The sequence below is a fragment of the Gigantopelta aegis genome, chromosome 9 (assembly GCF_016097555.1).
Source record: "Gigantopelta aegis isolate Gae_Host chromosome 9, Gae_host_genome, whole genome shotgun sequence".
NCBI lineage: Eukaryota > Metazoa > Mollusca > Gastropoda > Neomphalida > Peltospiridae > Gigantopelta > Gigantopelta aegis.
In genome coordinates this window covers 46,205,433-46,266,380 of record NC_054707.1, presented here as the reverse complement: position 1 = coordinate 46,266,380, position 60,948 = coordinate 46,205,433, and the positions used below count along the sequence as shown (strand labels likewise).

Genomic DNA, 60,948 nt, shown 5'->3' with positions numbered 1-60,948 from the left:
AACAGACATAAGTTGGTGATTAATCAACTCAGGTGCAGATTCATGGGGACGTTGAGGGGAGTTATGCTCACCACAAATTCCCCCCTCCACTTACAGTGCAATGCATTTACCAAATATACAACTTCCACTTAAGGATTTGCATGTAGCCCCTCCACCCCCCCTGAAATAAATCCTGGATCTGCACCTGCAACACAAGCACAGCTCTTACAAACTAATATGAACTCTAGAAATACAGAGTACAACAGTATACAATAACATAAAATATTACACACCATAACAATGTTTTATTAAATATTATTTGCGGTGTTTCTGAAGACTAATGCTAGGTTCAGACTGACAACTGTCATGACAAAGTTGGCCAATTCGACAGGTGCACTCAGATTAACTAATCGGTTGTAGGAGTTATATACACAATGAGAATAGAGTTGTAAGAGCGCTCTGATTAGCAAACGGACAGTTGTAGAAGTCGTGACAGCAGAAAGTTGGCCAACTTTGTACAGGCAGTTGGTAGTGTGAGCATAGGATTATGCTGGACCAAAGCAGTGTTTTAGAAGTAGTCCATATCAAATACGGATAGTAGTCAACTAGTTGCTAAAGGTTGAGAGAAACACTGCAGTTCTCAATCTAATTAAAATTATCTCCACTATTACATGTGGATCTAACACCAGCCAGTTGGAGCTCATGTCCACCAATCAAAACCTTACTTGCAGAATCCTGCCAGTGATTTAAAAATAATTTGAAAACATTCCGAATTATCCTGAGGGTATACGACATGTTTCGTGTGAATTACGAATGCCTTAAAACATGTTTTATTTTATAAAATAAATAATTTGTAATGTAAAACTGAAGACTGATTTAGTTAGGTTTTTTTTATAAATAAGTAAATAATTTTTAATGTAAAATTGAAGACTCGCCCGATATTTTTAGAATTTGTATGCTCCCAAATAACGTTATAAAAGGCGAAGTGTGATTGGTCAATATTTAAATTATTATTTACAGACGAAATGTTACCTGGACATTGGGGACTACGCAGTGTTGTTAGTTTTAAATCACTGGCAGGATTCTGCAAGTAAGGTTTTGATTGGTGGACATGAGCTCCAACTGGCTGGTGTTAGATCCACATGTAATAGTGGAGCTAATTTTAATTAGATTGTGCAGTTCTGTGGTACATAGCATATGTAACAAATATGAGCAATAAAATAATCACGTGAATTTATAAATAATTCTCAAATTTTTTAAATTAAAAATACAGTTAACTGTCTAAAATCAATCAATATACATCCCAAATGAATAATGATCATAAGAATGTTTTTCTAGTTGAACTGGTTAAAGAGAATAAAGTCACATGTATGTGTCACATTGTACATTTTATGTCAACAAAACAAATGTCAAACAATATCCCATTTTTTTTCTAACCACGACAAATGATCTGTCCAAAGGTAGTTTGAGAGGGCTGATCCAGCATACCTATTTTTGGCTTGTTCACTGATATTAATACTGATATTAATAGAACTGTTATTCAAAGTCAGCATTCGTTTGCTTCTGCAATTTGGCATCTAACATAGTTATTTTGACACCAGTATTCACTGGAGTCTAAAATAATAGCGGCCCGTTATTGCCACATAGGGTACCCATGGTGAACAGCAGCAAGAAATATTTTATATGCATTATTTCATAAACAAGGCAGTACATACCACAGTCTTTGATGTACCAGTCATACAGCATTGTCCAGATAAGGAAAAACTCAGATCGTATGAGGACGTTCAATCTTGTAACCCATAATATGTCAGGCTGGCACTCTTACAAAACAAGGTCGTCTACAACCTAGCCTAATGGCATTATTGCCAGTAGTAGTGGAATATATAGACAGAACCATAGACCAGTTGTTTTGCCATGCTATTTATTGCACAAAATCATAGTGCACAAGAATATTATACCACAAGACAAATGCGGCGCAACTGGTATGTGGTTCTGTATTTATTACATACCACCTTTCTATATAATGATTAACCAAAGTTTAATTAAATAAGTTAAAATAACACAACTTACTTCATCTGGAAAGTCGTTTGACGTTTATTTTGAGCTATGAACATGATGCCATTCCTGGGTAGGGACTTGACATCATTCCTGGGTAGGGATATGACATCATTCGGGTGAACACATACTACGCATGTGAGATTTTGTATCACACATATATTCAATAAAATATTGGTTTTATTGCACAGTAAGACTTGTCTTTATTACTATAGTAAGATTAAATGGGTATGTAATATGGGTATGGTTACAGGTGCCTCTGAACAATACCAGAAGCATCCACTGAACACTTTCTGAAGTGGTCAGACTAAGCCCATGGCTAAATTTGGTGAGATATGGCAGGTCACGAGGTATGTGGCAGGAATGGACACAAGAAACAAACACCTGTCACAGTTGGAGACAAACGTAAGGACAGGGACGTGGAGGTGGACATCAAAAGAAGGTGAAAGCAGGGGTCATTCTGAAAAGAAATTTGTTAGTCAATGTTTTAAAAATTATTCAAAAGTGGCTTATTTAAACAACTTTTTATTAGCCAAATACAAAATGTGGTAACTTTGTATAAAAATTATCAATTGGCTAACTTGGCAATGTGCAGGGTGAGCCCTGGAAAGCCGGGAACATTTAGCTCAGTATCGCATCGCAATTTGCTACACAAGTTTCAGAGATTGCTACACAATTTTAATACATTAGCAATAGTTGATAATCAATTTTAAATTGATTAGAAATATTGCTAATCAAGATTTTGAAAACAAAATGTTCCCTGGAAATATACGAGGAGCTGCTATGTTAGGAGGAAATAAGATGGAATTCAAGTGAAAGGAAAGCAGCGGATAAATAAAACAAATAGTAATAATAATAATAATAATAATAATTATTAATAATAATAATAACACATATGATACACAAAATATAACATTTAGAAACAAACAGTTTTGTCCATTTTGTAACTTTTCAAGAAGTTTTATGAATCATAATGAGCCAGTTTGGTATAGAACATTTGTGATCCAAGTCAGATAAACAATAAGGCTATACCAACCTGAGTCTAAAACTTATTTTCAAGTTTAAAAAAAAAAAAAAAAAAAAAAAGAAGAAAATAATAATAACCCAAACAAACAATTATACATTAGTCCAACCTGTGGATTGAATATGCAGCGATTCCCTTCCAGCTTGGTTATTATGTAGATAATGGTTAATCCTTACGGAATTTCATGGGCACTAACATTGAGAAAATACACAGAGTAATAACGTCACAAACACAAATAAAATATTGTTAAGATACCAGGGAACATTTTGTTCAGTACCGCCTTGCGATTTGCTACGCAAAAATTTGAGATTGATACACAGTTTTAAAACATAAAACAGTAGTCACTAATCAATTTTCAATTGACTAGAAATGTGGCCAATCAAAATTTTGAAAACAAAATATTCCCTGGATACTACAAAATACATTTACATTTTTAATAATCAGCAGTTTTAAAACATAAGATATGTGGACAAAATCAGTCATACACATGATGTTATTTATATTGAAATGCACATTAAATGAAAGTTGAACATTTTTATTGCTTCAACATATTTGTTTTCTCAGTTTAAACATAACATGGTAATTCCTGTCATCATGGAAAATGAAGATTGCATTTGTCTTAATAAACCATAACACATTCAAAATGAATGAAGCACAAGCATTGGCTGAACCAAATTAAGAGCCCAACCAATCACAAACAATAACACTGAGCTTAACCAATGGCAACGCATTGCACTAAATCAATGGCAAAGACTATGACCAATGAAAAAACTCATAAGGAACATCTCATTAATCAACAAGATATTATACACATTCAATAGATTCAAAGCTTATTTTGCTGATGAAAATAATAACCAAGAAAGGCAGAAAACAAGAAGAAGTTTAGAATTAAAGATTGAAAATACTCCCATTTTGTCAAGAAATAGTAATAAAATGAAACAATTTTTTTATAAGAAATATATCACAGTCAAGCAAGTTCAAATGGACACGAATGATATTCGGAAAAAATATAAGAGATATGTAAATAATAATAATTTCTTATTATATTGCTTTTGTAATAAATGTCATGAGATCTCAAGTAATGATTTGATTAATGAATTTTATAGGTTCTTTCTTTGCAGCCATGTATAAATATGATAGTGTGAATATTAAACTTGAACACTTGTGTAATAACTGCAAATTTTTTCTCCAGGGATGTACCTTTGCCACCCACCATTCATAAATTAACCATCTTGCACATTAATATATTTTTGCATTTTGCCTAGCACTATTAATGGCTAAATAATATTTCCCACACTATGAAAGATAAACTAAAAACTTAACCAAAGATCACTTAAATCCAGTGCCTTCAACACTGGTTTTGCTAGGCACTAAATATGGCTTAGGCACAACCCCAACTGTGCGACATTAGCTTGGCCATGTCAGGCAAGAAGAAAACAAAACACAAGAAAATAACAACATTATTATGGGTTTTTCAGTAAAAATTACAACAAAGGTTTAAAATATACACAGCGACATTGTATTATTGTTAAGTATTTGTTAGCACTTCTACAACAAGAAAGCTTCTATGGCTAAAAGTGTCTGTCCTCATTAATTTTGGCAAGAAATTTCAAATGAATACATGTTTAACAACACTCCATCAAGAAAAATATATCAGCTATTGGGTGTCATTCTGGCAAGAATACCACTGATATGTAATCAAATGATAACCAAGTGCTGACAAATCTGAACAGTGTTCTTCAATGGCAAGGCTGTCCATTTCTTCGTGGTTCAATTTAAAATTTTACTTTCTGCATCTTTGAGATCAATGTAATTTCTTTCTATACAAGATCTGTAAAAAAAAAAACACACCAAAGATTAAATGAGTATGACAATATTTCAAAATAAAACCATAGTGTTCTTATTATGAAATGAGACCTATATTAAACTATACTAACTGCAGTCAGTAACTGTAGAGTGAATTATGGCTAGGTGGTGGGAAAATGTACACCATTTACAAAAAACGTCTGAAGATTAATGGCCCTGTGAAGGCAAACCAAGTGTAGTAATTGACGGAAAACACCCACTGTCACACACGTTATTCATACCAACTGAGGTAGATTTATCTTGAGTCACAATATCTGTTTATTACCTTTGATACATTAATGATTAGGCTACTATAGAATAGCTGGTATTCCTTAGACTCCATTTTGTGTATTTTGTTTTAAATAAACACTTTACTAACTTATCAGAAATATAGTGCAAATATGACAATTTCAAAATTCAACTGTGACTCAGGAACATTTGCTTGTAAATCGGAATGTGATCCGAAGTTGGACATACATATTTTTACAGATCATGTTCATCTTTAGAGTTAAAAACACCCACATTATTAATCAAATTTGGATTCACACATATTATGTAAATAAATAACAGAAAGAAAGAAAGAAATGTTTTATTTAACGATACACTCAACACATATTTTATTTACGGTTATATGGCGTCAGACATATGGTTAAGGACCACACAGATTTTGAGAGGAAATCCGCTGTTGCCACTACATGGGCTACTCTTTCCGATTAGCAGCAAGGGATCTTTTATTTGCGCTTCCCACAGGCAGGATAGCACACACCATGGCCTTTGTTGAACCAGTTATGGATCACTGGTCGGTGCAAGTGGTTTACACCTACCCATTGAGCCTTGCGGAGCACTCACTCAGGGTTTGGGGTCGGTATCTGGATTAAAAATCCCATGCCTCGACTGGGATCCGAACCCAGTATCTACCAGCATGTAGATCGATGGTCTAACCACGCCGCCACCGGGGCCGGTATAAATAACAGATCTTGGTTTCATTTAAAGTTTTCATTACATTCCTTGCCTTGGTGGTTTATACAAGGAATAATACTCGATACTGAGTCTGACACTGACATTGTGATCAAAAGATAAATTTGTACCGTCCTATTCAAAATAAATGACATGGTTTAAGTGCTCTAGTGGTAGTTAAAGAATACAAAACTTTGCAATAACTTACTTTTCAGTGTATCAGCAATCACCATTTTCTGTACATCTTCATATTTCTTGCTTTCCAGAGCTTCAAGACATTGCCTGGAGTAAGATAAGACAGAATGATAGGCTGTGAAACCATCAAACTGTTTAGAGATGTGGATATCTATTACCGTGCAAAAGGGAAAACAATGGAATGTTTCACATCTCGGCACAGTTTAAACTATAGTTATTTGGTGTCTTAACATATTGTCATTATATCGACATCTGGTCAATTGAGAGAAAGAGGAAACCTATTGTTGCGGCTACCATATCAGGGATTTTTTTTTTCACTATTGCATTGCAATTTGCTACACAAGTTTCAGAGATTGCTACACAATTTTAAAACATCAAATAATAATTGTTAATCAATTTTCAATTGACTAGAGATATTGCTAATCATGATTTTGAAACCAAAGGATTCCCTGCATATATAGGCTACTTTTACCAATAAAGCAGTAAAGGATCCTGTAGACAGGACAGTACATACCACAGACTCTGTGTCCAGTCATGGGGCATTGGCTGGGATGGGAAACCACCAAGTTCACCGAGGGCAATCAATCCTATAACCTAATACACCACAGGTGGAGCATGATACCACTGAGCTATATCTTGCCCCTCCCATGCCAAAGGTCATAAGAATAGTTTTAATTACAAATGAAATGAAAATGTACGATAAACTAGATCACAGTAGTTTGTGCATACGGTAAACCATCTTTAAATGATCACTGCACTATTTGGGAAAGTGTGTCTGAAACAAACCTACAGTGCATAACTGGAAGGAATCGCAGCATATTGTTTCACTTCATATTAAGTCTGAGGTGTAAAAACCGAAGAGACCATAACTGACCAAGGTACTCTTAATGACTCATATTACACTTCACCAAATCAGCACATCCCTTCAAATCAAGCACATTAAAAAAAAAAAAGATCTTAACCTAGAATTGCTGGGACATATGGCTTTAGGTTTTGACACCTCCATTCCCAATGCCCTGGTAAGCCTAAAAGTGGAAGACCACCACATCCATTTCTCTCACAAGTACACAATGACCGGAGTCTTTAATAACTGGCCAAAATAACTTCTTCTTCTTCTTCAACTTCTTTTCGTGCTTATATCCAAATATAAGGTTCAAGCACGCTGTCCTGGGCACACACCTCAGCTATCTGGGCTGACTGTTCATAGTTATTAGTGACAGAAAAGAGGGTGTAGTGGTCTTACACCTACCCAATGAGTCGTTAAAACTTGCTCTGGGTGGGAGCCAGTACTGGGCTGTGCACCCAGTACCTACCTGCCTTATGTCCAATGGCTAATCACAACACCATTGTGTGCCCAGAACAGAATGCTTGAACCTTAATTGTACAAGCAAAAAATATATTTGGTTAAAAAGCTAGTACACTTTTGTGTGTTAAAAGTAGAAATTGCTTACTTTTTGAGAATGGTGGCACAAGTGAGGGTGGCCGAGTTTTGACTGTCTGCGAAGAAATCATCAACAGGCTCCAACTCTGCCGCTTCTTTTGCCTGGTGGACGATCTCCTCCAGGGTCTGCAAGATACAGCACAACACAGACAGGTAACAGAAATCCACAACAAACATTGCCTAATGTCTGTACAAATTTATTCAAAGCCAAAGTGATTTACAAATGAATGTTTAACTACACCTCAGCATGGAAAAACACATCGGCTATAGGGTATCAAACAAAGATAAATTGATGAAAAATGGATGATGAACAGGAATTAAACACTTAACAGTGTGAACAGTGTCAAAGGTCTGCTAAAGTCTTCACTTCAGTCTATGTTATTTGGTATTTGTCGAGACTCTGAAGAGAAATGCCGATTAACTAAACGAGGTTCACATTTTACATATTAAAAACACTTGTGACGATTTCTATAAAATCCTATTACACTTCTAATATAACATTTTTTTTAAAAATTTTTTAGTAAATCACTGTACTAAAGTAACCGTCATCGGTAATATGACGTCATCATGATTAGCACAGATTAATTTGACATCAACCACTTTAACTAAATCTTTGAAAACGTTAAGCTCACTTATACAGGTCTTGTTGGCTTGTAAATAAATTACCCATCCACAGCAACTCATTACCTAGAGACCTTGCAAATTTGCATACCATTATTAACCGGGTTAAAACACTAAATTATCACATGGGTTTATGACATGGATATCATGGGTAAGTTATAGGATAAAGTGATTTAATGCACTAAGTAGATTTAAAAACAAAAAAATGATCCAAATATCTCTGGAAATCATGTTATAAGTATCTCATTCATTAGGCACTTGCACTTATTTGATGATGATTTAATTATGAAGGATTACATTACTTAGTAAGGTCTGTTTTACCGAGTATAAATGATAGTAACAATCTTGAAACTTACTACTCAAGAATAAAATAACATATTCACACTAGAAAATAAGATAATAAAGAAACGAACATTTTTAGAAATCATATGCTTAACATTCTATTGTTATACAAATCTGATGATAATACAACTATGAAGGATTACATTAAATTTGTAAATAAAGTCAATTTTACTGAGTAAACTGAAAATTACTACTGAAGAATAATTCACATTTTCACACCAGATCATCGTACTTCTTGCCTTCAGTACCTTTCACCAACAAACATGCTATCACACTGTTTACCTCATCTGAATCAGAATCTTCAAAGTCATCGTCATATTCCACCTCCCCTTCACTGAGATCTTTACTCGGTTCTTCTATGTCTGGAACGTTTAACATACATTTTAAAATCTTCTATCTGTGTCGATCTTCAAAATCTCACCAACTCTATCTCACTTCCGATCTTTAACTAAACCAATATAAAACTTTACTTTCTAAAAATGTTATTACTAGTTAAAAAAAAAATATATATATATTTAACATCTCGGTTGTACTAAAAATGTGTTTTTCAAGAAGAAAAAACCCCCATTTTACAGTGTCTATATAAGCAATGTGCCAAGATGATGATAAGTGTAAATGATCCAAAGCCACAACGCTTCTTTTCACTTGCACTACATGCATTCATACACCAAGTATAAAAAATACACCAACAAGCACTCAATTTATTTTTATTTCGAAATTACTATTAGTGTTAGTTTTTAATTTCTATCACTGATGATTTCTTGTGTACTGCTAAATATTATTCACAATGGTAAAAAAACAGAGGCTTCATCAGTATAATATACAAACCTTCTTCAATTTCAGAGCCTGATGACTCATCGAAATCATCAGAGTAATCTATTTGCTCCACACTTTCATCACCATTACCATTTTCTACCAGATCTGTAATCAAATGAAAAAAACGACAACAGTCACGTTTATATGTCTGGTGACAAAGGAATGTTTGAACACTCAAAGGATAATTCACAGATGAAATTGGAACAGCCATTTTATCACAAAGCAAGAACATTTGTAACTGAATATGGAATGGAAATATTCTTTAAAATAACAAACTGACATATAATTCTAAATTCACATATGTAGCCATATGACAAAAATAACGATTGCACATCAACTTTGTATGTGGCCTGCACACTGGAGGTGAAGTCACAGAAAGTATGCGATTTGTTCAGCAAGTGAATTTGAAAAATAGGATTGATTACAATTTGTGGGATACATGCATGCAAATGATATGGATAACAAAACCTGCTGTAACAGAGTATGGAATGACCAGCCTCAGTTGTGTTGTGTTTACGCCATTGGACATAAGGCTGGTAGGTACAGGGTTCGCAGCCCAGTACCGGCTCCCACCCAGAGCGAGTTTTAACGACTCAGTGGATAGGTGTAAGGCCACTACATACTCTACTCTCTCACTAACCAACTAACAACTAACACACTGTCCTTGACAGACAGCCCAGATAGCTGAGGTGTGTGCCCATAACAGTGTGCTTGAACTTTAATTGGATATAAGCATGGAAATAAGTTGAAATGAAATGAATATGGAATGGAATCAGGCCTCTTGGTAGTACTATACCAAATAACTTCTGGCTGGGTCAAAGTTCGAGGTGCACCGAACTTTTGATAGAGAAGTGAACACCACAAGTCCTGTGATTGGTTATAAATGTGAGTGTGTTGGTTGTAAAAAATAATAGTTTCATCTGGGTAAAATAAATGTGCAATTTTATTTCATCTAGTACCAATGTGTCAAGTAGCCTTGTGCTTGAAACATGTATGGGGTACCTGTAAAAAAAAGTACTCAAATTTTGTGCGAAACTAGGGTAGTCATAGACGCTACCCGTTATCTCAGAAACGAGCAGCTTGACCCCCATTTTTTTCTGATTCACTTCAAGTGTGAGGGGTGGTAGTATTTATATCCGTGGCGTTTATGTCGGTTGATACGTTGCAGGTAGGAGTTTTAGCCGCATATGTTACTATTGTCGTCTATGGGATTTGATTTGGTAGTATACACCCTCTTCCAATGAGAATTTTGGTCTCACTCCATTCTATGTCAGAGCAAGCCTGGAAATACACACCCACTCTTGGTGACAAAATAATTGACAGGACTGTTAAAGCAGAGAAGATTTAATTTCTGTGACATGAATGCATCCCAAGCCTACCTGTAGTTAGTGGGGGGAGTTCTGCTTGGTGTGGCGAAACAATGGGAGATAACTTTGGCTGTGTCGGACTCTCCAGTGCCTGGTTTTTGGCAACTATTGGAGACAGCGATGCTGCGTGCTTTCTCTTTGCTCGTGGACTAGGTGATAGGTTAATGCTAGGAAAACACGAAGAATAACATTTTACAATAAATTGTTGATTTGATAAACAAAGAAAACATGAGATTTTAACCTGAAATTGAAAATGATTAACTCTACCAATTTAAAATGGACCCTCTGTAAACTGAAATTCCCTCAAAACCAGATGGTTTTCACGGTTCCTTTTTAAATATCAGTACAGAACAGAACCTCTCTAAAGCGGACACTCCTTAAATCTGAACTTGTTACCTGATCTCACGGATGTCTGGTTTAAAGCAGTTTCACTCTACCTGACTTTAACAAATTAAAATCATAGATTGTCTTACATGTGTGTTATTCATGTTGTTTATTAGATGGGAGTGTATGTATGTATGTGTGTGTGTGTGTATGTATATATGTGTGTGTGTGTGTGTGTGTGTGTGTATGTATATGTCTGTGTGTGTGCATGTCTGTGTGTGTATATGTATATGTGTATCTGTGTGTGTGTGTGTATGTATGTGTGTGTATATGTGTGTACATGTATATGTTGTGTGTGCTTGTGTGTGTATGTCTGTGTGTGTCCATGTGTGTGTGTGTGTATGTATGTGTGTGTTTGTGTTGTGTTTGTGTGTGTGTATGTGTGTGTATCTGTGTATGTGTGTGTATGTGTGTATATCTGTGTATGTGTATGTGTGTGTGTCTTAGAGCCAAATCACTGTCGCATAATAAAAGGTAACTTGAATGTAAAATAATTATGAATGATAAAATTAAAGAATAACATTGATACCTGTTTGGTGAGATGTTCCTGCAAGGACTTTTCATCAGAGACAATTTGGACGTATCTCGTTGAACTTTCTGATGCTGAAGATCTTCCTTCTTTTCCTCAATGAAGGCTGTCAGATGGTCTTTGATCAACGGCAAATTTAAAATAGCACTGGCACTAAAAATAGCAGTCAGACGAAACATTTAAGGAACACCTGCATGTTTTTGATATATTTTTATGTTTCATTTGTCATTTTTTGTTATCATGGCAACATACCAAAATGTTAAACAATTTAAATAAGTTTATCTGTTGTATGTCTGGCACATAATGCTTAAAAAGCAGTTTCTTTTACACACAGTTATTCAGGTCAAAAACCCAGTATTCTGTTGATGTCAATAGTGCATATCCTAATAGATATGTTAAATAACAAACTACCATAATCTGATGTATATGTTACCTTGGTCTGTCTTCGGGGGTTTTCACCAAGATCATCTTTGTGAGTTCTTGAAGAGCGACAGAATACTGAGAGGGAATTGGCTGTAAAAAATACAATATGCATCAGACTGGTGAAAATAAGCTGAAGAACCAGTGCATGTATCGGCTACAGTGTGACTGTACTGTCTAGTTTTTACTTTCTTCAGCTTTAATACATCATTTTTGTGGGACGTTGCACAGGTTCCTATCTCGGACAAAAACAAAGAGTCTTTGTCAAACTAAGGGTCTTTTGTGTCTTACATTACATTTAGTTTTGGGGGTCTAGAGTGAGTCAAAACAATTGCTGCTTCTACACAAGCTACAAGGGATCATTTATGGGCACTTTCACACATACAGGACAACACATACCATAGTCTGTAATGTACTAGTCATGTGGGATGGGAAGAAACACAATGTGCCCACTAACCTGTCTTGGGCACATTCGCCATAAAACTCGGAGAATGTGCCCATGAAAGATGCGATTGAACCTTGTAAGTATGTGTCAAATGCTTGACTGCGGGTCCACAAAAGGCCTGTCCCACCACCGAAGACATTCTGTCCCTGCACAAACACTTACTCAAACACAATGAAACACTCTGTGAATGCAAGCTGTGTAAATTTGAAAGATAAAGATGGAATTATTACCTCGAATTCAGCCTTGATAATTTTGTAGAATAAGCTGATGATATTTTGGGCATCGAATGGTGGTGACAGCGCACACAGTTCATACAACACGCATCCAACAGCCTACAATTAAGAAAACCACGTTAGCAGTCTTAAACATACAGTATAACAACACATTATGTCATAATATAAATCAACAGTTCTTAAAAAAATTAAATATAAAAAATACTTTAAAATTCTATACACCCAACATTTACAAATCTGTATTCTTCTACATAAGAAATCTATGGAATAGTTAATATCAATGTATTGCAAATGTATGGATGGATGGATGGATCTGGATGGGTGGGTGGATGGAATGATGGATGGGTGGGTGGATCAATGGATGGGTGGTAGAAAGATGCATGAATGCTTCGATGGAGCGGTGGGTGGGTGGATGGGTGGTTAGATGAAGGTGACGATATATGGATGGATGAATGAATTGATAGATGGATCAATGGTTAGGTGGATAGATGGATGGATAAATGAGTGGTGGATGGATGGATCAATGGGTGGTGGATAGAAGGACGGATGAATAGATAGATAAATCAATGGATGATGGATAGATGGATGGATGGGTAGATGGATGAATTGATAGATGGATTAATGGGTGGGTGATGAATGGATATATAGATCAATGGGTGGGTGGTGGATAGATGGATGGGTTGATCGATGGATCAATGGGTGGGTAGGTGGTGAATAGATGGATAAATGGATGGATGGATGGATGGATGGATGGGTGGGTGTTGAATGGATGGATGGACAGAGTCGAGCAGATAGATGGACGGGTGGATAGATGAAGGAGAGAATATATAGGTGGGTGGATTGAAGGATGGATACATGAATCAATGGTTGGGTGGTGGACGGATGGATACATGAATCAGTGGGTGGGTGGTGGATGGATAGATACATGAATCAATGGTTGGGTGGTGGATGGATGGATACATGAATCAGTGGTTGGGTGGTGGATGGATGGATACATGAATCAATGGTAGGGTGGTGGATGGATGGATACATGAATCAATGGTTGGGTGGTGGATGGATGGATACATGAATCAATGGTTGGGTGGTGGATGGATGGATACATAAATCAATGGGAGGGTGGTGGATGGATAGATACATTAATCAATGGGTGGGTGGTGGATGGATGGATACATGAATCAATAGGTGGGTGGTGGATGGATGGATATATAGATCAGTGGTTGGGTGGTGGACAGATGGATACATTAATCAATGGGTGGGAGGTGGATGGATGGATACATGAATCAGTGGGTGGGTGGTGGATGGATGAATACATGAATCAATGGTTGGATGGTGGAAGGATGGATACATGAATCAATGGGTGGGTGGTGGATGGATGAATACATGAATCAATGGTTGGATGGTGGAAGGATGGATACATGAATCAATAGGTGGGTGGTGGATGGATGGATATATAGATCAGTGGTTGGGTGGTGGATGGATGGATACATTAATCAATGGGTGGGAGGTGGATGGATGGATACATGAATCAATGGGTGGGTGGTGGATGGATGAATACATGAATCAATGGGTGGGTGGTGGATGGATAGATACATGAATCATTGGGTGGGTGGTGGATGGATAGATACATTAATCAATGGGTGGGTGGTGGATGGATGGATACATGAATCAATAGGTGGGTGGTGGATGGATGGATATATAGATCAGTGGTTGGGTGTTGGATAGATGGATACATTAATCAATGGGTGGAAGGTGGATGGATGGATACATGAATCAATGGGTGGGTGGTAGATGGATGAATACATGAATCAATGGTTGGATGGTGGAAGGATGGATACATGAATCATTGGGTGGGTGGTGGATGGATAGATACATTAATCAATGGGTGGGTGGTGGATGGATGGATACATGAATCAATAGGTGGGTGGTGGATGGATGGATATATAGATCAGTGGTTGGGTGTTGGATAGATGGATACATTAATCAATGGGTGGGAGGTGGATGGATGGATACATGAATCAATGGGTGGGTGGTAGATGGATGAATACATGAATCAATGGTTGGATGGTGGAAGGATGGATACATGAATCATTGGGTGGGTGGTGGATGGATAGATACATTAATCAATGGGTGGGTGGTGGATGGATGGATACATGAATCAATAGGTGGGTGGTGGATGGATGGATATATAGATCAGTGGTTGGGTGTTGGATAGATGGATACATTAATCAATGGGTGGGAGGTGGATGGATGGATACATGAATCAGTGGGTGGGTGGTGGATGGATGAATACATGAATCAATGGTTGGATGGTGGAAGGATGGATACATGAATCAATGGGTGGGTGGTAGATGGATGAATACATGAATCAATGGTTGGATGGTGGAAGGATGGATACATGAATCAATAGGTGGGTGGTGGATGGATGGATATATAGATCAGTGGTTGGGTGGTGGATGGATGGATACATTAATCAATGGGTGGGAGGTGGATGGATGGATACATGAATCACATGGGTGGGTGGTGGTGGATGGATGGATGGATACATGAATCAATGGGTGGGTGGTGGATGGATAGATACATGAATCATTGGGTGGGTGGTTGATGGATGGATACATGAATCAATGGGTGGGTGGTTGTGATGGGTGGTGGATGGATGTATATATAGATCAGTGGTTGGGTGGTGGATGGATGGATACATTAATCAATGGGTGGGAGGTGGATGGATGGATACATGAATCAATAGGTGGGTGGTGGATGGATGTATATATAGATCAGTGGTTGGGAGGTGGATGGATGGATACATTAATCAATGGGTGGGAGGTGGATGGATGGATACATGAATCAATGGGTGGGTGGTAGATGGATGAATACATGAATCAATGGTTGGATGGTGGAAGGATGGATACATGAATCAATGGGTGGTTGGTGGATGGATGGATGGATGGATGGATCAATGGATTAGCAGGCGGTTGGGAGAATGGGTTGAGGGATGCATGGATGGATAGGTGATGAATTTGTGAATAGAAAGATCAATGGAAAGATGTGTTAATAGATTGGCAGTTCAAAAGATGAACTGACTACATGTCAGACAGATGGGAAAATGGACAACAGTTTGAACTATCTGTATATTTAAGTTGCCACAAATAAGGCATGCATTTTACTTTTAGTGCATACATTGTAAGCCAAATAAAAAATGAACTAAAGAGCTTGGTTATGGTGTTAACATTATAAAAGATTTAACAAATGTTTGAATTTGAGCAGAATACTTAGATTATGACAAAATATCAAGCTTACCTTTGAGCAGAATATAAATAATGTTATAAAATACCCACCCATATATCTGACTTTGAGTTGTAGGGAATGTCCTGACACAGTTCTGGGCTGAGATAGGTTGGTGTCCCCACAACGGTCTTTGCCACATCAATAGTGCTATCTAAAGTCTTCGCAATTCCAAAATCACCTGCAAGAAAAGAGCAAAAGATTGACAAACAGTAAGGAAGCAGTCATTTAGTTGCCATGCTTTTAAATATATTTTTAACAGACGTGAATGTATCTATAGAAAATACAGAAAACTGCAACTGTTATGGTAGTTCTAACCAGTTTCACAAACAAAATCATTTAATGCAAAACAGTCTTAGACAGGTCCATTAAAGTAGATTATAACTATCAAGATGTCAAATATATACTTTACTTACCTATCTTTACAACATTTTTCTTTGTCAGAAAAACATTCTCCGTTTTGAGGTCTCTAGAATAAAATAAAATATGAAATGTATATGTAAAGTATGAATCAAACATCCCTCACCCCTCACAAGTTACTCAACAAACTGTCACAAACATCAACACAAACAATGAAACTGACTTTATATATTACCACAAGAAAGGAATGGCCAACGTTTATACACACATATGGAGGCCTTCACCATCCTCAAACTCCATGTGTTTAAAGAATGTCTATAATTAATTTAGGTTTCTCAAAAGTGTGATACTTTTTATGAATCACCTAATATATAATGTATATAAGTGTACTCTACAATTCTGTCCTTTTACTAAAGCTGATCCCCATCCCTAGAAAAATCCTGCATTCACCCACGACAAGGGGCGGGACGTAGCCCAGTGGTATAGCGCTCGCTTGGTGCACGGTTAGTTTCGGATCGATCCCTGTCAATGGGCCCATTGGGCTATTTCTCGTTCCAGCCAGTGCACCATGACTGGTATATCAAAGACTGTGGTATGTTATCCTGTCAATGGGTTGGTGCATATAAAAGATCCCTTGCTACTAATGAAAACATTTAGCGGGTTTCCTCACTAAGACTATATGTCAAAAATACCAAATGTTTGACATCCAATAGCCGATGATTAATAAATCAATGTCCCTTAGTAGTGTCGTTAAAAAAAAAAACTAAAAACCTTTCACCAATGATATATATTAAATATTAATTAATACTGACATAGGAAATAAACTGGTAAAACTCTACATCAGTTTTAGTAGAATCTGTGAACCTAAATAGTGTTAAGCATGTTTGATGTGTTACCTGTGTAAGACTTTGTTGGAATGTATGAACTGCACAGCCATCACGATCTGAATGAACCACTGAAAATGAAAATAGTACTTCAAGTAAAACAGCGTAATACATCTTGTATCCAAGTCAGGAAAGCACAGACCTTCTAGAATTTTTATAAAATCCACTAGCCATGGGATCAGTGATTTTACAAATTTACTAGCCACAATTAAAAATTCACTAGCCCTACTTTAATTTAAGTTAATACAATTTTACTAAATTATAGTAATAATCAGATATGTCACCTGATAGAGCTTAAAAACACTAACACTGGGGGTTTGGGGTGGGGGCAAGATATTCTTATTTACAAAATAGACTTAACTGAAACACTTGACAAAAATATTTCACTAGCCATGAGGCATGACAATAGTAGTTATTTACTAGCCCAACACTGAATATCACTAGCCATGGGAGTGGGGCTACCATAATCTAGAAGCCCTGTAGCATATTTAATGAAAGATACTGCCTCTTAATGATTTTGCATACATATGTAAGATTAAATATATCAAAGTATTACATTCATTTATCAGTGTTTGCCATCAGTCCAACACATAAATAATACATGCAACACCACAAACACCACCTATTTTGGGGATCAAACATTCCAAGATAAAAATAGCTCTGGATTTTTCAATAATAATGTCTTTATGATAAAAAAAAACCCATTCTTTTTTAATAAACTAATTTTCTAGATTCACACAGTAAATAATATCGGACTATGTACTAGACATCCACTAAGGTGTCAACATCTCAAATTATAACTTATTATAATTTAGTACAGTAATGAGCATTAATTTCTGTTTAGTTTCTAAAAATAAAAAATGACATAAATAAGACGTAAAATAATTAACCTGCATTATCTGCTTTTCTTCAAAGTGACTTTGTTTCTGAAAGATAATATCACATGAATAATTATTCACTGATATATATAAAAACGAATTTACTGACAGCACTAAACATATACTAAAAGGCAAAAGTTATTGTGATATGGATTGTTTGGAGTAATAAATTTGTGAATGGATTTATGGATGTAAACCAGAGAAAATGTGCAAGAAACAGCTCGAAGAAATGCAAACAAGAAGTTGTTGCAGTGATTGCATGCTTTTTTCAAGAAACATGGAATATTCAGGAGAAATCCTGTCCAGTGTTCACCATAAAAGGCCAGACATTCAGTCGCAAATCACTGCCACTCTGTGCAGCCTTCAGAAGTCCAGAAATAAAAAAATAAATAAATTAGTGAACTGTTTGATGCAATTTCGTCATGCCACGCCTCAGTAAAAATGACAGATGGAGAGTCATAGGGATCTCGCAGCGTGACGTCGCACGTCAATTCAATGTCCACAGAAACACCATATGGCACTTATGGCAATTATCTTTGTCTTTGTGTGTCACAATAACTTTTGCCTTTTAGTATATTTATTTCAATTATTTTTGTATGTGGAATATTATTTAATAGGCACGTCAGTCAGTAACACACAAATGTCAACATGAAACACTATATAGTGAAACCTGCTCTAGTGGCCACTTGTATTAAACAGTTACCTGTGTTAAGAGGCCACATTTTATTCTTCAACATCATTTAATATAGTATTAACCAACCTGTATTAAGCAGCCACCTGTCTTAAAAGGTAACCTTTTGAAACTTCCTTTGTTGGCTATTTAAACAGGTGTAACTCTATTTCCACTAATAATGACTGTTCAACTGCTAGGTACTCACATTTCTTGCTTCAATTATTTTGTCAGCCAAAGTGCCACCATCACAATAGTCCTAAGTGAAAAAAAAAGTCCAAACAAATACAGCAAAGCATTGAAAACATTATAATTTCACTAAAAACATTTTTTTATTTGTAACAATATTAAAAAAAAAAAAAAGTAATGAAATTACCCAAAAATATGCAACACCTTTAATATTTAACTACACACTCTTCTCTCTACCTAATCACTAACAACTAAGTCAATGTCCTGGACAGACAGCTAAGTTAGCTGAGGTGTGTGTCCAGAACAGCTTGGAAAATAAGATAAAATGAATGAATGAATAAGGTAGAAGCTCCACAGTGTGCATGACAATGTCTATATCTTTGCAAACTACATGTAGTTTATGATCCAACTGACCTGCAATGTACTAGTTTATTACAATACAATAGCAGAACACTAAACTCATAGTCTAGTGTTAACAAATTTCAATCTATAAACATCTACTGCTACATCATATAGTAAAGACCAAAGAGATTATTTACGTATGTTTCAAACTGTAATGATAAGTAGCTTTGTTTTGTGTCACAAACATAGTACAGTTTGAAATACACATAAATCACTTTCTTTTGTTCCTACCATGGCCTATCTTCCAAGTAAACTTTCTGCATGATATCGATATAAAAAATGCTTAAATGTACCACTGCTAACTGTGAACAAAAGTTACAATATTTTGTGAATTTTGTCTCCAGATTTACCTGAATGATAACCAGAGTTCCATCTGTTTCCTCAAAGAATGACTCGTGATATGCAACAATGTGTGGGTGCTTCAGCTTGGACAGAATACTGTGAAGTAAACAGTGCTGTTCTTATTATTACGCAAATTACACCTAGCAAAACCCAGCATTTATTTCACATTTCTAGAATTACTTTTCACTTCACCTGTATTAATAACCTCAAGTTAAAAAGTTTGTTTCTTTTGTTTAAAGACACCACTAGAGCACACTGATTTATTAATCATCGGCTATTGGATGTCAAACATTTGGTAATTTTGATATGTAGTCTTAGAGAGGAACCCACTGCATTTTTCCATTTGTAGCCAGGGATCTTTTAAATGCACCATCCCACAAACAGGATAGCACATACCACAGCCTTTGATATATTACTCATGGTATACTGGCTGAAATGAGAAATAGCCTAATGGGTACTGTTTCCAGGAATGTGCCAAAAAAACCCACCCCAAAACATGCAAACATTAGTTGCACGTCAGCTTTTTTTTCTTTTTTTAAAACTACATTTTCACTTTTTTCACCTACATGTTAACTAAAAACATATTTTAAAAAAATAATTCACTGAAAATGTAGAGTTGGGTTCCTGGAAATATGCAATTTTTTTCCACACCTAAACATAAGATATTTCTAACATTCAACCAGCTCAAACTTGGTTAAAAGTTAACAAACAGTTGATGTTTCCATCTCATCCATACTGGCTGAGGAGATACTAGTGAACTGGGACCTAATTCACAAAGGTCTCTTAGGCTCTGCTAGACAACAAAGCATCCTCTTTGCAAGTCTTTTAGCATTGCACTGCGAGATCGCAAAGTTGCGAGAGTTTAGTGAATTAGGCCCCATGTTAGCAAACAGAAATAATTCCATAAATCACCTTGCTTCTTTCAGAACAGCTTCCTTGGTCCTTGTTTTCTTTGTTTCATCCAAATCTATCTTCTTCATAGCAAACAATCTGAAATCACAACAGAAGATAGATCAGAAATCACAACAGAAGACAGGTCAGCAATCACAACAGAAGATAGGTCAGCAATCACAACAGAAGATAGGTCAGCAATCACAACAGAAGATAGGTCAGAAATCACAACAGAAGATAGGTCAGCAATCACAACAGACGATACGTCAGTAATCACAACAGAAGATAGGTCAGTAATCACAACAGAAGATATGTCAGCAATCACAACAGAAGATAGGTCAGCAATCACAACAGAATATAGGTCAGCAATCACAACAGAAGATAGGTCAGAAAGCACAACTAAAGTTAAATTCAGAAATCACAAAAAAAGAACACTGAAATTGCATTAAAAGGTTGAAATCACAACATATATGATGTGTCTGAAATCACAAAACAGAATAAATCAGTCTACTTAAATATATATATACTGAGCAATGTACATGTACATGTAGCTACAATTCTTACAATATATATAACTTTGTAAATTTCTGATATATTATAACAAGAATTTCATTGAATTCATGTAGAATTAATCTCAGGTGTCAATAGTGCTTTTTCATGCACTCATGGATTAAAATGAAAACTGACAACTACAAAATCTCGAAGTCAGACTTCTCCCACAGTAGTATGTACAATGTGTTGTGAAGAAACCCCTATAGCAGCTATGCACAGCACAACAGGAAAACTCATTTACAACAAAGAATGTGAAGAATTAGGAAATCAAGTTAAATAAGATCTGAATTACTGTCAAATTGGGGTTCTGTTAGTGTCTGACAATAGGATGACAGGATGTCATCAGAATAGAATGAGTGATGTAAAGTGCTGACATACATGTAATAGATTGAGAACGAGTCCTGTGACATAGAGCTACATGATAATAGAATGGGAGTGACAGACAGAGGTTACTGTCAGAATAGAAGGGTCAGACAATAGAATGGGAGTGACAGACAGAGAGGTTACTGTCAGAATAGAAGGGTCACACACAATAGAATGGGGGTGACAGAGGTTACTGTCAGAATAGAAGGGTCACAGACAATAAAATTGGGCGACAGAGGTTACTGTCAGCATAGAAAAGGGGAGATATAATAGAATGGGGGTGACAGAGAAGTTACTGTCAGAATAGAAAAGGGGTGATAAATGATAGAATGGGGGTGACAAACAGATTGCTGTCAGAATAGAAGGGTGACAGACAAAAGAATGGGGTGACAGAGAGGTTACCATCAGAATAGAAAAGTGGTGATAAACGATACAATGGGGGTGACAGACAGATTGCTGTCAGAATACAATGATGGCCACAGGTCGGGAGTGCTGACAGAATGGAAAGCTAAGGGGTCAGTGAGATATACCTGTTTTATTTACAGGTTTGTAGATGAATAAAACTTAAAAGAACACATGTATGTATTTCATGATTGTAATGGATGATAATTCTACAGAGTGAAAGTTAAGTACACAAGTTCAGTTCATACTTCCTTGAATGTACATGTCGAACCAGATACACTGATCCACACGATCCACTTCCCAGGCGGTGAATGGTCTGATAATTTTCCATTGACATACATACAGAAGTCTAGATCACTGCCAACTCTAAAAAAAGATAAAGCATGTATTGAATGTGATACCAAAGATCTGTAGGTCTGAAGATAGACCCCTTCCAAAATGAAAGTGGCATTGAACATTTCCAATTTCTATGCTAAAAATTCACAATATATACATTTAATATATACATGTCTGTTGTAATAAATAATTTAACAGTGGTGTACTGCATCATTCAATGGCCTGAAAAATATCCCAAGTATGATTTATTTGCACTAATTTTCCCAATCCCATTGGACATGGGACACTGGCAAAAAATCCTGGATACATCCCTGGATACATATATTTAATTTTATGTTAACTGACTATTGATGTAAAATGGTTAGGCCAAACAATTTTTTTTACTTGTTTCCTATTACATGCTGGAAAAATATTGGGTAGGTAGGTAGGAAAAACATTTTATTTTGGAAAATAATTTTATTTATGGATATTAAATAAAGGTGTTGACTACCGGTATCCAAAATAACCTCTGCATGTATAGAAATGCATTATGCAAACCAACAATACCATTCATCACAGTGTTTTCCCTAGAAATGAAGTAAGGCATGGTAAAGTGACATTTTGGGGGCATATTTTATGTACAGTTTTAAATATAAGGGCTTTTTTTTCCATTATACAATTTTCAAAAGGACAAAAACCGTATGGCCATTTTATTTTCTATATCTATTTCATAACTTAATTAAAAAAAGGAAATATGTAATACTATCCACATAGGTGTGTTTAAAGGCTTCTTTTTACATGGGCAACTTATAAATTTATAAAAGGCAAGGCATTTTGATTTTGAGGACAACATGGTGCTAACCTATCTGTGGGAGAGTACATACAAAAGACCCCTTGCTGTTTAATAATAGGCAGGTTTACTCTCATACTAACACTTAACTTCTGTACTGGTCCAGCACAGACTTGGTTGAACCTTAATTGGATAGAAACCAGTAAATAAGTTATAACAATTTCTTTTAATGAAAACTGAAAAGAAGGGTTCTATATATTTATGTCCAATAATAACATTAATTTTTTTTTTTTATGAATATTATCTTTCCTAGTGTATCTAAGAAACGGTAGACTTACCAATTTTATAATTTGCAATGTTAGTTTTATTCTGTATGCATCCAGTATTAAAGTACATACTTGGTTTGAAGCAATCAATTGGTCCAATGAATAGAAATGCAGTACAAATGCTCAGGATGCTCAAACGAATGTTGAAAATAAAGTTTGTTTTATTTAACGACGCTACTAGAGCACATTGATTTTTATCTTTAATATCATCGGCTATTGGACGTCAAACACATGGTCATTCTGACATTGTTTTTAGAGGAAACCCGTGAAGTTCCCAGTGACCACTTACAAAAAATAACGAAATGCATCAAGATCTTACTGACATATTTAATCATTTGATTTGGCAGTAAACTCCATCAGTATTGGTAAACATTCCCTCCCCTAGTTTATCAGAAGGTCACTAAATTTCTACAAGGCCAGTTTGTCGCTGGAGTAAATCATTAAATATAGTTATTATTATTATTATTATTATTATTAATTGGAACACCTCGCTACGCTAGATGTAGAGTAAATCGGAAAAGATCGCATATATTCGTGAAAACAATTTTCCGACATCTCATGAAAGTTACCGAACTTTAATTTGAAGGGAAGTAACTCCATCAATCAATTGTTAGAAGAAAACATTTCGTGGCTAACTGGTCGACAATAAAACTAAATTTGTGACAGTAAAACCACCGATATACGTCCGCAAATCGGAAAACACAGTAGGGTTATCCCCTAAATGACACCAAATTAGTGCTTGTGATAGTTTTGGAATGTTTTCGTGGAAATTGTTGTTATATTAAAAAAACATTTTTGGATATACAAAAACAAAAAAAGTTTTAGGCTCGGCAGGTTCAAATTAGGGTCGGTCGGGTAACTGGAAACAAACAATATTTTATGATACGCCTTAGTATTTTCTATTTATATATTAAAATATTCCTGAAGGCTTCCTGTCCAATTGTGGAACAATGTTGATAATATTGTTGGGAATCAGTTTCATTTCATCATCAATCATTGGCATTAAATGCACTAACCAATCTATTTTTTATTATAAATACAATCAATCAACTTTAGACTTACATATGAACTTAAGAAAGATGTGAATTATTAGGATTGTGCACCTGTGGCCATTCTATCCACGATATACTGGCCTTGGTGGCGTCGTGGTAGGCCATCGGTCTACAGGCTGGTAGGTACTGGGTTCAGATCCCAGTCGAGGCATGGGATTTTTAATCCAGATACCGACTCCAAACCCTGAGTGAGTGCTCCGCAAGGCTCAATGGGTAGGTGTAAACCACTTGCACCGACCAGTGATCCATAACTGGTTCAACAAAGGCCATGGTTTGTGCTATCCTGCCTGTGGGAAACGCAAATAAAAGATCTCTTGCTGCTAATCGGAAGAGTAGCCCATGTAGTGGCGACAAGGGTTTCCTCTCAAAATCTGTGTGGTCCTTAACCATATCTGACGCCATATAACCATAAATAAAATGTGTTGAGTGTGTCGTTAAATAAAACATTTCTTTCTTTCTATCCAAGATAGGTCCTACAAATTTTTTATTTAAATTTTTACCTGCAATACCTATTCAATATCCATTTTCTTTACTTACATATTAAAATATTTACATCAATTTCACCATCTAAACTGTAGGAAAAAATTACAGTTAATATGCAGTAAGTAACAACTGATTATAGCATTATTTTATAATCAATCTCACCTCAATAGAGATAAACCATATGAAATTTCAGATTAAAATAATATTCACATTAAAAAAAAATCTTACATGGTTCTACATAGTAATGTTCTGATTAACTATAAGTGCATTCAGGATTGCTCAATTGCTTGAACCATTTGACAAAATAATCCATTCATGACTGATCAAGTATAATATAGTTTTCTCTTTTGCATGTACATATAATTCCATGATCTTCAATACAATAATGTTTACATTTACCAACAGTTTATCTTAATAATCGGTACCAAGTTTGTTATTCTATTTATTACCTGAGGTTTTATTTTTCTAAAAACCATTTATGTTTTATATCCATCGATGTACATGGATATAGAAAAGATGTAAACCACTTTAGCAAGGCTCAACTTGTGCATTGCTAATGTTCATACAAAGTGGCTACATCAGTCTTGTCTACTCAATTTCCTTTAAATTAACCACTTTTAAATAATGTTCAAGAACTTTAAATATCTGAAAACTGGCCAAATTGTGTTCTGCTGTGAGTGTTGTTTTAACTTTTAAATAGAGAGGTATAAACCCTTTGACATCCTTTATTTGCCAAATTGCAATGACCTCTAGTTTGTACTGCCATGGGTTTGCATGTGTCAAATCAATTAATAATATTATGATTTTTATTTTCCTGGTTATGACTGCCTGCCTGTCGTGGTATTTATTATCTTTATTTACAACACACAGCAGTGTTCTCGCTGGGTGAAAATTAAAGGAGGATGGCCGCATAGCACCACACCCTTAAAAAAAAAACCTTGGTTACCATATTGTTGTGTGTTGGTTGACTTTGTGAAAAGACACACTCCTTATTTTGCCTACAAAAAAGTACAAAAATGTTTATATGAAATACAAGCCAACTCGTCTTTTAATTGAACCGAAGATATTGTCGGTCTGACATTCACGGACAATTCCGGTTTTGCTGAACCGATCAAAGTTTTAATATTATTATTTCAAGATATATGAACAACAATAAAGATGTTTGTAAAGTGATTCCCTAATGTCGGATACAGCATTTATTATTTATTAACTGAATCGATCGCTGTGATAAAATATTATCGCCAACTGATAAAATGTAGTTTCATTTTTGTAAAGGCGGTGTATATATTATCTGGAACCCAAGATAAATGATCTTAATGATAAACACTACCTTGTTTTTATAAGCAGTGATATCCCCCCAAAATGAAAAGTTTACAATATTTTATAAAAGATTGCTGAATAAACAGAATGACAGAAATGACAAAGTAAAAATCATCAGTTACAACCAATTATATCAGTATTTGAGGACAAAATATTAGACAATAGTTAGTGAAAATAAGACAGAACAACCGTTCTGATGTGACAAATTTGGCACCAAATAAGCGAGGGATTTTCAATGCTCAAATGAAATATAACTCTTACTGTGTGTATTAAACGTACAAATGAATACAGGTATGGGACAAAATACATGTACTGTTAAATTACATTATGGTATATGCTTTTTTGTACACACAATGCAGCTTGTTTCCTTTGTTTGATGTCCAGTGTGCATTTGGAAATAGCGGTGATAGGTGCTGTAAAATATAGTAGAGTGCGGGAAAATAAAGAGGGGCACAGAAAAATAAAGGAGGGTGGTAGAACGTGAAAGGAGGGTGGCAAAATGCAATAGCGGGGTGGGCCACCCCACTTAAATGGAGCAGCGAGAACACTGTACAGTAGGCCTACATATTGCATTAAGTGATTAACTCAAATAAGTTCTGCCATTTCTTACATATCTGACATCAGGGTTAAAGACATGACATTATCTAACAGTAACAAAGGTATTGTGTATTGCAATAACAATATTCCAGAAATAAATCAGTTGAGGTTTCATTAATTTGATTAAAGAAATTATATTTCTCTTACTTTCTGAAGTTCAAGTTGCTCTTCAAGTTCAAGTTCAGAATTTTTATTCCATTTTTTTCATATTCTGGTAAAGTGCTGAAGTATTTGTTACCTACCTTAAAATACTAATTAGTATCTCTTTGATACAACAGAATTAAACCGTCATAATCATCACATTGGTCAGTGTTTCGAGAAATAAAAACTAAAAATCCACAACTACTGACAAGATGACTCCATGATGTAAACAATCTTGTCATACCTATTTTCTAACACGTATATTCATTGGGTCTTTTGCACTGGAATTAACCAATAATATTTCATGTACTGGCGTTCAGTTATTCCAAACGTATCGGATTTAGTCGGCACTCTTCGGCAGATTTCACGAAACATACCGAGAAATTCGTAATCGGCTGAGGTTTGACCTCTTGAAAAAAAGAGTAGCCTACTTTTTAATATTCCCACAGGGATTCTAGATTATGGTAGCCCCACTTCCATGGCTAGTGATATTCAATGTTGGGCTAGTAAATAACTACAATTGCCATGCCCGATGGCTAGTGACTTTTTGTATCAAATGTTGCAGCTAAGTGTATTTTGTAGGCCTATATATAAATAGCCTGACACAACCCCAACCCCCAATGGTAGTATTTATAAGCTCTATCTCCCTCTTTAGGTGACATATCTGATTATTACTATTATTTGGTAAAATTGTTTTAACTTAAAAGTAAAGTAGGGCTAGTGATAGGGCCTCCACGAGTCCAATATATTGGACTCGAGTACTCGAGGGTCAAACTCGACCCGGACCCGAGTACCCGACGCTTACACAAGATGATAATGAGACAAAGGAATATAACGTAAAATAGCATTATATAGCTTAATTCCAGCACTGAACATGAATGACAAATCATGCCATTGTATTGCATTTAGAAACCCGTTGATACGTTCAGTATTGTGACGGACGAACGGACGGCCAGATTAAAAAAGAAACTAGCAAATAGTCATATAATTATCGTGTAACTTGTATCGTTGATTAGTTACTGCTGAACTAGTTGCTCTACATTGTCTCACTTGTACGGGTACTCGAATCCTGTGAATGGACTCGAGTCTTTGCTAGACTCGACCCGTGCCCGAGTACTCGAGTACTCGTGGAGACCCTAGCTAGTGAACCTTTAATGGTGGCTAGTAAATTTTTAAAATCACTGATTCCATAGCTAGTGGATTTTATAAAACGTCTTTAAGCCCTGCCTTAGCCTATACCACTAGGGTTTCAGGCATCTGGACCTCAGATTGCAATTTTATTGTACTATGGGTTTTTTCGATCTATTTTTCTCCATCAAATATCCAAAATACCCATACAATTATATTTGGAGCCAAACAACCGTGCTGGGGTCGCGGAACGTGGATGCCGCAATATGCACCCCACACCATGGGCGGATCCAAGGGGGGGGGACCAGGGGGACGCGTCCCCCCCAAAAATTGTTCAAGTGCCCTCAAAATGTCCAAGTGCCCTTTTTGTTTGTAGAATTTTTTTTTTTTTAAGTAAACAATAATTATATTGTAGATAAATGAAATCAAGATTTTCGTGTACATGCGCAAGCTTGCAGATATGTCTGTGTTATTGAGTCTCAATGGGGCCCCATTGAGGTTCTAACGCGAGTGACGCCAATTTACTTCATTATTGCTAGTATATTATGACGTAGAACTGTAGGAATTCATATTAATTGTAAATATCAAAACTTGTAGTAAGGTGCCCTTTTGACGAGTCAATGTGCCCTTCTTTTTTGGTCCCCCCCCCCCCCCTAAAAATATTTCCTGCATCCGCCCATGCACACCACCCCACTTTTCCCAATATTTGCACCCTTGGAATGAAAATTTTGTCAGGGGCACATTTTCGGGCCTTTGGTCCTTTCAGATTTCTAATTTCGGTCCATTGTAATGCCAGTGTATCAAATATTCTCCCTGAAAAAAGGAATTGATTAAATTTTTTTACGAAACCACTATTAAAAAGAATGCGCTCGTTTGAATGTGTATGCACACGTTTTGTCCCCACTCCATTTCTTTCTCTTTTTTTTCTTTATTTGTTACCTAATAAAAGAGGAAGACAAAAATTAATTTCGGTTTGTTATTGTTTTAATTTTAAATATATTAATTTTATTATTTTACCGTATACAATTATAGTTTGATAAAAGAAATCTTTTAAAATTGTAATCGATCAATTAGGTTCATTATAACTACCCGTATAATTTAAGTTATGAAAAAACATATAATATCGTTCAAAACGTTAGTAAAGTTCTCTTGATAAGCACCACTGGCGTAGGAAGCGGGGGTGGGGGTGGGGGAGGGGGTGGGGGCAAGGGTAGCAGCTCCTACCTAGGCTCTACCCCATTCTCTTCAGCGTCACGTCGGCAACCCAACATCACGTGATCAACTTTCGTGTCAGCGTGACCTGTGTAATGAATGTGTTCGTGACGTCACGGCTAGAGCGCGTACCTTTGTGTTCGTGGTGTGTACATTGTGTGGTGTTTGATTTTGTGTTGGTTTTCACGATTTGGCCACGTCCATTTGGTGGCATTTGGTAAATGTGTAAGCAGAAACAGTCAAACGAAGGCCTAGTTACAGGTGACATGCGTGTGAGTGTAATGTTTGTGCCGTATTGGTAACCGTGCAGTCTATAGAAGAGTGCATTTCTAGCGTGATACACATCATTTTGTGTGGCTGACACACATCCGGATGTCACGTCAGAAAACATTCCTGGCGGTAATGGTATCAGATATTTTTATTTTTTTTTGCATCCAAAGGTTATGTAGTTGGTTTGTGAAAAAAAAAAAAATAGCCAAGTAGTCAAATATAAAATGACAACAAAAATTAATTATTATTGAAATTATACCAAAGTAAACCTGATACTTTTGTGTTTTGTGTGTGTGTGTGTGTGTGTGTGTGTAAATAGGTTTACTCTATGCTCATTGCCAGCCCTCAACAGAACAGCAAATAGTGTGTCAATATGTATAAATAATGCATACCCTATTAGTATTTTCCCTAGAAATTTGGCAATGCATGGTAGACTAGACACTTTTGTGGCATTTTCACCATTTCCAGGGCATGGTTTTTCATCAAAGAAAAAAACTATTAATTCAAATGAAAATAAATGTAATTAATGTGCTTGCTTTAATAAAGGAATTGCAAAATATATAAAAGGAACATTTTATTAATTAATCATATATATATATATATGTTTAGCGTTTTATAAAGGCAATTTTAGAATTAATTATTGAAAAAGGCTTGTTTAATCTCAGGGCATCAAAGTAAAAACATTTTTTAATTAGAAATGTGATAGTTATTAAATTATAAATTTCATTTTATGATTATATATTAATGTTCATGTCTTGAGCTCACATGTATCTCAGTATATCATATAATATCTTACATTTTCAGTGCAATCAAAGTATGTGATATTTTTCACATACTTTAAGAATTTGATAACTTTGCAGATTTGCAGATGTAAATTAGTCGAGGTCTCGGCACTAGGTTTATTGACATTTAAGCAAACGTACTTGGGTGACACTCCATGATTGACGTATGCATTCATAGTCATCAAATAAAAACATTTCAAGGGCAATTTGACACTGAAAGCTGTCCAGTGTTCAGAAAAAAACAACATTAGGCATAACTTTATTTTGATGTAAGGACATCCAAAATGACATCATTCGAGTTTGACGTCATTTCCATTCAAAAATACACCTTGCCACATATTCTTACGTCATTTGAATATCTAGTAATGGCGGACTGGAATTAAAATTGCGTGTACAGTTTACAAAAACATGTATTAAGCTTGAGCTTATATGATAAAGAGATTATTACCCTAGTGCATTTCGGTATCATCAATATCATATATTAGGAATAAAAATAATTTATTATGCTCACCAGAGGCTCGCATAATACAATTTTTATTCCTAATATATGATATTGACAATACCGAAAAACACTCTGGTAATAACCTCTCTATATATATACTTTATGGGATTTCTGTTCAGGTCAGGTTAATTTTTAATGGTCGGTCCTTAGTGAGAGAATGGCAGTCCTCACCATGAGTAAATCAAGGCGAGCTGAAGATCACTCTCCTGAAATGGAGCTAGGCAAGCAATCACATGAAGTTTCAAATAAAATGTATTAATTTTTTTTATTCAAGGCCAGGTTTATGTCTAGACTGGCAAGCAAAGTTTATATATGTTGTCCAGAAAAATGTATTTAAAAAAAGAAAATTTGTTTGAGCAGGGATGGCTTTCGGCCCCCGAAACCCACCCCCTGCACACACGCCAGAAGGCGATCAGTTTGCCACTCTACTAAACAAATTCCAAGCAAGTGTAGAGGGGCGTGGAAATTATTACTCACCTTTCCTTTGGTATTAATTCTGTATCTTTCATAATACGTAGGAAGAATATATTCTGGAATAATACCAGTTTTATGATTGATTGAATGAATAAATAAATGAATAACTGAACAAATGAATGAATTAATGAATAATGAATATCCAACAACCAGTTTTATGGCTTATCATCTTTTTTTTTAGACAAAACATCAAAATTAGCCTTGGTCTCATTCAGTTCATGACAGACTAGAAGATGCCAGGATGTCTGCTGGTGATAAGCATTACAATGACCACGCAAACCCAGTACCATCGTTTCCTAACCACAATGGCCAGACTCATAACCAGTTTACACAACAACCTTCACCGACCTTCACACCAAACGAACACGCGACGACAACGACGCTACCTCCATTCTCTAGTATGATGCAGATGCCATTCACCTCAACCTCTGAATCCACCAAGTACCAGCAGTACGACAAGGAAATTCCTTTCACTGAATCGAGAAATCAGATTCCTTCACAATCTCAGCCATCATATTCACCATCTGTAGACCCCACATCGACGAATCTGTCGGAAACACATTTCTATCGGTCAGCCATCCGGTCATCTGACTTGCCGAACCCACTGCCGGTACCACTGTATTCCCAGGAGCTGCTCAACGCACGGGAATGTGGCCGCACGGTCGAGTACCGGTCGATGGTCATACGCGAGACCGTCAAGTACTTCCTCAAGATGAAGTATTGGTGGACGAGTGAAGACTATGACGCCATGGCGCAGATGGTTGCTAGGGAGTTTCCGGACCTGCGAGACTCGAATGTCACTCCAGGACAGCCAGACTATGTGAGATGTGTTGAGAAGTGATTTATTCATCATCATGGCTTAAATGTTTGTTAGTTCCCTCCTGTTTAAATGTACATCGAGATGTGCCAAAATGTAAATAATATAGGTAAATGCACCTCTGTCCATCTTTCCATCCATCTGTCTGTCCAGTCATTCATCCATCTATTTATCCATTCATAATCCATTTGTTCATCTGTCCATCTGTCCATCTGTCCATCCATCCGTCCGTCCATCCATCCATCCATCCATCCATCCATCCATCCAGTGTTCAAACAGCAATCAACCATTATATCTATTCATATGTCCATCTATCCATGTTTCCTTCCATCTATCCATATATTCTATTGTCACAGTCCGATTTTATTATAAATATAACAAAAATTTATTATTATTCAAAGTTTTAATTACTTTGAATGTGTCTCATATACTCTCAACATGTGCATTGTTTTGACTTTTAAATGTTTCAGGTACGAATAAGAGCTCATTTGTCACAGACTGCCAGGAATCTCCGCAGAGTGGCCAAAAACCAGCAGCACCGGAAACTGATTGGTAAAACTGAGACCAGCACAGCAGCTGCCACTACACACAGTGGTGTGGAAACGGAGCAAGAATCAGTGGTACAGAGTTGTTGGTTTTTGTGGTATTTTATACTTGAACATGTAATACAATAGGTGTTGAAAGTGCATATCCTGTATTTTGGAAAGTGCATGCAGAAGATTCCTTGATGCTATTCAGTAAGAGTATCCTGTGTGGTCACAGCAGGTTTCTAATTCATTCTTTGGGGCCAGGTTTCTAATTCATTCTTTGGGGCAGGACATAGCTCATTGTGCTATTTCTCATTCCAGCCAGGGCTTCACAACTGGTGTAACAAAGACTGTGGTATATAGTATTCTGTTTGGAATGGTTCACATAAAAGATTCCTTGCTACTAACCAAAAGGAGTAGCCTATGGTATAGCAAAAGTGGGCACCCTCTCTAATTATCTTTGTGTTTCTTAAAGGGACATTCCTGAGTTTGCTGCATTATAAGATGTTTCCGACTAATAAAATATTCCTACGATTAAACTTGCATATTAAATATATTGTCTTGTTTAAAATATCAGTGTCTATATATTCAATGTGTTTCTGGTTGTCTTAATATTTGTAAGAAGCCCAAACTGTATTTTATCTTCAAATAATTTCGTACGTATGAAAAAACTATATTTTAGGAAATAAGATGAAATTTAACCTAGTACAAATATTAGAACGATCAGAAACATGTTTAATATACAGCCACTAATATTTTATGCAGAAAAAAATATTCGATATGTAATTAAAATCGTTAAAAAGTCTGTTAGTCAATAACATCTTAAAAACTGCAGCAAAGTCAGGAATGTCTCTTTAAAGGGACATACCCTAGTTTTTAAACGCTAAGGCATATTTTTTACTATTAGAGCCGTTTTTGATAACTAAAATCATACTTTGCTTAGATTTTATTGTTTAGATTATCCATTCCGTACATTCGAAGTGTTTTTGGTCATCCTGGTGTTTTTAATATCACAAAATGCATTTCTCTTATTTTTAAAAACGCACGTGCATCTGAGAAGTAACAGTTATGGAGTCAAGTTTTAGTCTATTTTTAGAGAATATTTCACCATTTCAAACCCAGAGACTGTTGTTTCACTCAACTGTAACTTTATTTAAATGTTTTAAATATTTGTAGATTAACTAAATCTAGTGTGCATTTTCATGGGCTGAAACTAGAGTCTGTCCCTTTAACCATATTTTAACTGTAAACAAAAATGTGTTATTTGTGTCATTAAATAAAACATTTCCTTTTTCCATCAATCTATTGTAGATGTCATATGTTAGATACTTACAGATGCTCATTAGGAATTATACTGAGACATCATAAAACAATGAATATTCCTTTCCTTTTTTCAGCCATCATCTGTGATCCACAACATGAAGCAGGATATATCCTCCAACAGAATGGCTCTTCCCTCGGTCGCTCACATCCTCAGCAAGCAGTACCTGACTCCGTCGCCAATGTCCTACCCTATGAGCACAGCCAGTCTGCTACCACAAATGATGTCTGCCAGCTCCATTCTGGCCTCCCCGACCTACCAGAAGTACCTACACTCATCCCTGTTAGCAATGTCTCCAGAAGGGATGTCATCCCTGTCCCAGAAGCTACTGTCACAGCTTGCTACGGGATCATATGCATCTTTGCCAGCTTTTGGCCACAGTCCAGGCTTCCCTTATCCTGTGAAGGTTGAACCAAAGTCTGTGATGAATGAATATGGGCCATCATCTTCGTATGTTCCCAGCAGGACTGATGCTCATGGTGACGATGTGCAGCCACACCATCAGGGAAGAGATTCCGTGTCACCAGAGTCTTCAGAAGGATCACCAAGAGACACAAGCTGTCGAGATGGGGAAGATCTGCCTATTCATTTTGGTGCGGAACATGGCATGACTCGAGAAAACACAGAAAGTCAAAGACACGTATCACCAACGGCACATCACGTTCCAAATTTCAACCCAGCTAGGAGTCGAAATCATAGCAGTGCCAAGGATGCCCATAAAAGGGCACGGTCAAATTCTGAGTGCGAAGATGGTTCCAAGTCTCCTCACACAGGTCTGTCTGATGAGGCAGAGCTTCCCAATCCACTGCCAATTCCCAAGTACTCTGAGCGGGTTCTCAGTGCCAACGAGATGGGTATGACAAAGGACATGCGCTCGACTATCATCCGGGAAACGACGACCTTCTTTCTCAACATCAAATACCGATGGACGAGCTCGGATTATGACCGAATCTCGTCCATGGTGGTCAGTCTGTTTCCAGCTCTAAGAGACCCGATCAGCAGTCCTGGTTATGCACCCACAGTAAGTATATCATGATTTTATCTTGAGGGGACTATAGGTTTCGTCTCCCTTACTCCATTCATCTGTCCCACATATTTTTTTCCAGATGTTTTTTTTTTTTTTACAATGCCTCAAGATATTGAGCTGTACTTTTGTGTATAACTTTATCATGTACTGTTATAGATCAAGTTTGACTTTCATGGCAATTTACCCATTTTTCACAGGTATTGCTCGTGAACCTTTTTTGTTTTTTGCATTGCCTCAAGATATTGAGATAAAATGTATATAGCTTTATCATGTACTGTTACAGATCAAGTTTGACTTTAATGTTGATTTACCCATTTTTCACAGAGTTATTGCCCTTGAACGTATAGGTAGGGTTGTCCAGTAGAGGACCTGTATTGTTTTAGCAGAACTCTCAGGATGCTTTTTTTTTTGGTTTATAATCATATATATATACAGTTAACATTTAAGTATATACTGTACTGGGCATGCAGCTCAGCTCTCTGGGTTGTCTGTTCAGGACAGTGGATTAGTTGTTGTTGGTTAGTAAGAGAGAGGTCAGTGTATCTCAGGCTTACACATTATTTTTATTATTTCAGGGGTGTCATTAAAGGTAATGAGTAGCCATAGTTTAAAATGTGCAGGAGTGACATTAAACATAACTTTCTTGTTTTACAGAGACGTGTACGATCAGATCTGTCAATGTGTGCACGCAACATACGTCGGAGGGACGTGAACAAGATCACTACCGGTTATGCTAGGAAGAAATCTAGAGCTGCTATGAGTAGTTTTGTCTATGATCCGAGAGTCAGTCTCAGTGTTAAAGCAGAGCCAGTGTTTTCACAGTATTCGGATCTCAGCCATAAGTTCTGGGAACAAAAACCACAAATTCATGAAATCCATGGTCAAACATTTGAAAACAAACCAATGACCGAATCAGCGTATGATTTAACTGCCAGGGAAATTGCAAGACAAAACTTGATGATGATGGCTAACAGTGTAAATGATATGCAGACTAACTCGAATGATCACCCTGAGGATCATGGTTCCAGTAATCTACATGTGGAGAAGCATAGTGAATCTCGTGTCGTTGGTGAGGCTGGTGATATCAAAACAGGTCACAATGGTATTACAAACATGCCTGCTATGTCTGTAGATGCAAACATTCCTCATGGGACCGATTTTAGTAACAGAGAACCAAGAAATGAGAATGTTGTTATGGCTTCAGGAGCTGAAAACCTTCACCATGATAAGAGCCATTTTAAACAAGACTCGTACGAGTCTGAAAGTATCAGTATGACACATCAGAATAAGGAGTGTCCTGTGATTGAATCAGAACCTAGCAACAGTCATGTTGCAGAAACCCTGTTATCCTTTCATCACCAGGGAATTGTAACTGTATTGGCTCCAGGTTCTGTGTCAAATACAGGACATATCAGAAGTGAATCTAGTGAGACTTTCATCAGTTCTTATACAGGACCTTCTGCAAACATTACAATAAACTCATCCTCAGCATCGGGTGCTTTCAAGTCATCAGGAGGCGGTAATTCAACTGTTGGTGCTGCTACTGATCCACATCATGGATCTCGCACAATAGATTCTAGTCCACATGAACCAACATTTAGACCTGCACCTCCAGTAGGATGTGACGAGATGGCTGTCTCTGGTGATGGAGATGTGGTGTCTTCCAGCAGATTGTCTGCATATGTATCTGAGTCTTCAGCTTCCTCTGCTTCCCACTGTTCTCCTCTCATTACTAATTCTGCTAACAACCAAAGATATGACACTGGACAATATAGCTCAGATGTTGATCTTGAATCAGGAACTGGTACATGCACACCTGATAAACAAATTAGACATTCGGACCCGAATAAGTCCTCAGCTGGAACTCCAATAGATGGTCAAGATGATTCTAGCTGTGCACTTATGTTTACACCTCTCATTGTTAAAGATTCAAGAACAAATTCCAATGCTGAAGGAAATAAAGTAAATAATGAACCAGGAATGGAGCCAAGAACCATCGGCATGGCACCAGCATTGAATCCAGGAGAACAGACATCAAGTTTGATGGACGGGCAGAGTGAAATGAGGGAGAAAATGGCTGCCATTGAACCTTGTGACAAAGCTGCAGATGGAATGGAAAGAATACTTCCTCACCAACACGGGTAAATTGTTATTTTATAGTCTGTACCCTGTACTACATGTAGTTTATAATTACTTCATGTTTTTAAATATACTTGAGGTTATAATATAATGCCTGGATCTTACACAAGTCCGAGGAAAGCTATTTTTTTCCCATGTCATTTTTAGTCCTGTGACGTCATTATATGCAACAAAAACCCAAACTATTTGTTTCACTTAGAACTAGTGTGGTGATGGTATCACGGATCAGGATTAATCATGAGTATTACTATATATATATTGCAGAAATTTGGGACCTTTAGGACTTGCTGCCAGATCTAAAATACAACCTTCAAAACAGTATGCAACTGGTAACACACTTCCCGATCCTCTTCCGGTGCCCACATATTCCTTGGATATCTGTAAACAGCAGCAGTTAGGCCGGATCCTTGAGATGAAGAACCAGGTTGTAAAAGAAACAGTAAGCTTCTACCTGCAGTGGAAATCCATCAAGTGGAGGCCGGCAGACTACTCCAGAGTGGTCAAGATGATTTTGCTACAATTCCCAGAGTTCAAAGCTGTTGTAAGCATCAGTTTTAATTTGTTTCCTTTTGGTGATGATGATGATGATAACTAGTTTAACGTGCCCATATACCACTAGGGTTTCGAACACGCCCATCCTGAGTCTGACCTCCGATAAGATCGGTGGCCTGACTCGGGGTGGAAGGGTGTGGGGGGGTGTGGGGGTGAAAATGGGCAGAATTTTGAAAATAGCAATTAGTAAAGAAGTTAATAGATTAAATAAAAAAAATAAAAAGGTTACAAGCCAAAAATAAAAAAGAATTGACTGCTCGGCCGAATATTTATATAATTTGGAGCATTTTAGAAGGACAGTCCAAAATTAAATAAGAGAAAGAAGAGAGGATCGGACTATTTAATAATATTTTTTAAAAAAAGAAGTAATTTCGACATAAAATTTTGAACGCAGATCTAAAAGTTTAAAGTCTGATCGATATGTCCACGCGAGTGGCCTCGTTAAGGCCGTTTGGGTGCACAGCTTAAAGGGACGAGATGGGTTGCATCCCGTCAAGAAAACCCCTAGATTGACAGTCGATAGACGTTGAAGGTGTAGTGCTGTACTGAAATGCAGATCTTGAGAAGCCGGATCCGTCTAAACGAGAGAGAGTATGAGACTAGGGTATAGTCCAGTCGTCATGGGTTGGTATAGTGGTGGGGACGGGCCCGACTCCGGAGGATACGAGATGGTATCACTATAAAGCAAGGTAAAGTCTAGAAAAAGAGTAGTAGGGGCCGACCCCGCTTCCTATTTCTTCTTAGAGTGGGGCGGTCAATCTTCCAGTGCTGCTAGGACAGGCTCAGACATGTAGAGACTAAACGCGAACAACCGTGGCGTTCTGCAGAATGGCCGTCATACGAGTCACGGAAAAAACAAGTCCGACAGTCAGACGAAGAAATGACGTGGCGGCAAGGAATCTCGCTAAAAAAGAATCCAACCTGGTGGTGCAGGCTGTCGAAACGAGAAGCGTTCCAGCGTTCAATCAGTTCCAATGGCCGCATACATCCCAGTAGAAAACTTCATTTCGCTGACAAAAACAACGAAATGAAGGACCCCCAAGTTGAGGGGGTTTGTTTGGAGGTGTGTGTGTGGGGGGTGGGGGGTGGTCGCATAGCAGTGGTTACACAATGGAAGTACATGGTGTTTTGTCTGAACAGTTGAGTCAAAGACAATTACCATATTCACATGTTATATTCCATGACTGAATGTTTTTTATGAATGTCAGGTCACTGGCTGTTAATGGCAGGACTTACAGTAAAATGGAAGATCAATTAGATGTCATTTTCATTGATCAAACTGGCACGAATGCAATCTGATTAAAATTAGCTCTACTGGTCTCACCAGTAGATCTAACAGCATTGCGTGCACTCCCATGTCCAGGTGACATTTCATCTATAAATAACAGTTTAAATATCGACCAATTACACTTCGCCTTTTATAACGTTATTCGGCAGCATACAAATTCTAAAAATATCGGTCGAGACTATTTATGCAATAGGTGAACTTGTTGGTCTATTTCAACATTGAAAAAACAGGGGGAAAAGTGCAGCAATAAAATCTGGATTGTATACTAATATAAACAGATTTTATGGCTATACCATCACAATGTTTTTTTCCGTCGTGAAACAAATTTTATATAAAATTTTATATTGAAATTAGTTTCCGGCATACCTTGTAATTCAACCGAATCATTTCGTATACCCTCGGCATAATCCCGAGTGTTTTCAAATTCTTTTCAAATCACTGGCATGATTTTGCAAGTAAGGTTTTGATTGGTTGAATGAAAGGTCAACTGGACATAAGCTCCAACGGGCTGCTGTTAGATCCACATGTAATAGTGGAGCTAATTTTAATTAGATTGGCACGAATGTCTTTTATCAGATTTTTTTAAAATTTGCTATTACATTTATTCAACTGGTGGTATATGCATTAATTTGATTAATTAGCCACAGAATTTGTGAATCTAATTTTTAACTGATGCTTGTGGGAAAGTGCTTTTATCCTTCAACCACTGTTTGTATTAACTGACCAGTATTATATTGACTGTTTAAAGTAAAGTGATTAACTTCTACCAGCAGTGTTATCACTTTGTCACATGACTTGTCTGACTCGACTCATTTGCTTTGGCAATATTTTATATTGCATTGTTAATTTCAGAGATAATTGTTTTTACTTAACGGGTATTTATTTAAGAATTATGAGTTTAAAAACTATATCAAACTGCAAAATGCTTGCTTATTTACCTTGAGCATAACATTATGAATAAACATCTATGCTTTCTCCTCTTTTCATGATGAATTGCAGAATAAAAATAATAATAGGTTAAGAACAGAGGGTATTGGTTTTATTCTGTTTAGGATGAATGGGGAGTATCTCTCGGTAATGCTTGCATAGTTCCCCATTCTTATTGTCTCAGGATAAAGTCATGTCATTAATCTGTCATTCTCTGCATAAAGGAAGAAGTGTTTAATGAGGCACACAACACATTTTTAATTATGGTTATATGGCGTCAGATATATATTGTTATGGCAGAGGTATTAAATTAGAGAGAAAACCCACTGCCGCCCCACAATGGGCAACTTTTACTGATTAGCAGCAAGGGATCTTTTATATGCAGCATCCCACAAACAGGTTAGTACATACTATGGTCTTTGTTACACCAGTTTTGGAACCCTGGCTGGAACAAGAAATACACGTAGTTCAATGGGTCCTAGACCAACCATGCATCAGGTGTATCCTTTACCACTCAGCAACATCCTGTCCATCTCTATATTAATGGGTCCACCACTGGGGATCAATCCTAGACCAACCATGCATCAGGTGTATCCTTTACCACTCAGCAACATCCTGTCCATCTCTATATTAATGGGTCCACCACTGGGGATCAATCCTAGACCAACCATGCATCAGGTGTATCCTTTACCACTCAGCAACATCCTGTCCATCTCTATATTAATGGGTCCACCACTGGGGATCAATCCTAGACCAACCATGCATCAGGTGTATCCTTTACCACTCAGCAACATCCTGTCCATCTCTATATTAATGGGTCCACCACTGGGGATCAATCCTAGACCAACCATGCATCAGGTGTATCCTTTACCACTCAGCAACATCCTGTCCATCTCTATATTAATGGGTCCACCACTGGGGATCAATCCTAGACCAACCATGCATCAGGTGTATCCTTTACCACTCAGCAACATCCTGTCCATCTCTATATTAATGGGTCCACCACTGGGGATCAATCCTAGACCAACCATGCATCAGGTGTATCCTTTACCACTCAGCAACATCCTGTCCATCTCTATATTAATGGGTCCACCACTGGGGATCAATCCTAGACCAACCATGCATCAGGTGTATCCTTTACCACTCAGCAACATCCTGTCCATCTCTATATTAATGGGTCCACCACTGGGGATCAATCCTAGACCAACCATGCATCAGGTGTATCCTTTACCACTCAGCAACATCCTGTCCATCTCTATATTAATGGGTCCACCACTGGGGATCAATCCTAGACCAACCATGCATCAGGTGTATCCTTTACCACTCAGCAACATCCTGTCCATCTCTATATTAATGGGTCCACCACTGGGGATCAATCCTAGACCAACCATGCATCACGTGTATCCTTTACCACTCAGCAACATCCTGTCCATCTCTATATTAATGGCTCCTTACAGCTGAACAAAGAACAAAAATATGTGCTAAAGTTATCTTGTTCTATCTGCAGATTGCAGGGCTCAGACTTAACGATGGCACCGACAGCTTTTGCCGTCGTGGAGATATAAATTGCCATAGGCAGAGATCATCCCTCGGTAAAGCTCCTCAACAATGACAAAATGTAAACACCTAGTGTATTTTATCTGCCAGTATTCAAAATTTGTGCATTTGAAATATGTCTACATAGAACAAAATAACCTTTCGTTCATGTTTTATTTGCTGTAAATGTCACTTTAAAAAAAAACAATTGCCATAAGCAGGCTCAAAATTGCCGTCGGTGGGCCGTTTCACCCATGGCAATTCTTTAAAAAATTGCTATGGGAAACAATTTCTTACATTTGAGCCCTGTGATTGTCAGTGTTTTTGTTGAATGACATGTATTTTTCTTCTTCAGAAAATGTTAAAGAACATGGTCTTTTTCACTGTCCGGAATCTCTGTAACCGACGCCAGTTCTTTCAAGCTGGTCGATACTGGAACAAAAAAAGGCTACAGTACAGACCAAAAATTACCGCCAATACCAATCAAAGAAGTGGACCAAAAATTAAGACTGATGACAGTGGTGGGGAAAATAATTCTTCCAAATCATCAGTTGCTGCCTCGACCACTGTTTCTAGTGTCAGTTCTGGGAAGCAGTTTACTAGTCAGACACAACAACCACAGGAAATGGGGACATTTGATCAGATGGCAGACAGCCAAAATGACAAAACTACCTTTACAGCATCACACTCGTCAATGTGTGGGGTTGAAATTACAGCTGAGCCAAGGGCAGATTATCAAAACAGTGAACATGGTAATCAGCCATCACAAAGTGTCACACCCAGTGATACCAATAGTTGTGGAACAATACAGCAAGCCGTTAGTCAACAAACAGGTGTTACGTTTCCTGGGGCTGAACGTCATATCTCTGAAGTAAATATTGCTGGCGATTTGTCAGATAATGTGATGCATCCTGCGAACCCTGCCAGTTCCGACACACATGAAACACAAAAAGAATCTAGTGCTACCAGTTCTCACGGCAGTGACCCTAACAACAAAAATGTTCCAGACCACCTGAGGACCTCCCTTACGAGGCAGATTTCGCTCCCAAACCCTCTCCCAGTCCCGCAGTACTCGCAGCAGCTGCTGAGTTCCAAACAAGACTACACTCTGAAGCATCACCGACTGCAGATCATTCGGGAGACGGTCAAGTACTTCCTGCTCATTAAGTACTGGTGGTCATCGAGAGACTACGAGAGAATCGCCGAAATGGTCATCACTCAGTTTCCCCGTCTGGCAGACCACGGTTCTCATCCCAGTGGTCCTACTTATGTAAGTACAGTCAAACTTCGATAACTTGATCTTGAAGGGGACGAGCAAGTAGTCTGAGTTTCAGGAAATTCAAGTTTTCGAAATTAATATATAAGAGTTCAAATTTAAAACTGCATTGCAGCTGGTTGATTTCGCTTAATATTGTAAGAAGATATGCACTTCGCTGACTACCTCTAAAAACTATGCATCCCCAGTTGAAAGGCGAATTGATATATCACTGTCACCATACCCCACGCCAGCTCATCCCATCCCACCCCACCTAACCCCACCCCAGGTGTTGGCATCTTTGACACCTGTGGTACGTTAATTTTGCGTATATTGTAAAAGTAAGTAAATAACAAAACGAAAAAGATAACCCAGATGAATTTGAAATATATGCTTGGGCATATAGACTACATGTAGAAGACATTACATACATATTTAAATAACAGAAAGTAAACGATATAATGAATGTTCAAGTATTTTACAGATGTCATGGCTGAATGAAACTAACACACAAAACTCTGAATGCTGAATAACACTAAGTACATTTGTTTTACACAATATTATTTACGCTTCGCACCTCCAATCTGGCCACCCATCCCCATTTCTTTGGCCCTACATGTGATTGCTTGGATGACAAGAAAGCACAACTTTTTAAAACTGATCTAGCTATCCCCACGTTACTGGGTTCTTTCCTGGGTTCTTTCCCAGATTACTCGATCTGTGATGCACCAATTTGTAACATAACTAAATGACTAGTAATTGTTCAACATTAACTGATACATAAATAAAAAAGCTAAAGTTTGACACGATTCATGCCTTTGAGAGCAATAATAAACAGCACTAACAATTATTGCAAATGCTCTTTGAAGTTAACCAGACTGCATCTGTAATTATGTATTGCGTAGCAAGGCCCTCCACCATGTACGAAAACGACAACCAAACACAGGATCATGTCGTTCCGCTTAGTCGGCGATCTTTTATTCTGTACTTGCCACCGTAATCCTGAACAGCCCAGACCACCCGAGACAAGCACGCTTCGCTTGATTGACATGACTGACAATACATTCATCTTTAAAATACTATCGGCAATGACAGTTTGATCAATCTACACGCGTCAAGTTTTAGAGGTGCATACTCTGTTTAATCTTTATGGCGGGACCAAACAATTTGGTCGAGAGATCAAGTTTATCGAATTTTCAAAGTTTAAGTTTTCGAAGGCTGTTATTACTAGTTTGTATAGCAACTTGGCCGGGACCGTCGCTTCAGATCAAGAGATCAAGTTTTCGAGAGATTGAAGGTGGAGTTACCGAAGTTTGACTGTAATTTTACATGTTCAGAAAGACTCATTACTTTCTGTCTGTGAGAGAGTGTGAGCCACTGCTCATCTGTGAAGGCCCAATATACATTAATAAATCAGCTGGCCATGCCATTAATTTTGTCACGTGAAGGAAGTCTTTTAAAAAGTCACGTCAAACTAAATTCGGTTTATATACTACAGATTAGCTCCTTTTAAACCGGAGAATAAAAAGTCCAGTTTACAGGAGATCCGGTTTAGAGAGGTTATGTTTTGTACTGATATTTAAACAGGGACTGAAAAACGTCCAGTTTTGAAGGAATTCCGGTTTACTGAGGGTTCAGTTTAGAGCAGTTTCATGTATATAATTTTATTTTATTTCTGTAGTTCTATCCAGTTCAGCATGCTGCACTGGACACAAACCTTGGCTTTCTAAGTTCTCTGTCTAATAAGATGGGAGTTAATAGTTAGTGAGAGAGAGAGGTCAGTTTAGTAGCCTTAAGCTATATTCTCACTAATACAGCTGTGGTCTGGGTACGTCCAATTGCTGTGTGGATGTTTGTGTTTGTTATGTTTCCATTTATGTGAAGCCTACTGACTGCAATTAGTTCAGTTATGGCATCCAAGTTGTAACAACTGCAACAGCATTTACTTTTGGAAAAAGAGCTTATTATGATAGTCACAACATACAAGTTGATACAGGAAAATATAAAGAAACAAAACAAAACAAAACAAAAAACTAAGAAACAGATTCCCAAAAGGAAGCACCAGTATTGGTTGCATGATATTATAAAAATTAGAAATTATTTATTGTGAATATGACGATGGGGATCTGTAGTCATAAATGTGTTTTATAAAAATTGGTCTGGTACAAGTTTGATAAGTTTTTCAACATCTTGTCATTTAAGCACACAAAGTGTGGTTGAAATGTTTGGGGAAACCCCCATGATCCAAGGTATCCTCTGTATGATTCTTATGTGGGCTAGCTGGAATCGCATCATGATCTGACTGGTCATGCAGATGCCGTACGAAAATCACATTAATGGAAATTCTTACTATAAAAACAATGGAGTGTGATGTTTGATGCACCCGTTCACACACCACACCTGGACTGCAACCGCATTAATGGAAACATAGCTTTATACCTCACCATTGAGCTGTCACTCGAACACAGTACCTACAAACAATAAATCTGATGTGTTGGCCATTACCCCATCGAGGCTGGTTTTATACATAGAGGATTGGACACAAGTGTTTTAATATGGAAAATATCAACCGAGTCTATGCAGAGCTTCGACAAATACCGATTAACTAGATGAGGTTGATATTTTACATATTAAAAAACACAAGTAGTGAATTCTATTTATCTTATAACACTTGTAAAATAACATTTCCATTCGATATTTAGTAAATTGAAGTACTAAAGTTACCTCCATTGGTAACATGATGTCATTATGATGAGCACAAATTACTTTGAAGTCACGCACTTTAACTAAATCTTATGAACACATTACGCTCATAGGGTTTCTGCCAATGGGTATGGCGCCATACCCAAATTTTTTATAGAATTAATGACTCTTGATGATTTTCTTAAGCCTAACCCTAAAATGTAACCCATTTTCTTTGTAGAGGAGGCACCCCATAGCCCCTGTTGACTGTGGTTGCATTCAATTCCATAGCGCCATACCCAAAAATTTCTTTCTGGCAGAAACACTGGCTCAGGTATACAGGTCTTGTTGACTTGTAAATAAATGACCCATTCACAGCAACACATTATTACATAAAGACCTTCAAAATTGGCATATACCTTTAAATTTACATACCATTATTAACTGGGTTAATACACTAAATTATCACATGGGTTTATGATGGATATCATGGGTAAGTTATAGAATAAATGTATTTTGTCTACTTTAGAGAAAGGTGAGACGAGAGCTGTCCATGTGTGCACGGAATCTCAGACGGAGATTTGTCAAGTGGGACCAGCAATCCAGTCTGAATGATCCACCTCAAGATCCTAGCAACATGATGGAAGATGATGTCAAGGAGCCAAACACAATGAATAACGAAGATCTGAGAACGGAACTAATGCCCAAACAAGAAAGGGAAATAACTCCGATAAATGCTGCAGCCGATTCAGGTTTGAGATCCAGCGAGTGTCCGCGATTGTATACGGAATCTGCTAGTTCTACTGGTCATCATGTGGAAAATACTGGACAGAGTGTAGAGAACCAGCAGACACAGGCAGTGAGGGATGCTTTTCAACCTTGTGGGTATAGAAGTAACATGGGCACAGGATTGTCTCCCCTTGATCACCATGGCCACTTGACCAGTAAGCATGTTAGAAATGTGTTTTTTGTACACCAAAGAAAACATTTTCCAGATGTTGAAGCTAGATGAGTTTATTTTGTAAAATAATTAAGAAATAATATCTCTGTGATTTGTATATTATTGTTCTTAACATACAACTTACTGTATCAATTTGAAGACATCCAGGTTACATAGGCTTCGCGTTGGCATTTTTTTTACCAATCCAGTGCAAATATTCAGAATTTCACCGCATACTATCTTTATTTTTTAACAATATAATGAACTTCTTTGAAAATGCACATCAGATTTGTAGTTATAAAATGTGGCTATGAGAAGAAAAAATTATGCATTTAACTAATTTCGAATAACTGGATGTATTCTGGTAGGCAATATACAACCTAAAAATTGCATACAAGGGTTAGGGGTATTGTGCTTACTATAGCAACCACACACGTGCAAAAGCAATAACAACTGAAAATTGGGCAATTCATTTTCCTTGAAGATAAATATATTTCACAAACAAATTTAGATTTATCTCCTGGGAATAATTTTGTTAAATTTTATGATAAAAAGTACCACCAGATTGTTAGGTCTTTTGGGTTTTATTTTTGTGTAAATAGAAATACACATATGATATATACAGATATTGTCAGAAGTTGCTTACACCTGTCATTTGTTGTAGGTGCTGTTCCTATAGCTTACACCTGTCATTTGTTGTAGGTGCTGTTCCTATAGCTTACAATGTTCTGAAGATGAAGAAGACATACGTAAACCCAGACCATGGCAATCTCCTACAGACTCAGCTTTCTCAACTGTGGAAGGAAGGAAAATATTTCGATGCTGACCTAGAGGTCAATGGAACAAAAATACCGGTATGTTATATTTTCTTTCACATCACAAAATGTCTTTTCTTGATGGGTAAACAACCCTATTTTCTAACCATTTTTTGGTTTTGTTGAATGGGTGTATTTATTGCAATCACAATTTACTCGTCTCTGAATGAATTATTTAACTGACAGTATTGAAGGGTTCAGATCTTTATATTATTGGCCACACTAATATGCTTGACACAAAATATGAATTTTAGTCATCTGATGTCATGTTTAGATGTTTTGTACTCTCAGAAGCTGATATCGGGCTTAATGTGCACATTCAGAGCAAGCTGTTGTAGTGCACGCCCGTCATGGGTGCAGGTGTTGTCATATGCTGGCTCCTCTTTCCAGGACAGAACAGGGTTTAGGGTGGGTGGGAGGAGGAACTGCCTGCGCTGGCAATTACAGAGAGCACCAGCAGCCCGACCAGGGTCGGTAGCGGTAAGGGGCAGTGAACAATATGCACTTTCCTACAATATATAATCTTTACAAATTTGCATTAAATGGTTCCAAATTTCATATTGTTGAACATATTAATTTGTGTGGTATGGGATTTAAAAAATAAACTATTGCTTTGTATATATTTTCAGACTCACAAACTAATATTGTTGGCAATGTGCCCATTTCTGCAGTCGACCCTTGACCAGATGGACACTAAACACCGTATTGAGATCAGCATGCCAGAGAACTCCACCATTGAGGCTGTGGACGCCTTCCTCAAATACCTGTACGACGGGGTCATCCACATCAACACCGACACCGTGCATGCACTCAGCAAGATTGCAGACATGATGCACATCCACAGACTCTACAAACACTGTCAGGATTTTATCGAGTCATGGAAAAAAGAACAACAGCTGCAGGAGGAAGAGCTGAACGTGTACAGACTGAGTCTCAGAGTCCCAGACGGTGATTCTGGTCAAGGTCTACACCACGGCTACCAGGCTGGAGCTAACTTCCACGGTGCCAGGTCAGAGAGATATCCTTCGACATCTGTCACCGTTGGTGATGATACTGCAAGGCAGCAGTATCTGTACCACCAGTCTGGTCAAAGCTTTGATAATGTGTATGACAAGTCGAAGGTTCAGCAGATTCAGAACAGTGTGGTCGGTGTGGGTAACTCTTCCACCAACCCTGGGAATCAGAGAGATGTGCATCAGAGGATTCAGAACAATGTTGTCGGTGTGGGTAACTCTTCCACTAATCCTGGGAATCAGAGAGACATGCATCAGAGGGATCTGTCTTTAAAGGTGGACAGACGTGTCAGTGACCAGATTGCAGACAGCTACACCAGACGGACGTCCTGGTCCGGTCAGACAGATCCACACCCGGAGCAGACGGTCAAACAGGAGAGGTCCGAGTCTTCCAGCTGTTCTGTGGTCACTCAGAACTCTTGTTCAGCTCTCTACAAGCAGGAGGTGGACTCAGGACAGGAACAAAGTGTCTTCCCACAGTGGTGGCCCACCAAGATGTAGCTGGTTTAAGGTTGCAAGTTGTGTGAACCTATAGCACTTCACGAAGTCGGTTTTTAAGCATTGTAAATGTATGTAGTTACACACTTATAAGACCTCAACAAGATTTGTAAATTCGGTCCATAGAGTGCTAAACAATATTATAAGATACATGTACAGTAGAAAATCCCACCGTAAAGTCAACTATTAGCAGGTGGCCAGCTTGAAAGCTTCCTGCCTTGTTTTAGTGATTGCGTGTGTTTATGTTAAACTTAGTTTTGTTTGACATCACTATAGCACATTGATTTGTTAATCATCAGCTGTTGGATATCAAAATTTTATAATTTTGAGGAAATCATTAAATGTTTTCCATATGCAATACAATGTCATATTTGATTGGTCTTAGGTTATTTTTAATTTTAAAATGCAGTAAAAATCCTTTTATCTTCTGAACTGAGAAGGAAAGAAGAAATATTTAATTTAACGATGCACCCAACACATTTTTATTTACGGTTATACGGTTAAGAACCACACAGGTAATGAGTGAGGAAACCTGCTGGTGCAACTTCCAAGGCCAGCTCTTTTTTATTAGCATGGGATCTTTTATATACTGACACACAATGAAAACGCAAAACAGATATTTTTCAGTATTTTGTTGTGATTAATGAAAAATGTATTTATTGGACTTAAAATAACAATTTATGAGAGGAAGCCATTGATTGGTACTTTTGTCTGGGTTTTAATCCTGGTTTTGTTCTCGTTACACATATAATAGCAGAAACACACAAATTGGTGTAAAATGCGTTCACTACATGCTACATGCAATGCACGTGAAATGCCAGTATGTGGACACATACAAATCACGCAATGGTGTCATATTCCTCATCACATTAAGAATGCCACGACTCGGGGAAGAAAAAAGGAAGCGAGCGTTGGGCATGGTTCGAGGGGGGACTTCGCAAAGCCAAGTTGCTAGGACCTTCAGAGTCCATCCATCAACTTTTGGACTTGCTGAACGTCATCAACAGACTGGGAGTGTCCATGATCGACCTCGACCTGGTCAACGTCCCGTTATGACCCCACGCCAAGATCGGCAGATTCAACAACACCACCTCTGTGACCAGTTCAGCACTGTGACGATGACAGAAAGCAACATGATAGGATGTCATGGAAGGCCTATCCATCCGATGATGGTCATCCGTCGACTCAGAACGGCTGGACTCGGATGCAGACACCCGTACAAGGGTAACATCATGGCACCGCGACATCGTGCTGCGAGACTACAGTTTGCTCTCCAGAATGGTCATCATCCACCATCTTCTTCTTATAAATTGTTATTTTAAGTCCAATAAATATATTTTTCATTAATCACAACAAAATGTTGAAAAATATCTGTTTTGCGTTTTCATCGTGTGTCAGTATATATTCCAGCTGAAAGACAGGGTAGTACATACCACAGTCTTTGTTACAGCAGTTGTGAAGCACTGGCTGGGATGCAAAATATCCCAATGGGCTCACTGTCGGGGATCAATCCTAGAACCATTGTGAATCGGGCAATAGCTTTATGATGGATACTAATTTTGGTTAGTCTAAAAACATGTAACACATCTGGATAAAGTTACAATAGAGTGAAACTAAAGTCTGAGATGTTTAAATGTGGAAATGCCGTCTAAAAATAGACTAGAGCTTGGCACGATAACTGTTATTTCATAGAGGTACTTCATTTTTAGTATTAAAAACAGATTTATTTGGATGTACAAAAATGGATATTCTAAACAATAAAATGGAAGTGAATTCTACCATATATTACCAAAAATGCCTCTAATTGTGAAAAATATGTTATAGAGTTTAAAAACTACGGTCTGTCAGTTTAATCCTATGGGCAGAGTGACATTAAATACAGTCACATTTTGATATCTCGATACTGAAGGAACTGGACCAAACAACTTTCAAAAGTGACAGACCCTAGTTTTTAAAACCTCCATCATACTTTTCACTAATTGGAGACTTTTAGACTGTATCCACTTCTGTTCATCTGAAGTGTTTCTGGTTATCCTGATGTTTTAAATACCATGAAATGCATTTGTCAGGTTCTTCAAAATGCACACATCTCAGAGAGTAATGGTTATGGAGACGAGCTCTTGTCTTATTTCCTCCTTTCAATGTCACAGACAACTGTCTCTTCATATCCCTGATTTTGGGAAGGAAGCATAAGGTTATCCCAAAACTTCTATATATCATATCACTTTACAGTTTAACTGGAATCCTGAAAATAAATCACCATATATCAGTGCCTGACTTATCTTATTGTTCGAGTTAAAACTTTTAACTAATACAACTCAGGGGTCGAAATTGGCTAACATTTCTGCTGGATATTTGGAACTGGCCTCAGTGGTGCAGTGGTTAAGCCAGCGGACTACAGGCTGGTAGGTACAGGCTTCGCAGCCCCGTACTGGCTCCAACCCAGAGTGAGTTCTTAAGGGCTCAGTGGGTAGGTGTAAGATCACTACACCCTCTTCTCTCTCACTAACAAGTGACAGACAGACAGCCCAAATAGCTGAGGGGTGTGCCCAGGACAGCATGCTTGAATCTTAATTGGATATAAGCATGAAAATGAGTTGAAATAAAATGGATATTTGATCTGGTAAGCTACAAATTCTGCTGTGCCGAATCAAAACCTACTAGACCAAACTTGACCAACTTTATCTACTCTGTGAATGTACAGAGTAAAATAACTCCCGGTCCAGAGTGATGTAGTATTTTGACCCCTGCGACTTTTTAACTTGACAACCATCATCGATACTTACCCAGAAATGTGAAGAATAAACATGTTTTAATATTATAAATATTTAATTCTCAATATTAAAAAAACATTGCAGTTAAGTAGTTTGGCACATGAGTAAATAGTAATGTGTAATTAAATGTACTAACACACGAGGTCTCCATATACTCTGAGAACAGCATAATTCCACATGGCTAAGGGTGGAGGTGTGAGGAGAGAAAAAGGATTTTGAGTGAAGGATCGGTAGGAATAAAAATAAAAAGTTTGTTTTCTTTAATGATACCACTAGAGAACATGGATTTATTAATCATCGGCTATTGGATGTCAAACATTTGGTAATTTTGGCATAAAGTCTTAGAGAAGAAACCCGCTACAGTTTTTCATTAGTAGCAAGGGATCTTTTATATGCACCATCCTACAGACAAGATAACACATGGCCTTTTGATATACCAGATGTGGTGAATTTTTTTTATGCTGTATGGGATACCACAGGACCTTTGTTCATCAGCCACTTCAGAGTGTACCGGTACATGCAAACATACATTGTATGTTGTAATAAATGTTTGATCTTTCTAAAACCTTTGCTGAGGAGTTTATTGTCATTGTTAAGATGTGTCTGACTAAAATAATCTTTTTAACAACTACAATTACAGCTAGATATTAAATACATTTTTTGTTTAGAATATAAAGGCTGAAATGTCAAAGCATGTTGGTTTAATAAAGCATTGTAAATGTATAGAGATTATTATACGAGCTTGTGTGTCATACTGATTTTACGAAACGAGTGTCCAGATTCTTGTATTGCCAGAGCGAGAGCGAGAGTAATACCGGTACATGAATCCTGATAAGAGTTTCATAACATCAGCACAATTGACACGCAAGTGTAATAATTTCTTCATTATCCACATTATCCAAAATATTAATTTTATGAATAACAAAGGACTGTGTCAAAACATTTCAAACGTAACTAGAAGGAGATGACAAAATGATGTCAATTTGGTAAGCGATTAGAGAGCCAAGACTGGGGAAGTTGCTATTATGATGTCGTTTTCCAAAATTATGTCATTCGTGCACGTGAAATCATTATGTCACAAATGTCATACTGGTTATATTTCCCTGTATATCTTGAACTATGTGGGTAATAAATCCAATTACACGCATGTTGGATAAAAACAGGCTTTGTAAATGTAGTCCCTAATGTCTATATCCAGTGTCTTTCTGATCATCCTAATGTTTGTAAATCAAACTTCATTTGACACTATATCTATATGCGTGTGTATGTGTGTGTATGCGTGTGTATTCCCCACCCCCATATGTATAAAATTCTGGGCAATAAAAACTCAGTTTGGTTTCCTAAAAACATTAGGACAACAAAAAAACACGTATATACAGACACAGATATTCTAAACAAGAAAATTCCAATCCCATGAAAGACAGCCATGAATGATATTCTGATGATATTTAATACATAACGTAATCACTGACAAGGCTGTCTTAATCACACATCTTATAATGACAGTAAACTCAGGACAGCCTGCGGCAGACATGCCTGAAACCTTAGTGGTATATGGGCATATTAAAAATGCTCTCACACTCACTCTCTCCCTCCCTCCTCGCTCTCTCTGTCCGTCTGTCTCTCTCTCTCAAATTTATAGTCACATTTGTTCTATTTTTGATATTGAACTTTAAAATACTCAATTTCAATGGCCATCATAATGAAACCACTGATTACCAGGTATCAAAAACCACAATCGACAGTCATTTGGTACAGCCAAAGGTGTGACTACTACTTTTAACCACCAGATTAACTCCCTTTATTCCTTGACAAGGCAGAGACTGCACATAATGATATTTAAATCTAATAATGGGTATGAAATTCTTTTGATAATAAATATATGCATCTAATATTGAGTATGAAATTGCTGTTGATAATAAATACATACATCTAATAATGGGTATGAAATTACTGTTAATAATAAATATTTTAATCTAATAATGGGTATAAAACTGCCGTTGATAATAAATATTTCAATCTTAATAGTGAGCATAAAACTGCTGTTGATAATAAGCTTGAATAATGGCTGCATCAGATCCTGAGCCAATAGAATCATCTGTTACAAGTGTTGATCCTTGTTGGTGATTGGCCGGGAGATTAACTGGAGACAGAGATGAGATACTGTGGGCCGAGGTTACGTAAGTCGTTTGTGGGGAGATGGACTGTGGAGGGGGGCTGATTGGAGAGTGCTGCATGTACAGATGGCTCTGAGCCGTGGAGTTCAAGGCCGTGCACTGTTGATCTTGCTGGCCGATGCTGATGGAACTGTTCTGACTGGTCTCCTCCCCGATGGCGATTGCCTCACCAATCTCTCCTGTCAGAGGAACCGATCCCGTTACCACGTACGTAGCAATGGTCTGAGAGGAGAGTGGTGATCCATCGTTCTCGCCCTGAGCCAGCGGTAACAATATTGCGTGCATGGCATGCTCCGCCAGCACTCCTTTATCAGTGAGCGTTATCGTTGTCGTGGTTCCCGATACATTTCCATTCGTGTCGTGAACAGCTGGTGGGAGATCGAACGTGTGATCGTCCTGCAGAATGTCCTGATCGAGCCCCGGCTTGAGGTCGTGGTCGAGCGACACTGACGACGACACCTTGTTGTTGCCGCCAATGTCCGACGCCTTGTTGATCTGCTGCATGACGGTCTTGGCGAGCAGGCGGTCAAGCTTGTGCCGGTTGGTCAGGTGGAGTCGCATGTTGCCGCGTGTCGTGCTCTTGTACAGACACTCAGGACACTGGTAGGGCTTCTCGCCGCTGTGCGTACGCATGTGCACCAGGAGCTGGGTGCGCGTCTTGAACGCCTTGGAGCACTCCGTACACCGGTGCTTGCGCTCATCCGAGTGGCGGTGGAACACGTGGCTGTTGAGGCACGTCCGGCTCTTGAAGCCCTGGCCGCACACCTGGCAGATGAATGGCGTCTCTTCAAAGTGAATCCGTCTGCAATGGGAAAGTATATTTAGTGAACAAAGGAAAGGAAAGGAATGTTTTATTTATCGACACACTCAACACATTTTATTGATGGTTATATGGCATCAGACATATGGTTAAAGACCACACAGATAATGAGAGAGAAAACACGCTGTTGCCACTTCACGGACTACTCTTTTTGATTAGCAACAAGGGATCTTTTATATGCACCATCCCACAGACAGAATAGTACATACCACGGCCTTTGCAGGGGTCACATTAAGATGCGTCCATGTGTCCCTGAACGTATGGAAAGCAGACTTGGATGCCTGCTCAGCACCACAAGTGATAATAAAACCGTCCCAGTTTATTTTCAAAGACGCATGTTTATTCCATCATCACCACGTACTAAGTGATGTGGACGCATGGAATCAGTTAGCTAAGTCAATCTGTCACTCATAATCCCGCCATGGTCTCCGCTATCATTCCCACTATAAACCTATTGTAAATGCCATCGGAAATCCTCGGGTGGCCAATGCATGTCACAATCAATGGGCCGTGTGAAGCTGACGTGTAGTGGTGTAGTGGAAAGATGAAATGTCACAATAATTGTGGCCACTATCAAAATTAGTCTACAAAATGATGTCATTATCACATAGATTGGCCACACTGATATTGGGAAATCAGAACTCCTCGTAACTTCTGTCAAAATGGAACCGAGTGTAGCTATACAGTTTACTGACTTGTTTGAATATTTCTATAAGCGGATAGATTTCCCCTTACTTGTAAACAAAACAATCTAAATTAGATATGCATCACTAACTGTTTATTTTGATAACAAATAACTAAACTATAATAACATAATTGGAAATTGGACTTGCCCGACATCAGACATAGAAACAATCATGGCCGCCATAGTTGTTTGCTTTGAACGATCAAAAACGCAATTTTTAACATCATTAAAAAAAAAAAATAACGAACTCGTACAAGATGTGGATGTTGTCCATCTTGCCTGAAGCTATGGAAACATGTTCTTAAGCTGTTACTTCCGAAAAAAAATATGGACTCATGGATTTTCAGAATGGACTCGTGCAAATGAGCCAATTCAGGAGCAAATGAGTCCACTAGAGAAAAATGGACTCCTGGGAAAAAATCCTTAATGCTACCCCTGCTTTGATATAGTCATATACCAGTCGTGGTGCACTGGCTGGAACGAGAAATAGCCCAGTGGGCCTACCGACGGGGATCGATCCCAGACCGACCGCGCATCAAGCAAGTGCTTTACCACTGGGCTACATCCTGCCCCATTTAGTGAACAAATGCAGCTGAACCCAATTATAAAAACCATATAATGGAAATGCAAAATGTGACTGTTAAGAGAAAGAAAAGGAAGACGGACCTAATTCACTAAACTCTTGCAACTTTGCGATCTCGCAGTGCAATGCTGAAAGACTTGCAAAGAGGATGCTTTGTTGTCTAGCAGAGCCTAAGAGACCTTTGTGAATTAGGCCTCGGGTCTGCCTAAGAGACCTTTGTGAATTAGGCCTTGGGTCTGCCTAAGAGGCCTTTGTGAATTAGGCCTCGGGTCTGCCTAAGAGACCTTTGTGAATTAGGCCTCGGGTCTGCCTAAGAGACCTTTGTGAATTAGGCCTCGGGTCTGCCTAACAGACCTTTGTGAATTAGGCCTCAGGTCTGCCTAAGAGACCTTTGTGAATTAGGCCTCAGGTCTGCCAATCCCTTATCAAGAAGAAAGTACAAAATACATACATTCGTAAGAATCATATATACAGACAGGTCTTAAATCCATGTATCAAACTATTTATTTTTTAATTACGTTTCCATAATAGACTGGCAATTCAAAAATCCTGGATGCATAACTGGAGATCAAAGTGTGTCAACCAGTCTGTATGGACTGGATTTATGTCTGACCGACCGCTCTTTACCCTGCCCATCCAGCACAGTTCATGTACACTTTATCCAGGCATCAAAGTAAGTCAATGGTTGTTCAGGTTAACAGGAGGTTACCACCACAGGTATCCCCAAACAATAACGTTGGATATGTTATACTTACGTTATATAATATACAGCTTTTGACGATGCGTTTAGTATGTGTTTTGTGGTGATATTTTCAATACATGGACATCGTAAATTCTTGTCCTGAAATGTCTTACCTTTACTCTTTATATAAGTAACTATAGTATATGTATTAGGGGTTTCTGTTTGAAGGTACCTGTGGTGTGCACATATTAAAAAACAGTTGACAATGGAAGACTACTACACATAAATTGGGATGATTTGAGTGTTATTCAAATATAAAATACGTTCAATTCAATTCAACTTATTTTCGTGCTTATATCCAATTAAGGTTCAAGCACACTGTCCTGGGCACACACCTTAGCTATCTGGGCTGTCTGTCCAGGACAGTGGGTTAGTTGGTTAGTGGTTAGTGAGAGAGAAGAGGCTGTAGTGGCATTACACCAACTCACTGAGCCCTTAAGAACTCGCTCTGGGTTGGAGCCGGTACTGGGCTGTGAACCCTGTACCTACCAGCCTGTAGTCTCTGATGGCTTAACCACCGTGCCACCGAGGTCGGTGTCCGTGAAGAGATTTCTTTGTAATAAAAATGGGAAGTAGCCTATAAGTTACCATGCCCACAATTTAAGGTAACCTGAACATCGTTACCACATGCTATATGCTTACTTCAATGCCTGTTTATCCACTAACCTGTGGTCTTTGAGCTGAAATTTGGTGAAGAGTTCTTTGCCACAGATGTCGCATGTGTATGGCTTCCATCCTTTGGGCAGCGGAATTCCATGCCGGAAATACTTGTGGATGTGAACGTAATAGAAATTGGGGTCCTTGCTCTTGTAGCCGCAGATATCACAGACTTTGGGCGACTCCTCCACCCTCTCTCGTATGGTGACATATGACATGACATCACCGAGTTCCACATTATGGGTGTTTAAGAGGTGAGTAACACTTCTCTTGGGAAACACAAACTCATTACCACACAAATCACACTTATACTGCCGCAAGGCAACACGAATATGACCAGCCAATGCTTCCAGCTTCATTGCCAGCTGTCCCACGACGTCTGTCTTTGCAAATCGACATCGTTTCTGTTTTGGAGACCTCTTTGGTTTGGTGACCTTGTCAACAGCTTTAACCTCTGGAGTTTCCTCTTGCTCTGTTACAAATGTCAAGGGCAGGTCATCCATGTCTTCTTCAAGGAGGCTGAGACCTAAACCTAGTTCTTCTTCCTCCAGTTTAAGACGTTTCAGCTCCATCTTAGCTCTTTTCTTCGGTGGAGGTCTGACTGTCATCTGGAGATGGGGTGGTATGGGAAATTTCCTGAAAATATATAATATATATATATATATATACTGAACAAAAAAAGAAACTTCCGATTTGTACATATAGTATTTGTTGTGTTAAAGAATTCATTGTGTAATGAAATTCTATAGGTACATGTAGTATTAGCCGTGAGCTGTATTATCAGGATTCATGAATTTTATCGATTATTTTTGCACTGTTAATCATCAACAACGTGAAATTCAATTTGCATGTGCATGCATGGTTCGACATGTCCCGTGTAGTATTCGGTCAATTTGTTTTACTTGTCTTACTGACATTGTTGTCAAGTGAACGAAAACGCTTCAAAATTTGTAAAAAACATTAACGTTTTTTACATTGTAGCATTTTTAGTATGCCAAGAATACCCAATAATTTACGCGAACGGGCGATTGGCATGCTTGATGCTGGCATGTCAACAGAAGACGTTGCAAGGCATGTTGGGAGTTCTAGTCAAGCGATACAAAATCTTCGCGTAAGATTTCGAACGACAGAAACGCGTGGTCAAGACCGCTATTTATTACCCATATGGGCTCAAATATACGGGGTATTATTTTTTCGATCTCTGCACAGTGTGCAGATTGCTTCTACAGTCACTGATTGGCTGGCTTTAAAAAGACAAGATTTGATTGGCAATTATATACTGCCGGGACTACTTTTTGTTCATTCATGATTCCATTCATCGGTCAAACTATTACTACGAACTTCAAATATTTGTTTACGATACGAACATTTACGGAATTAAAAATCAAAATATATGTACAAATGTTTAAAAATGTTTTTATTTTATTATTTTGACTGGGTTTTTTTTTAACTATTCTTTGGTGGATACTGTTGGGTGTGCACCGGTAACATGCATATATTGTTATGGCTGGTAGAGCTTGTTAGTTGTTACAGCAGAGAGAACGTAAATACACTTTTAAAATCGTTAAAGATTGACAATGGGTAATAAAGAGAATAACCAACTCACTACGAGGAATTACGGATTATCTGTCCCTCGTGAATTAATGTTGTAAAACCCTCGCCAGAGGCTCGGGTTTACAACATTAATTAACTCAGGACAGATAATCCGTAATTCCTCATAGCTCGTTAGTTATTCTCTAAATCATGAACACGTATTTGCGCAATTGATTCCAAACTGCCACTGCTACTGCTGCTAACACACCTGGGCTTCATAATAACCGAATCAGTGGGCAAACTGTTCGTAATCGTCTGCAGGAGAACGGTTTACACGCATGACATCCTTACATTGGATGCGTTTTAACGCAACGTCATCGTCTAAATCGTCTTAATTGGGCACGTGTACACACTCGTTGGATATGGCGACGCTGGATGAATCCAGATTTTCTTTACAACGTGGTGATGGCAGGGTGCGCGTCTACCGTAGGAGAAATGAACGCTATGCTGACTGCTGTGTTCTTGAACGAGATAGTTTCGGGGGTGGGGGTTGTGTCATGGTCTGGGCAGCCATTGCCCATGGTTATCGTTCACCACTAGTCGTCATTGATGGCAATTTAAATGCTCAACATTACCGCGATGACATTCTCGCTCATCACGTCATTCCTCTGTTCCATAACAACGCCAACATCTCGATTTTTCAGCATGATAATGCCACCTCTCATACAGCTAGAGACATTGTAAATTTTCTTAGGACAAATAACATTGATTTCATTGATGACTGGCCCGCTAAAAGTCCTGATCTCAACCCCATCGAGCATGTCTGGGATAGTCTGGACAGACGATTGAGGCGTCGTCCCAACCCACCCGCTAAAGTCAACGAACTTCGTCAAGCGCTCATTCAGGAATGGAACAATATTCCACAAGCAAAAATCAACACTTTAGTCAATTCTATGCGCATGCGATGCACTGCAGTGGTCAATTCAAGAGGTGGTCATACCCGTTGTTAAGTGGGTGGGTTTTTTTTTAACCCCTACCACACTTGGTCAAAATTTCTCCCAGTTTCTGTTAACCTATGGCCATGATTTTTGCACCAAATGATGCATCATGGAACACTCTTTAAACGCATATATAACAATTATTGCCCCAGTTTGTTTTCATCAAGTTATGTTCAAGCAAAGTTAGCGGAAGTTTCTTATTTTGTTCAGTATATATATATATAAATAATTGTGTTTAAACTGGCCTCAGTGGCGTCGTGGTTAGGCCATCGGTCTACAGGCTGGTAGTACTGGGTTCGGATCCCAGTCGAGGCATGGGATTTTTAATCCAGATACCGACTCCAAACCTTGAGTGAGTGCTCCGCAAGGCTCAATGGGTAGGTGTAAACCACTTGCAACGACCAGTGATCCATAACTGGTTCAACAAAGGCCATGGTTTGTGCTATCCTGCCTGTGGGAAGCGCAAATAAAAGATCCCTTGCTGCTAATCAGAAAGAGTAGCCCATGTAGTGGCGACAGCGGGTTCCCTCTCAAAATCTGTGTGGTCCTTAACCATATGTCCGATGCCATATAACCGTAAATAAAATGCGTTGAGTGCGTCGTTAAATAAAACATTTCTTTCTTCTTTTTCTTTTTTTAATGACACACCACCACTAGAACATATTGACTTATTAATTATGGGCTATGGGATGTCAAACATTTGGTAACATTTGACATATAGTCTTAAGAGATGAAACACACTACATTTTCTTTTATAAGCACCATCCCACAGACAGGGTAGCACATACCACAGCCTTTGATATACCAGTCATGGTGCACTGGCTGGAACAAGAAATAGCCCAATGGGCCCACTGACCGTGATGTATGCTAGACCGATCTGGTCCCACCCCCAGTATGCTATACAAGTGCATGGAACACATTCCCTCTAGCTTTGTTATTAAATTATTAATCTAAAGTAGTAATATATGGAGTTGTGAGATATACCAACAACCATCAATAAAATGAGTATCTCAATACAAAATTACTGAAACACAGTAATTTTTTAAATCTCTAAAAATTTCACTCTTGTATTATTTTCAAATTATGTCCTATTTACAACTCATATTTTACAGGTAAAGAGTTACCAGAAATATTGAATTTATTGCTATCTCATTTTTAGGTTCTCCTTATTCCATAGACTTATTCTGTTTGTGAAGGTTGAGAGCACAGAATCAGAGCATACATGTAAGTTTCATATGGAAAAAGGAGATGAAGAGCATGAACAAAAGAGCACAAAATTGTTAAAAGATCCTAAACACATGTACATGTATGTACCTTGCCCGAGCTTTTTTTCCCCTTTTTTCCTTTCAGACTGGTGTAATCTGCACCATCCTCCAGGTGATCCC

General features: G+C 37.9%; 3 protein-coding genes across 5 annotated transcripts in view; 1 reads left to right on the top strand and 2 right to left on the bottom strand.

Moving 5' to 3' along the window:
* Positions 1-1,088: 1,088 nt before the first annotated feature.
* On the bottom strand, positions 1,089-27,114 carry LOC121381342 (serine/threonine-protein kinase Nek6-like). 2 transcript variants are annotated; one of them, XM_041510620.1, is made up of 18 exons: positions 26,991-27,114; positions 22,114-22,231; positions 20,570-20,647; positions 19,666-19,753; positions 18,933-18,983; positions 18,067-18,102; positions 17,189-17,247; positions 16,349-16,401; positions 15,986-16,113; positions 12,651-12,752; positions 11,989-12,068; positions 11,556-11,708; positions 10,655-10,809; positions 9,288-9,380; positions 8,742-8,821; positions 7,507-7,622; positions 6,069-6,142; positions 1,089-4,889 (listed from the first exon to the last, which is right to left on the bottom strand). In XM_041510620.1, the coding sequence occupies exons 2-18, from the start codon at positions 22,200-22,202 to the stop codon at positions 4,879-4,881; spliced, it is 1,446 nt and encodes a 481-aa protein (XP_041366554.1). In that variant the 5' UTR covers positions 22,203-22,231; positions 26,991-27,114; the 3' UTR covers positions 1,089-4,878. The 2 variants fall into 2 exon arrangements, with proteins under 2 accessions (XP_041366554.1, XP_041366555.1); XM_041510621.1 differs by lacking the exon at positions 26,991-27,114 and adding an exon at positions 25,778-25,809.
* Positions 27,115-29,362: 2,248 nt separating this feature from the next.
* LOC121380922 lies at positions 29,363-48,969 on the top strand. Of its 2 annotated transcripts, none has more exons than XM_041509959.1 (10): positions 29,363-29,501; positions 31,439-32,077; positions 32,545-32,694; positions 34,029-34,943; positions 35,604-37,090; positions 37,353-37,629; positions 41,747-42,661; positions 45,858-46,272; positions 46,971-47,122; positions 47,713-48,969. In XM_041509959.1, the coding sequence occupies exons 2-10, from the start codon at positions 31,499-31,501 to the stop codon at positions 48,595-48,597; spliced, it is 5,775 nt and encodes a 1,924-aa protein (XP_041365893.1). In that variant the 5' UTR covers positions 29,363-29,501; positions 31,439-31,498; the 3' UTR covers positions 48,598-48,969. The 2 variants fall into 2 exon arrangements, with proteins under 2 accessions (XP_041365893.1, XP_041365892.1); XM_041509958.1 differs by having other exon boundaries at positions 33,999-34,943.
* Positions 48,970-57,464: 8,495 nt separating this feature from the next.
* The window catches only part of LOC121381162, a 14,203-nt gene continuing 10,719 nt past the window's right edge, over positions 57,465-60,948 (bottom strand). The window contains exons 4-5 of the mRNA XM_041510336.1: positions 60,878-60,948; positions 57,465-57,668 (exon numbers count right to left, since the gene is read on the bottom strand). The exon at positions 60,878-60,948 is cut by the window's right edge and continues 961 nt beyond it. Of these exons, the coding sequence (XP_041366270.1) occupies positions 57,606-57,668; positions 60,878-60,948 (134 nt within the window). The 3' untranslated portion in view covers positions 57,465-57,605. The remainder of the gene's footprint in view (positions 57,669-60,877) is intronic.

Excerpts from the sequence above, each read along its gene's own strand:
- LOC121380922 (XM_041509958.1), top strand. The coding sequence starts at position 31,499 with ATGTCTGCTGGTGATAAGCATTACAATGACCACGCAAACCCAGTACCA. Across the intron at positions 37,630-41,746 it reads TCCCAGAGTTCAAAGCTGTT|AAAATGTTAAAGAACATGGT; the intron begins GTAAGCATCAGT and ends TTTCTTCTTCAG. Across the intron at positions 42,662-45,857 it reads ATCCCAGTGGTCCTACTTAT|AGAAAGGTGAGACGAGAGCT; the intron begins GTAAGTACAGTC and ends TGTCTACTTTAG.
- LOC121381342 (XM_041510620.1), bottom strand. The coding sequence starts at position 22,202 with ATGTCAATGGAAAATTATCAGACCATTCACCGCCTGGGAAGTGGATCG. Across the intron at positions 18,984-19,665 it reads GAACTCTGGTTATCATTCAG|GACTATTGTGATGGTGGCAC; the intron begins GTAAATCTGGAG and ends TTTTTCACTTAG. Across the intron at positions 8,822-9,287 it reads AGGCTCTGAAATTGAAGAAG|ACATAGAAGAACCGAGTAAA; the intron begins GTTTGTATATTA and ends TAAACGTTCCAG.